This window comes from Helianthus annuus, chromosome 4 (genome assembly GCF_002127325.2).
Source record: "Helianthus annuus cultivar XRQ/B chromosome 4, HanXRQr2.0-SUNRISE, whole genome shotgun sequence".
Lineage (NCBI taxonomy): Eukaryota > Viridiplantae > Streptophyta > Magnoliopsida > Asterales > Asteraceae > Helianthus > Helianthus annuus.
In genome coordinates, this window is record NC_035436.2 from 164,317,971 (window position 1) to 164,390,059 (window position 72,089).

Consider the following 72,089-nt stretch of genomic DNA (forward strand, 5'->3'; position numbering starts at 1 on the left):
ATAGATTGGTGCATCGGCGGTGAACAAAGTTTTGTACTTTGATTTTGCCATGATGTTGATGATGGAATCGAAAACATCGGTGGTTCCTTGTTTTGTTAGAAGACCCAGGAGATTGTGAGATGATTTGTATGGAATTTCAGTGGAAGTTTCCTTTTGAGAGGTTGTTTTCGATGATGATTTGGATGAGGGTTTTGCAGATGGCTTCGATTTTGTCATTTTTGAAATGAATGATCGAAGAAATTTGTGAGAAATGAGAAGAAAAACTGCTTTGAGAAGAGAATTTTTAAGAATTCAATTCGACAGTAAAACCCTGTTTTGGTGGTGAGTGAGGAATTTTATAGGGAAGAGAGTGAATGCTGACGTGGCAGACGTTACAAAAGGTCTGAGCACTATGTACTGCCCACGTGACAACCCCTGGTGAAAGTGAAGGACAGTACTTTGATGATAGTGAGAGATGAAAGCAGTGGTAAGGAAGCAGTGGATGATTTTCACTGTCAGTGGATAGCATATCAGTGGATAAGACACTGCTTTTGAACAACAGAGTTTATCAAAGGAATGAGAGAACATGGGTTGACTTTCAGCAGTGGACAGACTTTTGAAGTAGAGCAGACTTTTAAACAATCAGTGGTTATGGCAGACTTTTAAGGATTTGAATGAAAAATTCATTTTTAGCTATTTTTAAGGATGGATTTTTGATTTTCTGAAAACATTTTGTTGCTTTTATTCACAGAAAAACAAGATGTTGCTTGTTATTCCATGTTCAGCATCCCAATTCTAGAGACCAAGCTTTCAAAAATGGTTGTATCAAGTGCTTTTGTGAGCACATCTGCCAGCTGGTCTTTAGTTGGGACATGATGCAGAGAAATCAAACATTTTTCATAGCAATCCCTCACAAAGTGATGTCTGATGTCGATGTGTTTGGTGGTAGAATGGGAAACTGGATTTTTGATGATATTTTCTACTGCCTGGCTGTCCAACATGAGTGGTGTTTTTAAGGCAGTGATACCAAAATCCAGTAACTGATTTTGAAGCCACAAGAGTTGGGCTGTACAGCTTGCAGCAGCAATGTATTCAGCCTCAGCAGTGGATGTTGAAACTGCTGCTTGCTTTTTGCTTTGCCAAGAAACTAAGCAATCACCTAGAAACTGGCACCCTCCTGAAGTGGACTTCCTTGTGGTGTGACATCCAGCAAAGTCACTGTCTGAAAAACCTGAAAGCTTGATATTCCCATTAGCTGGATACCAGATACCAAGTGTGGGAGCACCTTTTATGTATCTGAAGATCCTTTTTACAGCAATGAGATTTGATTTTTTTGGGAGCTGGTTGACTTCTTGCACAGACACATGTTGCAAACATGATGTCTGGTCTAGATGCAGTTAGGTACAATAAAGACCTAATCATGCTTCTATAGAGTGTTTGGTCAATCAGCTCATCCTTTTCATCAGACATGACCAGCTTATTTGTTGCCATGGGTGTGCTGCATGGTTTACAATCATTCATATCAAATTTGGTTAAAAGTTCTTTAGCATATTTGATTTGATGAATGAAAGTTCCATTTTGCATTTGTTGTACTTGGAGACCAAGAAAGCATTGCAGCTCACCCATTGCACTCATTTCAAACTCAGCTATCATGAGTTCTCTAAACTCTTCACACATTTTGTTACATGTGCTTCCAAAAATAATGTCATCCACATAAATTTGGACAATCATTAAATCCTTCCCTCTCCATTTAAGAAACAGTGTTTTATTAATGGTACCTCTTTTGAAACCATTTGAGAGTAGGAAGTTGGAAAGAGTTTCATACCAGGCCCTTGGTGCTTGTTTCAGGCCATACAAGGCTTTGTTCAGCCTGTAGACATGATCAGGATAAAATGGATCCTCAAAACCTGGAGGTTGACATACATACACCTCTTCTTGAATTGTACCATAGAAGAAAGCACTTTTGATATCCATTTGAAACACCTTCATGTTGTGGTTGACAGCAAAGGCCAGGAACAGTCTGATGGCTTCCAATCTTGCAACAGGGGCGAACGTTTCATCATAATCAATCCCCTCTTCCTGTCTGTAACCTTGAACCACAAGTCTGGCTTTATTCTTGACAACAATGCCCCTTTCATCAATTTTGTTCTTGAAGACCCACTTTGTGCCAATGGGACTAACCTCTTTTGGCAGTGGTACAAGCTCCCATACTTGTTGTCTTTTAAACTGTTGGAGCTCCTCTTGCATGGCTTCTACCCAGCTGTTGTCTTTCAGTGCCTCTTGGTACTTGACTGGCTGATGAAGTGATAGAAAACCAGCAAAAAGACAAATGTTTTGGGTTTGGCTTCTTGTGAGCACCCCTTCATTGATGTTGCCAATGATTTGATCCGGTGGATGAGATCTCAAGAAGATTAAATCTCCTTGGTATGGTATGATGGCATTTGTTGGTGAAGGCTGCAAATGTGTATCATCTGAGCTAACCACTGCTGGTGACTTTGATGACCCAGCAGTGGCTTCAAAAGGCGGTGGAATAGGAGGTAATGAAGTGGACAACTGCTGACTTTTATCCACTGTTTGAGGACTTTTGTCAGCAGTGTTTGAGGATGTGGAAGCAGTGGTGGATGGGCTACTTTGGTCAACAACTGTTGAGGTAGCAGTGGTTGAGCTTTGACAACTGTTTTGGACAGCTGGTGCTTTTCCCTTTGTGGCAGACCTTTGAGGGATGATGATTTCATACCCATAGTCTGGTGTTGTATCCTCTGATGGACCTGCACTGTTAGTCTTGACAGCAGTATTTTCAAAAGTAAAATTTTCAAGATCAAACAGATCTGCAGGATTTGCTGGGATTTTCATTGATGAAAGTTCATTGAACTTTACATTCAAAGTCTCCTCCACTGCCTTGGTCCGTGTATTGAACACTTTGTATGCCTTGGCAGTGGTTGAGTATCCCAGATGATAACCACAATCAATTTTGGCTGCAAATTTTGAAATGGAATCTTTTAAGTTCAAAATAAAGCATGGGCAGCCAAACACCTTGAAATAGGAGATCAGTGGTTTGATTTTATACAGAATTTCATAAGCAGTCTTTTTGTGCCTGGGGTTTATTAAAACTCTGTTCTGGACATAGCAAGCAGTGTTTACTGCCTCTGCCCAGAAAGTTAGTGGCAAACCTGAATCTGCAAGCATGGTTCTGGCAGCCTCAATCAAAGTTCTGTTCTTTCTTTCAACAACCCCATTTTGCTCTGGTGTTCTAGGGATGCTGTACTGCCTTACAATCCCTTTCTTCACACAGAAGGCATCCAACTCCTTATTTTTAAATTCTGTGCCATTGTCACTCCTGAAGCTTTTCACTGGAAGGTCAAATTGCTTTTCAACCTGTGTCACAAAGTCTTGCAAAATGCCTGCAGTTTCATCTTTGGAGTGCAAAAAGAAAGTCCATGTAAACCTAGAAAAGTCATCAACAATAACCAAACAATATCTTTTCTTTTTGAGGCTCATGACTTGAACTGGGCCAAACAAATCCATGTGTAGCATTTGCAAACACTGGGTTGTTTTGGACTCTTCAATGGACTTGTAAGAACTCTTATGCTGTTTTCCTTTTAAACAGGAAATGCAATGTTCAGAACATGAAAACAATTTTTGTGGTAGGCCTCTCACCAAACCATTTTTTGAAATTTCACTGATTGTCTTAAGATTTGTGTGCCCCAGCCTTCTGTGCCAAAGTTCTGTCTCTTTGTTAGAGGCAGCTGAGAACAGACAGGCATCAGCTCTGGGACACTCTTTTGACATATCAACAACATAAACATTGCCACTTCTTTGAGCAATAAGTTTAGTGTGACCAGTTTTGATTATTGCTTCAATCTTTTTGACCATTTCTGGTCCAACAATCCTACAACAATCTTTTGTGAAGAATGACCCAAACCCTTTGTCACTCATTTGTGATACACTCAGAAGGTTGAATTTTAGATTGTCTATTAGATTGACATTTTCAAATTTTACATTTCCAGATTGCACTGTGCCCAGACCCTAGAACTTTCCCTTTACTATTATTCCTAAAGGATATATCACCCCCGCCATGGATTTTAAAGTCTTTGAGGAGGGCTTTATATCCTGTCATATGCCTGGAGCCTCCACTATCTACATACCAAAGACTATCAAAGCATGCAGAAGCTCCCTGCACATGAAGTAAAAGGATTAGTTCATTAAGGGCTCCAAAGCCAACAGGGTTTTGGATGGGGATTCAGCAGTGTCTGGTATGGATGCAGAGTGATGGACAGTGGTTAGGTCAGGGGTTTGGACAGTTTTAGTACTATTTCTTGCTAACCACTGTTGAGGGTCTTGACCAATCACCTGCTGATAGCCAAAAGGATGCCTATTCACTTTAGGTTTAGAGGGCCTTTTATAGGCCTCATAAACGTGTGGAATCCTTTGGTAAGACTGTTTTTCCTTACCTTTTCTGAACTGATTGGCAGGGGGTGCATCAGTAACTTGAACATCTCTTTTGACAGATGTTTGGTTCAGCTGTTTTGTAACAGCTGTTTGAACTGGTACAAACAATGGTTGTTTCTTGGTGAATTTGACAGATGATGATGATGATGGACTCAATGATGTTTTAGCAAGGTACTCCTTCTTTTTCACATCAAAGTTTTTGAGATACACACATGCTTGAGTTTTGTGGTTTATTTTACCACAGACAATGCAGCTTTCTACTGGAACAATGACACTTGTTTTGTTTATATCATAAGCTTTTAAGTGGAAACAGTCTTTTGTTAGATGATTCCTTTTCTCACAGAATTCACAAAACAAGTTATCAATTTTTTCTTTCTTCTTTCTCTTTTCAGACTCCTTTGTAGCAGAGGTTTTAACCACTGCTGGGATGTCCTTGAGAGGTATGACTTTAGCTTTTGGAGCTTTAACACCATCAGTTGATGTAAAGTCCATTGGCTTGAAATTTTCAAGAATATCACACTCATCAGACCATTTTGGTTTAAACTGATGATTTTCAAGCTCCTCAAAAGTAGAGGATCCTAATGGTCTGTCAAGTGTGATTTTCTTACCAAGTTTGTTAGTGGTTTTCACTTCTTGGCCATTCTTGTTTGTGGGGATGAACTCAGTGGTTACATCAGTGGTTGAAACAGATTTTTCAAAAGCAGTGTTTTCATCATCATTTTTTCTATAACCAACCCCAAATTTCACATTGCTTTTTATATGTTTTTTAAGCATAACCTCATACCCTTTGCATGATTCCACCCATCTCTCACATGTGATCTGGGTGGACTCTAACTCCTTTTTGCAAACTTGGTATTTTTCTACCAAAGTTTGGAGTTGGGTTTTGATTATGCTCTGCTCTTCTTTCAAGCTGCTAATCTCTTTGTCCTTTTCAGTCAATTTGTTTTTAAGTTCTTTTAAAGATCTTTCAAATTTGACTTCATCAGTTAAGATTTTATCCCGAAGGTTTTCGTTCACCTCTTTGATGTTAGCAAAAGCAATAATGCAATTGTCAGAACACAGTTTTTCAAGAACTTGAGGTGTTACCTTGGCAGCAGCCATCATTGCACAATCACATTGAGGATTTTCTTCATCTTCAGCTCTTTCTTCTTTCTCACCTGCTTTTTCTTCTCTCTTTTCTTCCTTGTTCTCTTCTGACCATGGGTCTGTCAGTGGTTTAATCAGGGTGCCTGAACTTTCTCCCAACAGTACTTCATTTGCCACAGCAGTAACCACTGCTTCAGTCACCTCATCCACTGTTTCAGAACCCAGCTGTTCCTCTTCAGATTCAACACCCTCCTGTATTGACTCTAATTCCATCAAACAAAATTCATCATGAGAAGAAACATTGGAAGCATAGAGTGCAAAATTTTCATCACTGAGATCTTCAGGCATACTGCTCCAGTCAACAAACCCTTGAGTGAAAAAACTTTGTTGATCTGGTTGTACTGCTGCTGGAGCAGTGGTTTGAGGTGCAGGTTGCACTTGTGCCTGAGGGACAGGGGTTTGAACATATTGGATCTGTGGAACAGTGGTTTGGACATAGTGCACTGGCACAGGGGCAGCAGCATAGTGAGCAGTATTCACTTGAGCTGCTGGGGCATATTGGGCATAGTGCACAGTGCCTTGATTTTGAGGTCTAGGATTTGAGCTAGGATGAGTGATTATGGGACCAGTAGTTTGACTCCTACACTCCCTAGCGAAGTGTCCCAACCTATTACACTTGTAGCACTTGATTTTCGATTTATCCAACCCAACCCTTAGATTCCCATGCAAGCCTGGGAACTTTCGCCCTGTTCTTTTATAAAATTTGCTAGTTCTAACACTTAGCAAGGCCAGTTGATGCAGGATGTCCATTTCCTCTAAATCAGTGGGGTCAAAATGCTGTAGATCATTGAGTTCAAAGCTTAGATTGTCTGACATCTGGTTTTCGTTTGCAGTAAATGCATAACTTGTAGAGTGAAGATCAGGGTTGTTAAAATTTGCACCAGCAGTTATGTCAATGAAGTGATCATAACCCTGATCCTTACCACTACTCCCAGATTCTTCTTGACCCAAAAGAGTAGTGTTACCGAATGTATAATCATCAACGGTTTTTCCTGACTCTTGTAACTTCCTTTTCTGGTTCAACTCCCTTTCGTAGGTCAGGAGTCGACCATGGAGTTGGGTCAAGGTCAGATCCTTGAACTCAGGTGAATTTCGGGTGACAAAAGCTATGGTGTCCCATTTTTCTGGCAGTGACCTGAGGAACCTGCTATTTTGAGTTGAGTTTGTAAAAGTGGTTTTAACAAGCCTCAGTTCACTGATGAGACAACTGAAACGCTCAAATTGTTGCGTCAGTGATTCACCTTTAACATGACAAAATGTTTCATACTGTTGGTTCAGGATTTCCCTATTGTTTTCTATGACTTCTTCGGTACCCCAAACTGTTCCTTAAGCGCGTCCCACAATTCTTTGGCACTGTTACAGTGTAACAGTCCAGCATATATTTCATTGGGCAGCGCTGAAGCTATGATGCTAAACGCTTTAGCATCTAGTTCGATCTTTTGAAAGTCGGTTTCGGTATAGTTTTCAACTGGTTTTGGAACGAACTTTTTAGTATCTTCAGCGCTTGGCACTGTAGGAACATGGGGACCAAATACGACAGACCTCCAACAACCTGTGCTTTGTTGAGCGAGGATGTGACCCATCCTCCTCTGCCAGATGTTGTACTCATTTCTTTTTAGCATAGGTGGTTTAAAAAGAGAGCCGATGTTGTTTTTATCATCCTGAGATTGTGACGTCATTCTTGTTGTTTTACAGACACTGAGAAATCAACTTTAATGGTGATCAATCCTTGCTCTGTTTTTCAACAAACGAACAAACGATCAGTATCAACTGTTGTGAGCTGAACTATTTACGTCAAAATGATTGTTAAATCAAATTTGACTGTCCAGGCTCTGATACCAATTGTTGGATCTGAGTTTGATTTTGATTGTATTTTGTGTTTGTAATTAAAGTGAAAGTGAATGAGTGTGCAGCGGAATTATGGTGAAAACAAACTTTGTATACAATCAAACGAGAGTAATACTTTGATCAAACATCTTTACACAATGAACCGAAAGATTGAATTTATTTCAACAACGATTACAATGATTGATGAATGAATGCAAACTCCCCCTCAGCCAGAGCTCAGTTGTTTGTTCGTGCAAAGAAGACGATTGTGCAAAAGAGCTAATAGAACAGTACAAAGTACTGAACTATTTATAGGCACTTGCAAACTACTGAGCATCTTAGCTGACGTCACCATGAAAGTGACATCTAACCTCCTAACAAACTCTAACCTCTGATCTATACAAACACTGCTGTGTTAACTACTGCTACTACATTACATTACAAAACAGACTATTGATCAGCTGCTGCAACCTTCTACTGCTGTGAACCCAGCAGTACTTGTCCGGATCAGCAGAGCTTGACTCAAGGCAGTAGATTGAATCAGCAGGGCTTTAGTCTTTCATCAGGTCTTTACTTGAGCAGCAGTTGTAGGTCAGTATTTAGCAAGATCAGCAGATAGGAGGTCAGCAGTTGTTGAAATCACTTTCAAGGGGAGAGACTTGTATGTAAACATCTGCTTATTCTGGATCCACTGCTCTGATCCAGTTTTGGCTTTAATTATCTGTTCCTCTGATAGGGTTCAATCCCAACATTTCTTTTTTTTGTTTAAAGACGTGATCAATTACACATATAACCAGTGTTGCAGAAATCGGCCTAGGCGGCCGATTAATCGGCGCCTAGGCGCTAGGCGGCCACTTACTGCCTAATTTTGAGCTAGTCGGTCAATTAATCGACCATGGTCACAGTCGGTCAAAGGCGGTACCTAGGCGGTCCTAGGCGGTCAAAAATCGGATTAATCGGACTATATTAATCGGTCAAAATCGGTCCTAGGCAGTCAAAATTGGTCAAAATCGGTCAAAATCGAACCATACTATCTGAAACTTAAAGTATTTATGTGAATTTTGAAGTATTATTTTTATATTATTGGGTATATATATATATATATATATATATATATATATATATATATATATATATAATTTTGAAAAAATACATATAAAAATCCCATTCCGATTAATCCTGATTAATCCCTAGGCGGTACTTCACCGCCCGACTAGCGCCTAGCGCCTTCTACAACATTGCATATAACAATTGTTTGGAGAACTAGGATTTTGCATGAAATTAAAGGACAGAAATTACAACATATAACATAAAGCATTACCTTAGGTTGATTCTAGGGTTTGTTCTTAAAGGATTGAAAGACGAGAATTGCCAATGATTGTGTGTGAGATTGATGTAGAAATGATAAGAGAGACTGGTGATTAGAAACTGCCGTAAGATGGATTATGAGGAGTGTTTAGGTTTTCCAGTATTTTTATTTGAGTTTCAATATTAACTCTAAACACCCTTAACTAATTAACTTTCACACAAAGCACATAACATCTTATAATTTATAATCAAAGCATATAATTCACGTATTTGTCATGCAACGCATAAGTTTCGTATAAACCGTCCGTTTATAATTATTATTCGAGTTAGTCACCAACGTTCGAGAATTCATTCGTGTGTGTGTCCCGGTAATTGCCCGAATTACCAAAGAAGACTCATTTAACTAACCCTAGTTAAATGCAGTGCTATGAATGTATGTCTAAGTTAACTGTGGTTAGGTTAAAGTAGTAACCTGAAATTGCGGGTTGTCACAGGACACACCGCCCCGTGGGGTGGCGCGTGTGGGGGGGGGGGGGGGAAGCGTGGGATTCTTCACTGGCGTGGGGGCGGATGTGAAGATGGTTCTTAGAGGGAGAAAGAGTTCAAGCCCCTCCACCACACCTCACCACTCCGTGATTTTTGGACAACGCCCCTCCTTCAAGTATCTTCCACTCCGAATAGTCTTAATAGAAATGAAACTTAACAATTTTACATCCTAAATACCTACACGGCTACACATTCTTACAAGATTGAAATGAAACTTAGTAATTTAAGTTGATTAAATAACTATCTTGCCCCTCTTTTGAGTTCATTTCTATTTTTCTTATCGAAAGTCCCAATTTTAAATTTGGTCAAATACATATTTTTTTTTTTTTGCACATTCACAGCTTAATTTGTTTTACCCAATCCACACAACTTATATATGCCACTTAGTTTTTATTGCTATCTTTTACTTTAATCAAAATACACACATTCTTTTATACCGGTTTCTCAACAATTTTTTGTAATTAGAAAAGGAGTTCACCCTTCTTAGGCCACACGGGGTGGCATCGTTATGGGCCGTGATACAATAGTATCACTCGTGGAATACCGTCCCGCCTAATTCCATCACTAGTGATGGAGTATAACGAGTTATATGTATAACGCGTTGAAAAACTTTGGTGATAAATGTGTATCTTGTACATTGTGCATTAATACTTGTACATTGGAATCCCATCACTAGTGATACCCCCCCCCTACATTTCTATCACTAGTGATAGAATATTGGGTGATGACATGACATGATTTGATTGGATAGTGGGAGCGATAGAAACTATCACTAGTGAACCACCCCTCCTCCCCTTATTATCTCATTTTGAGGTGTTGCGAACATTTACTCTCCTTAAATTGGGATTCTGTGCCCGAAATCCATGCATGTACCTCAGGGGCGGACCTGTAGTGTAAACGGGCGTAGCCCGGGCTACGGCTCAAGTTTTTACCAGTAGTGTAAAAAAAAAAAAAATTTCGATTTTTATACACAGGACACCCCTGAACAAGTACGAGAACACCCCTAAAAAATTTTGGGATACCCCTGAGTTGAAGGTCTAGTTCCGCCACTGATGTACCTTCTTAGAGCACACACATTACATGGTTGAAGCTTCACCATTCAAAACATTTTATTGAACACACTCGCCCGTCAACACTTTATCTTCACGTACAACTTCACTAAAGTTTACTGAGTCACCTTGATTCATGAATTGTGATTCATACCATCACCACTGCCACTCTACATAATGAAGGTGAGCAGTCTATACTATCACAACTGCCATAACACATAAGGAAGTGTACCGAGTCACCTTGATTCGTGAATCGAATCATCGCCACCAACCTTGATCATTTGAGTAGTCTATATCATACTCATTGAATCCTTGCATCACTAAATTATTTTATATTTTTGTTACATAGTTAACTTTTAGCCTATAAGACATTTTATACGCATCAGATTCGTAAAATAAAATATGAAATATATGTTTGGCTAATGACGAGCGGAAGCAAATAAATAAGAATATATTCTAAAAGAAAAATGGATAAATTTCTGAATGATTAAACCAAATACAATAGGTGCCATTTTATAAGAAGTTTCTAAATTTGGTAGGTTTGCCAAGTTTTCGAAGATTACAAATTGACTGGGATTTATTCAGACTTATACCATTAATATAAACATAAATTATGCTAATCAAAGATTTATGTGTTTTAAGATAAAAAAAGGGTTTACCACTGGGCTTTGCCACTTGATCCGGCTCGTTGAGAGTTGAGACCTTTTTGTCGCCTGCTTATGGGTCCCCTAAACTCCAGTCGTAGCCCCAGTTATGCAAATTTAAAGTATGAGATATTTCTTTCATGTTTTCCGTTATTAAGCTGGTTTATATAAAAATCAACGAGCTCTTGAATCAGCTCATCATCAACTAGAATCAACAATTAACAATACATTACGATTTAAAATGAAGTTTTCCTTTAAAAAAAATACATTACGATTAATCATTTGGTATGACTTATATCTTTTTGTGTCATTTAAACTGTTTGGTAACTTATATTTTTCTATCAATATTTGAAGAATCTTATAACAATAAAAGTAATATTAGTCCATTTGAATTTATAATCATTTGATGCAATTCACATGGCTCCTCGCGGAAATGAAGGGAAAACATAATGTCGATATTGACACTTTTCAAGTTATTTTATTTGATCATTGAATGTTTCTCCCCTTAGAGATGCTATTAATTTCTTGCACCATCTTTGTCTTACTTATTTTATATCGTCATTTTGTTATATATTCAAACAATTTTATCGGTTTATAAGTCAGAGTTTAGTTTAATATTGAACCCATATCGATCTTGTGGATTAAGTAAATAGTTAAAGCAATGTACCTAAAAATATAGAAAGATTCAGGCAATTTACTCACTTTTAAACAAATAAGAGATTTCGACTTAGTCCTCGTCGTGTAAGCAAGTACTTAGTCATCACTTTGTGATTTAAGTAAGAAATTACCACAGTGTGCAAACACGTTTGATTCAACTAATCATACCTTAATCGTGTTCGAGTATCCATGGCGATGTAGCTAGATAGATAGTAATTCGATGTTTCCTTTTAATTTTTTCTTAAATCTAAACTAACTCATGTGTTATATTGTACAGTAGAAGTTATTTTAAGTTCCACTATTAGAAAATTAGGCATTTAGACCATGTGTAGTAGTAATGTCTCTACCTTTGAACGTTTTGCGTCATGTGGTAGCCCAGTCAATAATGGGGCATTATGGTGCGTTTTTCTAAAATGGGTATAGTTAGGATGTGTCATGTGTAGGGCTGCAAACGAACCGAACAAACACGAACAAGACCTTGTTCGTGTTCGTTTGTAAAGAAATATATGTGTTCGCGAACCATTCACGAACACTTATCAAACGAGATTTTATGTTCGTGTTTGTTTGTTAAGGAAATGAACTTGTTGTGTTTGTTTGTTAATTTTAGGAAACAAACAAAATGAACATTGGCGAACACAAATGATCACAAAATAATGTTCATGAACACAAATGGAAACAAATGAACACAAATAATCGTTCATGGACAGAATATATAATACACTGACATTTATTATATATTTAATTTGTCAGAATTTTGAAGTATTTAAATAGATATAAAAACTAGAGTAAACTGCCACTTTGGTCCCTGTGGTATGGTCACTTTTGCCACTTTAGTCCAAAACTCAAACTTTTTGCATCTGGGTCCCTGTGGTTTCAGTTTTATTGCCATTTTGGTCCAAAAATGAAATCAGATCATAATTGTCTTATAAAATCCTGCTATTTTGTCATTTTCCGCAGGGGCAAAATGATCATTTCTTTTTTATAAATAAATACCATATTTTATAAGACAAATATGACCTGATTTACCTTTGAGAAAAATGACAAAATTGCAGGATTTTATAAGACAAATATGATCTGATTCATTTTTGGACCAAAATGGCAAATAAAATTGAAACCACAAGGACCCAGATGCAAAAAGTTTGAGTTTTGGACTAAAGTGGCAAAAGTGACCAAACCACAAGGACCAAAATGGCAGTTTACTCTAAAAACTAAAAACACTAATGAACTATCAAACACAAACAAACACGTTACCGAACGTTCACGAACATAAACGAATGAACACGACATTTGTTCATTTAACTAAATAAACGAAATTTCTTGTTCGTGTTTGTTTGTTTAATAAACGAACAAACACAAACGAACTTCCCGCCGAACAGTTCACGAACTGTTCGCCGAACGTTTGGTTCGTTTACAACCCTAGTCATCTGGGCATTGTGGGACATTATGTTAAAAAGAGGTGTAAATAAAATTAAATAAAAAACATCAAAAATACTTTATTGGACAAACCCATAAATCTGCATGTGATTGGCCAAATCCATTCCCTCTTCGGCGTTGATTTAAGAACGCTTGTGGCCAAATTTTGTAAAACAAACGCCCTTTTGGGGGCGGAGAACTTGGCGTTGATGGGTGTTTTGGGGCAAAAAACGCCCTAAAACTTTACCACTACGGGTGGTCTTAAAACCGTAATATTTTGTCATAAATCGGTCACATTTAGCCTTTTACGATCGAAATTGTAATTGAAAAACCTTCGTGGGTATTTAGTTTTGCAGAAAGGTGAGTTAATTGTTATTTGAAATGCAAAGTAGCTAGAAAAAGTGATATGATATTTCCATTATATATTCAACATATATAAGTCACAAATCTAATCGAAACCCTAAGACGAAACACATTTTCACACTCCCTATATGTGCAAGGATGGCAATGGGCCAGGTTCTGTTTGGGTATTGGTAATCCCATACCTATACCCTGTTACAAAATTGTATCTTATACCCGACTTAATATTCGTCGAGTATCCTGTATACCTATTAATTTGTTAAAAGATATATGTTGGAATTTCCAAATCCATTTTTTTTACTATTATAATTATTATATAATTTTATTTATACAACAATTATTATAAATTTAAAAATGTATATTACATACATATAAGTTTTATCATGAATTAATAATAACTTTAAACTACTTATAACTTATATATATATATATATACTTCGTTACATACAAAATATAAAAATTATTATCAAATATATATACTAAAAGAAAATTTATTTTTTTCATTATGAACATACTAAAATAAATCACTAATAGAATAGGATTAATGAAAAATAAAAATATAAATTAAAAAATTCAGGTATATGATCGGGGGTAGGGATCGTAAGACAAGTCCACCCTATTTGAGAAACTTGATGAGCATTCTGGACCACACATTTCCCTAAGCTTTTCGTAATATACACATATGTATAGTTTAAAATTCACTATATACATATATGTATATTGTCAAATCTTGAATTATACACATATGTATATAATCACTTTTAAATTATACATGTGTGTATATTACGAAAAGCTTAGGGAAAATGTGTGATCCAGAATGGTTCTCAAGTTTCTCAATTAGCCTAGTGCTTCTCACACGATCCTAACCTTAAGATCGGGTATATAGTTCGGGTAAACGGGTATGTGGTTTCAGGTAATTGGGTCGGATATCACCTAATCCCGTACTCGACCCATACCCGCGAAAATCTTTAAAACTAATCTGATACCCGGTCCAATACCCGTCGGGTAACGGGTATACCCGTCCCATTTGTGTCAGGTATACCCGTCGGGCTCGGGTATTTTTGTCATCCCTAGTGTAAATGATTAAATTTATAAGACTTGTGTTCTGGTTTCTATATACGTTATTCATCCAAGTTACTTGTCTAATCATCAACACCTCAAATTAGTGATTTGAGTTCAAGAAGATTATGTATGGTCTTGCAACCCATCATACTGTCTGTATATATATGTATATATATTATTCTTTTAAGGGGTTGGATCGGTCCATAAAACGTCATGACTCATGAGGTAATTAGATTCTACACGCTTATTTATTTGTTTTTGTAAAGTCAAAGGAGGTAGATAGGGATGGTGTGCCGTGTGCAACACTATTCTAATTTGTTTTATATAAGTAAATTATTTATATATTGTTAGTCAAAGTTACAAGATGCATAATAATGTACACAAAGGAAACTATATATAAAGGTGAATATCACGACTGAGGGTGTATATATTAATATAAAAATCAATGAAAATTGGACCTTCATTAAATAATATCAATCTTCTTAAACTTTGTGATCTTAGTGATGTAATATGAGATACTTAATCATCTAATATGTGAAATAAACGTCACAACCCTTAAAATCATTCCTGTTCATTTTCATTTGTGTTGTGATTGTTGTCCGATAACCAACTAAACACGTAAATCAGAGTCTACCGTGCGCTACGCACACTTCACGGGGTAAAACTCTCCTTTTCGGTTGATTCTTAACGTTGCTATTGATGGAAGAAAAAGATCTTAAATTAGAGCATATCATGTTTAATGTTTTCTAACTCAAATAGATCGAGGCCTCTCCTCTAAGTTAGACCACATGATGAAATAACTCATGTTGAGTTCGAGCTACACTAATTAAACATTACTTAACATTTAATGATCGTTCGATTGATTAAGCAAGCCAATTAATACCTGAATTTATCTGCAACACACGGATGAAAGATAAATGTCAATTCATATAGCAAACGCATGGTTAAAATAATATGTTATCTGTAATTATCTCTTGTTTTATAATATTTACTGCTTGGGTTTTAAATTATTATTGTAGCGTTTAAATGTAAAAATCAGAAAACTATTTCTTAAAAGTGAGATGAATATAGAATTTAATATTTACTATCAAAGTCAAAGAGTCTTGGATTAATAGGTTTGGGATGAGGCATCTTATGGCTTTCTAATGTGTAGGTTATGGGTTAGAGTCCCATTTGATGTAATATTTTTTAAGTGAGTCAGGGGTTTTATAACAAGTGGGGCTTTAGGCGGTGGGTTTCCTCTAAAATAGTAGACGGATCTGGTTACCAACATTGTCTGGATGTTCGCAGGGTGTTGATGACAGTTTGTCCATATGGCCGGGCTTATATTCGTTGGCCGTTAAAAAAAATATTTACCCTCAAAGATCCAATACTATATACTAGCAACTACTCACCTTCTTCTTCTCTCTCTTTTTTTAATTTTATATCTTGAACATGAACAAAACAAACTACAAACACCACTATAGAATAAAAATGTTGTAATTTCAAATTAAGGGTTACTACTCAACAAACCTTTATAATGCAAGCTTGACTTAACCGCTTTAGCTAAAGGAAGATGTCAAATTTGAACTAGGAAAATATTCAGTTGACTTCATACACATCTAAAGAAGCTTGCTCTGAACTCCACACACACCAATCGAAAGATACATATACATATACTCTAACTCATATAACCTCGTAAAAGTTCGACTTCTTTGCACTCTTATGATCAATAAGGACTATTTTCAATAGTTTATTTGTTTTATACCTTTTCAAAATATGAGTTGAGTCCTTATTTGTTTAATCTTTTCACATAACCTCTCCAATGGACATTCTGATGATTATTCATTAAGATAATTACAAGCCACATGTCCCCTTCTTATGAGTTAGTGGTTAGAGATTTTAATTATATCACCAATAAATGATTCTCTTGACAACTTCTCCCCTGCTGGAGATTAGTAACAAACCATTTTCTATTCCTTGAAAACTATTCAAAGTTTATGAAATATATTTATGATCAGAGTAATAAAATAAATCTTCTCAATTTCTTTTTTTTTATAGGCACAGACTATTCACACACCAAGGTTGCCTATTTGCACACTTAGGGTTTATATGCGCTGCGTATAGCTCTATACGTATCGTATAGGGTTGCATAGAATTCAGAACCTGCCCAGCAATCATTGACACAGACAACCAGAGTTTATATACGTTGCGTATAGAGCTATACGGAGCGTATATAACCCATCAGGATTTTGTTTGGTTATTTTGATGTATTTGTGGTATAAATACATACCCGGTTCCAAGGTTATATCGTTTAAAATATATAATCGTTAATGTTATACCATCAGCGTATATAACCCTTTAGAATTTTTTTTCGTGTACGGACCCTGTATAGGGTACCTATACGCTGGGTATAGGTCTATACGCAACGTAGATAAAAGTAGGGTTTGGTGTGCAAATAACTATGTTGGTGTGCAAATATATAGTCCCTTTTCATAACTAACTAGTAGAATCCCCCGCGTGTTGTGCGGGAATTCCGTTGGTATGGGTTCAGTTTATTATAGTATCGAAATGGAACTGACACTTGGTATAGCAACTAAAAGATAAAACCCAAAAAAACATGATATGCCTAAATGGATATGGACACGTGTTTACATCTATGGAAAACCATAAAAGTGAATATCTTGTTGAGTTGGAATCGAAGTGGTACCAATACTGTTAGGGAGATATCAGTTCGGTTCGTCACAATACCGGTACAGTACGGACACTCGCTATAGCTTACGATATAAAAAGTACTCTCTATCGCTACGGAAGTTGTTCGCACGGCGTTGATATTGTTCGTCACGATAAAAAAACTCCATTACATTTGAATAAAAATTTTGTCTGTACGTAAATAAAAATAAGCGGTATAACTAAAATAGAAAATCATAAATCATAGTTTCAAAGGCCTGTACTGAACTAAATGTAAATGGAGAGTTTTAGTTTTAAAATATAATAAGAACATGCTTAGCAATCAAATATATTTCATGTAAATCGCTATGTTGAATTAATGGGATGATCCATTGACGAAGGTAAAACCTAGGTTAGGGCTAAAGGACGTAATGTATAATGGGTTTCACAAATAAAGGATTATGACTGTAATTATTAAAGTTAAAGGATATCCATTGCAATTCGATACAAACATAAAGACGAAAAGTGTAATTTACTCTTTAATATATATTAGGGTTACTATTCATAATAATGGTTTTTTAATATATAGATAATGACCCGTTAAATTTTGAATAAAAATTTTATCTATACGTAAATAAAAATAAGCGGTATAACTAAAATAGAAAATCATAAATCATAGTTTCAAAGGCTTGTAACTGAACTAAAAGTAAATGGAGAGTTTTAGTTTTAAAATATAATAAGAACATGCTTAGCAATCAAATGTATTTCATGTAAATCGCTATGTTGAATTAATGGGATGATCCACTGACGAAGGGTAAAACCTAGGTTAGGGCCAAAGGACATAGGGTATAATGGGTTTTACAAATAAAGGATTATGACCATAATTATTGAAGTTAAAGGATATCCATTGCAATTCAATACAAACATAAAGATGAAAAGTGTAATTTACCCTTTAATATATATTAGTGTTACTATTCATAAGAATGGTTTTCTAATATAAAGATAGAAAATCATAAATCATAGTTTCAAAGGCCTGTAACTGAACTAAATGTAAATGGAGAGTTTTAGTTTTAAAATATAATAAGAACATGCTTAGCAATCAAATGTATTTCATGTAAATCGCTATGTTGAATTAATGGGATGATCCATTGACGAAGGTAAAACCTAGGTTAGGGCTAAAGGACGTAATGTATAATGGGTTTCACAAATAAAGGATTATGACTGTAATTATTAAAGTTAAAGGATATCCATTGCAATTCGATACAAACATAAAGACGAAAAGTGTAATTTACTCTTTAATATATATTAGGGTTACTATTCATAATAATGGTTTTTTAATATATAGATAATGACCCGTTAAATTTTGAATAAAAATTTTATCTATACGTAAATAAAAATAAGCGGTATAACTAAAATAGAAAATCATAAATCATAGTTTCAAAGGCCTGTAACTGAACTAAATGTAAATGGAGAGTTTTAGTTTTAAAATATAATAAGAACATGCTTAGCAATCAAATGTATTTCATGTAAATCGCTATGTTGAATTAATGGGATGATCCACTGACGAAGGGTAAAACCTAGGTTAGGGCCAAAGGACATAGGGTATAATGGGTTTTACAAATAAAGGATTATGACCATAATTATTGAAGTTAAAGGATATCCATTGCAATTCAATACAAACATAAAGATGAAAAGTGTAATTTACCCTTTAATATATATTAGTGTTACTATTCATAAGAATGGTTTTTTAATATAAAGATAGAAAATCATAAATCATAGTTTCAAAGGCCTGTAACAGAACTAAATGTAAATGGAGAGTTTTAGTTTTAAAATATAATAAGAACATGCTTAGCAATCAAATGTATTTCATGTAAATCGCTATGTTGAATTAATGGGATGATCCATTGACGAAGGTAAAACCTAGGTTAGGGCTAAAGGACGTAATGTATAATGGGTTTCACAAATAAAGGATTATGACTGTAATTATTAAAGTTAAAGGATATCCATTGCAATTCGATACAAACATAAAGACGAAAAGTGTAATTTACTCTTTAATATATATTAGGGTTACTATTCATAAGAATGGTTTTTTAATATATAGATAATGACCCGTTAAATTTTGAATAAAAATTTTATCTGTACGTAAATAAAAATAAGCGGTATAACTAAAATAGAAAATCATAAATCATAGTTTCAAAGGCCTGTAACTGAACTAAATGTAAATGGAGAGTTTTATTTAAAATATAATAAGAACATGCTTAGCAATCAAATGTATTTCATGTAAATCGCTATGTTGAATTAATGGGATGATCCACTGACGAAGGATAAAACCTAGGTTAGGGCCAAAGGACATAGGGTATAATGGGTTTTACAAATAAAGGATTATGACCGTAATTATTGAAGTTAAAGGATATCTATTGCAATTCAATACAAACATAAAGACGAAAAGTGTAATTTACCCTTTAATATATATTAGTGTTACTATTCATAAGAATGGTTTTTTAATATATAGATAAAAAATCATAAATCATAGTTTAAAAGGCCTGTAACTGAACTAAATGTAAATGGAGAGTTTTAGTTTTAAAATATAATATAATATTAAAATCACTATTCATTTCAATTCGTTTATTAATATATAGTAATATATAGTAATAAGAACATGCTTAGCAATCAAATGTATTTCATGTAAATCGTTATGTTGAATTAATGGGATGATCCATTGACGAAGGGTAAAACCTAGGTTAGGGCCAAAGGACGTAGGGTATAATGGGTTTTACAAATAAAGGATTATGACCGTAATTATTGAAGTTAAAGGATATCCATTGCAATTCGATACAAACACAAAGACGAAAAGTGTAATTTACCCTTGAATATATATTAGTGTTACTATTCATAAGAATGGTTTTTTAATATATAGATAATGGTGATGCTGAGTTATGGAGGTGGTGGTGGGGCGGCGGTGATGATGGTTGTGATAACGGGTACATAGTGTACGTCGATTTTTGCTAATGGTGATGACATGTGGCAGAATGTTTTCTTTTAAAATTTTGGAAAATATAATTCATATCTATAAGTATACCCACAAAACTGGTGTCTGAATATTTTTTAAAATAGCACATATCACTACAAAATAAAAGTCATTTAGTGGCATACAAAAATTGTCACAAAAAACCCAAAAAATGCTACTACAGACCCAAAAAGAATCGTGTGGCACACAAGAATGTGTCTGTTAGGATCTGAGTTTGGATTGTTTGTGATTTGTGTTTGATATAAGATGAACAATGAAAGAGTAGTGCAGCGGAAATTAAATGGAAACAAACTTTTCACAATCAAACAGGAGAAATGCTTTCAAACATACATTTTCAACAGAGAATCAAATGCTTAAATTTATTTCAAACTTTGATTACACTTGCATGTATGCTTACAAACTCCCCCTCAGCCCGAGCTCAGTAATTTGTTCGTGCAGGAAGAAGATGGTGAAGAGCTAATAGAACAGTACAAAGCACTATTCTATTTATAGGCACGAGCAAACCACTGAAGCATCTAAGCTGACGTCACCATGAAAGTGACATCTAACCTCCTAACAAACTCTAACATCTGACCTTTACAAACACTGCTATGCTAACAACTGTTATTACAATACAATTCATAAAGTGAACTAAACGACTGCTGCATCCTTCCACTGATGTGAACCCAGCAGTGCTTTGCATATCCAGCAAAGCTTGACTTATAGCAGTAGATTGAACAGCAGAGTTTTAGTCTATCATCAGCCTTTATCTTGGGCAACAGTTTAGTAGAGATCAGTAGTTTGGAGGTCAGCAGATGTTGAAACCACTTTCAAGGGGAGAGATTTGAAGCATAACATCTGCTTATTCTGGATCCACTGCCCTGATCCAGTTTTGGCTTTAATTATCTGTTCCTCTAATAGGGTTCAATCCCAATAATCTCCCCCTGGAACAGATAATGCCAAAACTCTTCATTATTGGAAGATCTTTATTGCCTCATCAACAGTTCCCTTATTTGCCCTTTGAGTTGAAGTTCAAAGGCTAAGGCATCTGTGTCATCATCATCCCTGCTAAGTGGAAGATCAAGGAGATCCTGCAAATCTTCAAGACTCAGGCCAAGAGCTTGTTCCCTTGATATTTTCTTCACTTCTCCACTAGACTTGATCACTGTCAGTACGTGGGTCTGTTTGTAAGTTTTCCACTTTAGTACTTTGAGTCTGGTGGGTTCCTTGGGAGATTTTTATTGGAAGAGGTGTTTGGTGATGCAGGCCTATTCATGACTGTCTGAGCAGTACTTGCAGATTGTTCCAATCCAAGATCTTCTTTAATCATTATCTTAATGCCCTCTTTTACAAGGTCATCACCAGCCATTAATTCTTGGATTGTTTCAGCACCCAACTGGTTTTGATTCCTTCTTTTGTAGATGGCAGCACCGGCTAGAGCAGTGGTTTAACAGCAAGCAGATTCATACAGTTGTGTTTTAACAGCAAGCAGATTCATACAGTTGTGTTTTAACAGCAAGCAGATTCATACAGTTGTGTTTTAGCATTCAGATTCATACAGCTGTGTTTTAACAGCAAGCAGATTCATACAGTTGTGTTTTAACAGCAAGCAGATGCATACAGTTGTGTTTTAGCATTCAGATTCATACAGTTGTGCTTTAACAGCAAGCATATTTATACAGTTGTGTTTTAGCATTCAGATTCATACAGGTGTGTTTTAACAGCAAGCAGATTCATACAAATGTGTTTTAACAGCAAGCAGATTCATACAGTTGTGTTTTAGCATTCAGATTCATACAACTGTGTTTTAACAGCAAGCAGATTCATACAAATGTGTTTTATCATTCAGAATCATACAGCTGTGTTTTAACAGCAAGCAGATTCATATAAATGTGTTTTATCATTCAGATTCATACAGCTGTGCTTTAACAGCAATTCAAATTCATACAGCTGTGTTTTAACAGCAAGCAGATTCATACAAATGTGTTTTACATCAGCAGATTTCGCCCCAGCTTTCGATCGGCTTCCGGTAACTGTTCCGCTGCTATCTATCCTTTCCAAAGTTTCCTGCTTTTTGAATCTCTTCCCTACAACCAGCAAAATACCGTCAATTACAAACAAAAATCACCCGTAATCGCTTTGTAAAACACGCAGTACAATGAAAGCTTTACTTATATGGAACAAGGAAAATCTCTTATCTTCATCCATGATTTTAGGTATTTTTGGTATGATTTTGGGGGTTTCCGAATTTGGGTTTAGAGAGAGAAAGAGAGAGAGAGAGAGAGAGAGAGAGAGAGAGAGAGAGGGAAATTGGCGTGTATTAAGGAGATGTGATATCTCTGACGATTATTTTTGATTGGTTTAAAACACATAAGGACGAAATTGCCCCTACTCATTTTAAACAATCTATTAAATATAGTTAATTATTACAAGATTGCCATTGATTTAATCTCAACCCTTAAACACACCAATCGGATGGACAAGATCGCTTCCTAGACTTTCTAGGAAAAACACACTTTCCGTAGGAACCCTACTATATATATATATGATGAGAATCATGACAGAACACTAATTATTGCGAGAATAAAAAGAACAACTTAAAATCACTAAATTTTGTGATTTATGGTTTATATTATTTAAATTTTATGTTTCTTACATTCATATGGGTATTATATATATATAGAAATCCCCTAAAATAAGAACCACCTCCAGTTGTAAGAATCGTGAGAACTACTTGATCCAGGGCGAGTTGGACTAAAAAAATTTTTCATAGACGTAGATGCGTGTATTATAAACGCCTTTGTAAAAAAATTCAAAAAAAAATGTCGTGTGTGTAGTTTTGAGCACCACAAGTTTGGGTTTACGGGTACCGAAAATATTAAATAAAATTTACGGTACCCATAAACCCAAACTTGTGGTGCTCAAAACTACACACACGACATTTTTTTTTGAATTTTTTTTACAAATGTGTTTATAATACACGTATCTACGTTTATGAAAAAAAAATTTGGTCCACCTCGCCCCGTACGGTGTAGTTCTCACGGTTCTTACAACTGGAGGTTGTTCTCATTTTAGCGGTCCCTTATATATATATATACCATATGTTTTTACCTACATATAGGCCTACGTACATGTAAGTATAGAAAATCTGAAAATTTTTCATATTTTGTTTTGAATTATAGTGTGAGAAACAATAAATCTTACATTTGTAACATTTTCATTTACTTTGTAGATTTGTAGGATTGAAAAAAAATGTGTGATTCATTTTGTTCTGTGTGTTCTCGCAATATTTATTGTTTCACAAAGAATTTTCCAGTATATATATAGGGCTCGGTTCAAATGAGAACCACCACGAGTTGTGAGAATTTTATTCTCACGCAAGTTGGGCCAAGAATTTTTTGTACAAACGTAGATGAAAATATCATAAACATAACTGTAAAAAAAAGTAAAAAAAATTATCGATTCGTTGTTTTGACTGATGCAAGTTTTTTTACGCGCGGGTGTAAATTTTGTACGAATATAAATATTTTTTTCGACTTATGTAAATGTGGGTATGCGGCATATTTTTTTTTGCTGAAACAAGTGATTTTTTTTTTACTTTTGAGAAAAAAATCGGAAAAACTTTTGGATGGCCTAGTTCTCACGATTCTCACAACTCAAGGTGGTTCTCATTTTAAGCCATCCCTATATATATATATATATATATATATATATATATATATATATATATATATATATATATATATATATATATATATATATATATATATATATATATATATATATATATATGAGAAGGATCCGTTAGAAACCACCCTTTATTGCGAGAACCGCGAGAACCAACGTGAACACAACCAAAAATAACTATATATATATATATATAGGTAAAGGTTCCTGTAAAAAAGACCAAAAGTGTGAGAAGGATAAGAAAGAATCTACACCATTAGATCTTTGATCTAATGGTTTAGATTAATAGGGACCAAATTGTAAAATTTGTTTTATTTTTTTGGACTGAATTGAAAATTATAGGGGTAATAAAGTCTTTATATCCATTCAAAATAGGAAACTGTAATCAAAATCCCTACAATTTCGATCTCTCTCTCCAATCGCACGACCAGAGCTCTCTCTCTCTCTCTCTATAATTTCGATGTATCTCTCTACATTGCAGTGGAGCAGCAGCGGTGGTGCGGCGGTGGTGGTGCGAGCGGCAGCGGCGGTGGTGGTGCCGGATCGGCAGTGGTGGTGCGGCGGCGGTGGGTGCCGGATCGGCAGCGGCGATCTGACTCTACACCGCACGACCAGATGATCTCTCTCTCTCTCTACACGACAGCAGTGGCGGAGCGGCAGTGGTGGTGCCGGAAGTGGAGAAGATGATACAGAGGTGTAATGATTATTGAATGGTGTTATATATGTGCTGAATGGTGTTATATTCTTTATTGAATGATGTTATATATGTGCTGAATGGTGTTATATTCTTTATTGAATGGTGTTATATATGTGCTGAATGGTGTTATATTCTTTACTGAATGGTGTTATATTCTTTATTGAATGGTGTTATATTCTTTACTGAATGGTGTTATATACGTGCTGAATGGTGTTATATTCTTTGCTGAATGGTGTTATATTCTTTACTGAATGGTGTTATATTCACTACAGAGGTGTAATGATTATTGAATGGTGTTATATATGTGCTGAATGGTGTTATATTCTTTACTGAATGGTGTTATATTCTTTACTGAATGGTGTTATATTCTTCACTGAATGGTATTATATACTTACTGAATGGTGTTATATACTTACTGAATGGTGTTATATACTTGCTGAATGATGTTATATACTTGCTGAATGGTGTTATATAATTATTGAATACGTGCTGAATGGTGGTTGCAGTGTTATTCGTAGTGTTTTTTAGAGATCTTTTAAAAAAAATCTTGTTCCTATAATTAAGGTGGCGGTTATGGTAAGTTTTGAATTAATTGAATTAATTATAAAATTACTTGTTTACCCTTTTGAATTAATTTAAATGGAGGACACATGTCATCTCCATAATATTTCTCACATTTCTCACACTTTTAACCTTTTTTACAATAACCTTTCCCTATATAAACCCAACCCTATATATATATATATATATATATATATATATATATATATATATAGGGTTGGGTTCTTTGCAGAACCCTAATTTTAAAAAGAACTTACAGAACTATTCTAAACCACTCATTATTTCTAATATTAAAAATTTAAAACTAAAATAAAAGGTTATAATAGTAATTTACCAAATATTTCTCTCTAATTAGTTAATTAAACCTCTCTCCTAATTCCTCTCTCTTGATCAGATTTTTATGGATTTATGTATATGTTAACAACAAAACTCATTTCTAATACAATCATTTGTTTTTTTTAACTGGTTACGGTGATACTGACTAAGTGCATATTTACACATATGTAAGTATATTATTTACATATATGTAATTCTTTGGCAAGTAATCTTCATAGTGATTTTTCAAAAAAGGTTATGTATTTACATATATGTAGATCTACACAATTATTATATTATTTACAGATTGATTCCCATTTACATACATTTAAATCCTTAAATTGATCATCCAATTTTTAAATGATAACATAACGAACTGTCTGTTTACATACATGTCAATACTCTATATATGTTTATCTATACTATTTACATGCATTTTCATATATGCATGTAACTAAAAATAAATGTTTACACATATGTGTGTAACAAAAAAACAGATATAAGAAATCTATATCAACAAACATAATTCAAATCGATATATACACATTCAAATCAATATTTACACATACGTATATAGATTTTTACATACATGTGGATAAGAAAGAAAAGATATTTACATATGATGTGCATGTTCAAACTATTAAAAAATATACAAATTATTTTTAACCTACACATTCATTATACATCTTCAACTGTCTCTTTTTTTTCCGTTGATTTTTGTGGTGTTTCCCAAACAGTAATAATGAACACCTCAAGACCTGTAGCCTAAAACAACAATTCCATATAAAAGGTTTTTACGAAGAAAACTTATTTAGTGAAAAGCAATATAAATTAATAAAGCAGCCATTCAACATCTGCATTTGTTATATAACTATTTCAAAACACTATTACTTAGCTCTCAAGCTTTTTTAACCCATACAAAACTTATTTATTAATTATCTCCAATCTTATAATCAGTGGCATACTTTTTGATTAAAATAAATCCTATTAATATGGTTATGAAATGATTTTATTTTGTCGATAAATAGGGTTACAAATGCCACTAGTAAAATAAAGAAACTAAAGCATTCGGTCTCCACTATTCTAATACGTAATTGATGTGCAACTCAGATCTAAAAGTCTAAGAAAAGGCTTACCGGCCTAAGGTTTGTGACTACAACCAACAACGAAAGCGAACCTCGAACCCACTATGTTAGCGTTTCTCTTGCTCTGGAGTGATGGATATGAATTGATATCAACTCATCAGTAAGAAACGAAGGGATTAGAGAGAGAAATTGAGAAATACATGGAGGTAAATAAGGAGTTTATTTTTTAGACTAGTGCTAATACCCGCGAATTTTGCGGTGTTGATAAATGATATGTTTTTTTTATTTTTAGAAAAAAAAAATTATGTTTAAACTGATCATAAAGAAACAGTAAGCATGGACTTATTATGGAAATCTGAATCGAACATTAAAATACAACGAAAGTATCGTACTATAGATCTAAAATAACCGAAAAGATAAGTAAACAAAGGAAATACGTTTTTTTGTGTGAAATATAAATTGAAAGCCTATTACTCTAATATTTCTATTTGTTGGAGCTTTGTAACCACCTAAGTCAGTAATTAATTTGGGAGGGATCTACATTTGATAACAACATTAAAACATGTAAAGTTTATGAAATAGAAACAATAATAAAAGATAATAAATTATAGATAAAATAGGATAGTATAATACCAATCCATGAGTTACTGTCATTGCAAAAAAAAATGATAGTTAGGATCGTCACTAACTTGTATATAACTTTCGACATTGCTAGTATGTTTGTATTCTTGCTGAATCAAAGACATTTAAAAAATTTTAACAGGAAAAAGTCAATCAGATATATGAAATTACTTAATAACGTGAAATATTATTGTCAATCTAACAACAAATAAAATAACAATATTATTGAAATTAAAGCAAGAGACAATTATTCAAAAAAGGAAAAATACTAAATTCAAACGTATGACGCCAATAACGCTCAAAAACTCGAAATAGAAAATTTCACTCTTTATTCTGAATGTGTTCTGAGGTCTTCAACTTCTTATTAGTTATATTATCATTGATACTGAACACTTTGTCGTAGGCGTTAACGTCAACCAGTTTACGCCTATTGGTTTCGCATTGAGGAAACTGTAATGTATGTGTTGACCTTCCTGCGTTAACATCTGAAATCTTTTTTGCATACAGTTCTCTCAAGCTCAAGCATTCTTCCGCTTTAAACTCCTATAAATAAAAGGGTGATCCAGTCAAGAACTTATTACTAAAAGGCCAATTTAAAATTAATAACCATTAATTTTAGCAAATAGCCCTTTGATAATAAAAACCTCAAATTAACAACAGTTTTTTAATTCATAGCTGGTAAAAAAATAACAGATATGGTTATAATGTTGCAACAAATTGAGTACAAAGTTTTATAGCTTTAAGTTACACGTTAGATTGCAATCTGACTCGCCACCAACATAATGTGACCTGCAATCCGACCCTTGACCAACAAAATGCAAATACAATGACCTTTGCCACCCCATACAGCATGCATCACATGACCTCTTCTTTGAGCTTTTGGAAATCCATCTTCAATAGTTAGGCTGAAATCAAATAACCCAACAACAATAATCATACCCTTCTTAGAACAAAATGCATGAAAAAATGTTAAGTTGACTAAATAAATGGGACACATTGCTTATCAAAATTTTTGGGAATATTTGAATATAATATTTCATCAAAGGAATTCGATTATAAAATTTACCGATAGTCGACCTCTATTTTAACTACGGCTTCCGGTAACAGTAAGCGTCATATCCTTCTATCTAGTGTTCCAGTTTATAAAGTTTCCACTTACTGGCCTCGACATGAAAACTCATTCTTTCAAAGTTTATCAAGTTCATAATATTCAAATCAAAACGAAACTACGAAGCAATTGTTCATGTTGACACAGTGAATAAAGCTAGAATCAGAATTTTTATTTTTAATTTTTAATTTTGGAATATACAAATTAGCAACTGCCATTGACAGTTGGCTTGTATTTAAAAGTATAAAAAAGTAAGAATAAGGAAATCAAATCTTCCTTAATAAGTGAGTAGAGTACATACCCAAACAAATACACACTACGTATAACAATGATATAAAGACTTGAAAATATTGATAAACAAAGCTTTACAAAAAAAACATAAGTGAAAATATCACTTACTCTTTGGAAACCAACTATTAATGTCACATGTAACATTCTATCATCATCCATATGTAACTTAAAATAGATGTCTTTTACCAAATTAGCAACACTGCATTTAACAAAGGAAGTGCATTAGCCATAAATAATAAATAATAATGAAGTCCATTTAAGTATCAAACGAAGCAAGAAGGATTCATATAAAGAACATATATGTAAGTAAGCTCAATGAGGAAAAATAGGTGCACCACCCCTTATAAAGTTGATGGGCTCGTGTTGGAATATATACATATGGTAGGATGAGCAAATGGTAGGGTACCGGTTTCGAACACGTACCGAATTTCCTGAACGGAAATATATTCGGTACTGACTTTCGATGTTTTTTGGTACCAGTATTTACCAGTTCTACCCTCAAATACCGGTACTGAACCGAGTATACCGGTACCGAACCGGGGATACCAGTACCCATTTTGGGGATTTTCGATACCTGTTGGTACCGAGCTCATCCCTACATATGATGCACCCATTTTTCAAACATGAGCAGCAGAACTGTATTATTATGCAATTTATATATGTAACTCAACGCATCTTACCTTAAAAACTTACATAATCTTCATTTTTGGCGGTATTGACAAAGATTATATTCTATGAAAAACTAAAGTGGAAATTGAAGCATTTCTCACTGCTTATGGGAGTAGATTTCACGCATGAATACCGGTCAACATCACTATAATCATCTTCAATAAAAATTGTTTAGTTCCTTGCATGCCATTAACCTTTTCGATTAGTCATTAGAGCATGTGATGCTTCATTGCCTCATACTCTCTGCTCGAAATAGAAAATAACAGTAAATTAAGTTTAAAACTAATGTTTGTTGTAGAGCTTTTAACCCACTTTACATGTATGTATCATAGTTATTAAAGCGAGCGCCCAGGCGCAAATAAAGCCTCGGGCCCAACAATCGCCCTGAGTGTACATCGCGCCTTTAATCTTCAGGTTAGTTCATAATCTTCTGCATAGTTATTAAGGCGAGCGCCCAGGCGCGCCTAGGCGTAGATAAAGTCCCGGGCCAACAAATCGCCCTGAGTGCGCCTCGCGCCTTTAATAACTATGGTATGTATAGATGGCATATAGAAGTTGACATGATGCTAGAAGCAAGAATACTTACCTTACAATGTTAATAACCCATTCTTGATCAATGTCATTTCCATATAAAAGCACCACAACACATAACCCTACATGAAAATAGAAGGAGAAAAAGATTAATGTAATGCTAAAAAAAGATTGAAACTAATAAGAATAACTGATTTGATAACCGAGCCTTTTTTAGAACTGGTTCATTCATGACACCATCAACAGGTGTTTTTCAAATATCTAAACAATAATATAAAATAAAAATACATTATTGCTCTGTTGAAGAACAAATTCTAACCATCGCAAAAAATTGTAATTAATTCATGAAGGAAAGACAAACTTCCATATGAAGGCTAGTAACATGAAACCAAGCTGTTGAAATAAATGATTTAAAAACCGATTCAAATTCAGCTGGTTGATCCGTCCGGTAGAACCGGTTAAACCGCCCGGTACACCTGGTTGAACCACCCAATACACCCGGTTAAGTCGTTTCTGAGCCAAATCCGGTACGTATAAAAACCGGATTTTAAAACATTGGTTGAAATAGAGATTGAGAATGCAAGCGAAATGGTAGATAGAAACATACAGTTGTGCAGAGTAGTAGTCAAAAGAAAATAGTCACATACCACCATAGGTTCGAGTTAGAACGGACAATTGCACCAATTTTTGCATATGGAAAGCAAACTCTGAGAAAAATGTATGCCATACATCACTAAAACAAAATAATGGAAGAAACAAATGACTCAAATGGCAAAAAGATAAACAAACAGCAAGATTTATTAAACAAATAATCCTCTTCCCCAAAAACACTACTCAACAAACACTCAAGAGCATTTACATAATAGTCATGGCATCTGTTTTCATGTGTTGTACATTGAAATTTCTGTAGAGAAATACAGTGGCAACAATAGAGACATAGTCAACAAATGCAACATGAAATTATCAAATCAGTTGCATTTCCATCCTTGATCGTTGATCGTTTTTCTAATTTAAAATTTGTCCATTCTTTCTGGCTATTAATAATTAAGATAACCCAAAACAACACATTTAAAGTTCTAACCGGCACAAATTTTTACATCTCAGTCAATATTACCTGATATAATTGTTACAATAGTACACCATGAATCTCATTTAGAACAGCTCAACGAATAGTTATGAGTTTATTTATCTATAACTAAAATGAACGACCACTCTTCAATAAAGAAATTTATGTGAACTGAAACACAGAACTCTTAAGCTTAAGAAATGCACCAATAATAAGATTTAACTAAGTTGATTACCTAACTATATTTCGGTGGGCTAAGTCTACCAGATTGCTCAAATGTGTGTTGTGGAGAAAGTTATTGAATATTGACACATCAGAAGAAATTAGTTTGCTATTTCTCACGAAGCATTGTTGAGACATAGTACTTTATTAACCATTACCATTCAAATCAAAATCACTTGACTTGGAATGCGGCTTGTTCTTTTTTTTTTTTTTTTTTTGCATAAATAGATGAACAATTTAGTGCTGTTTAGAACAATGTAAAAGGTTGTAGGCTACCCTGTGTTATTATATATATACACACTATCAATATACTCTTTTTTATTAACATTCAGTGATAATGCTTACAACTTTCTATATCCAAATTGAACTGTATACAAACTTATAATATCAAAGAAGACTTAAATTCCTTGTCGCTCACACATTATAAAATCAAAAGAGGCTTCGATTAAGACAAAATTCAAATTCGACGTGATAATGTAGAATGTAAAGTTTAGTGGTTTACAAATTGACAAATACTTTACAAAATTCAGAGTCATATACCTGTTTGAAATCTTGTCGAGATAAATTGGACATGGCGAAGAACTTTGTGGCAATGGTACAGGTAATACATCCATCGCCATCTATAATTTCAAAATCAAAACAAATGCAAATATGCAATCCTTGTTAAAACTCATTTATTAGTGACTTTGCGTTTAAATCCAACATGTAGATTGACATGCCATAGTAATAATCAGACTTCATAAAACATAACCATAAAAAATATAAAGATTAGGGTAGTACCTTGTTAATGAAGCATTAGATCACCTTTGAAGATCTGTGCTGGAAGACGACAAACCCTAGATACGAAACATATCCAGATTTGAAAAAAATGATTCAAAATCAACAATCAAAGTTATAGAATATACAAATCTGAATCGTACCTGGTGTATTGACGTTGTTGTAGTGATACGAATTAGGAATCCAATGATTAATGATGAGAGTGATAATATCGAACGATTCACAAATCAAAACATGAAAAAAATCAAGATCAAAAATCATCAATAAATATTGAAAAAATCTGTGTTGGATCTACAAAGAACACATAAGAACACCTTATCATAATAATATCTTAATATCGCAATCATACCTTGATGTAGTTGTAAACAAATCGATTGTTATGAAACCCTAGAAAAAAAACGAATGAATATGAAAATCAGATCTTGCAGAAAAACATAGATCTACATATTGGAATTATAAAATCACGATGTTTATCAGAAATATGGAATATCTAACCTTGAATCGGATGGATTATACGCAGATCTATGAAGAGTCTTAGAGAGCAGAGGGAGAAAGGCTTGAGAAACCCTAATTGAGAAACAAAATTGTCGGGTTGTGTGTTTATATAGGAGAACAATTTGACCCGAATGAATGGAAATGGATCCCGTGTGACTCTTCACCACAGGGAATAGGAATGGATGTCAATTTTGGCGGGAAAATGAAGAATTGAAGCTCTAGATGGAGGACATGTGTCCCCTAATTAAGGTTTTTATTAGGTTGTATAGATTTCCCCAAATTACCCTTTTTACTTTATTAATTGTCTATTAGACATCCTTTAATTACGATACTACCACTATTATTTTGAACCATTGATTATATAATCTAAGGGTTGTAATAAGTTTTGTAAGTTCTGAAAAAAATAATGGTTCTGAAATGATCTTCACCCTATATATATATATATAGAATTGCTCTAAAATAAGAACCATCTCCAGTTGTAAGAACCGTGAGAACTACTTGAACCAGGGCGAGTTGGACCAAAAATTTTTTTCGTAAACGTAGATGCGTGTATTATAAAAACATTGGTAAAAAAATCAAAAAAAAATGTCGTGTGTGTAGTTTTGAGCACCACAAGTTTGTGTTTACGGGTACCGTAAATATTCCGGTATGATTTACGGTACCCGTAAACACAAACTTGTGGTGCTCAAAACTACACACACGATATTTTTTTTTTTTGAATTTTTTTTACAAATGTGTTTATAATACACGCATCTACGTTTATGAAAAAAAAAAATTGGTCCACCTCGCCCCATACGGTGTAGTTCTCACGGTTCTTACAACTCGAGGTGGTTCTCATTTTAGCGGTCCCCTATATATATATATATATATATATATATATATATATATATATATATATATATAGGGTAAGGATCATTTCAGAACCATAAATATTTACAGAACTCACAGAACTCCTAATAAACAATCTTTTTATTTATATATTTTTATGTTTAGGATAATTTTATCATTTATTATGTGTATTTTTATGATTACATACATGTTAAGAGTAATTTTATCATTTTTTATATGTAATTTTATAATTACACATATGTAAACGAGTTTTTTTACATACATGTAACTAGTTATTACACATATATATAATTTGGCTATTAAACATATGTAAACTACTTGTAACATGTATGTAATCATTAAAATATATATAATAGATGATAAAAAGATCCTAAATACAAAAAAATATATATATAAAATGATTGTTTATTAGGAGTTCTGAAAGTTCTGCAATTATTTAGAGTTCTAAAAATGAACCCAACCCTATATATATATATATATATATATATATATATATATATATATATATATATATATATATATATATATATATATATATATATATATATATATATATATATAAGATTAGGTCCAAGAGTGAACACTAGTGTAGCTTGCGAACTGAGTGAACAAATCCTGGCCATACACACGTGTGTAGATCAATGGCCAGGATTTGATGTTGAAATACACTAGTGTATTTCACGATTTGATGATGAGATCCTGGCCATACACGTGTGTAGATCAATGGCCAGGATTTGTTCACTCAGTTCGCAAATACACTAGTGTTCACTCTAGAACCCCACCTATATATATATATATATATATATATATATATATATACTAGTCATTTACCCGCGCGATGCGGCAGGAAATATATCACTTAGGTTGGTGAGTTTAGGGCTATGTATGGGGGTTGTTTATAGTTAATTTATCAATCACTTCGTAATTTACTGTGTAGTACGCCTGTATCGTTTTGGTTCCTTAGAGTACTTTGCCATGTTCAGATACTTCTTATGAATTTTCAGGGCTTCTGTCAAAAGCCTTTTTTGCATCCAAGTTTCCGGTTATATCACCCATGCTCTGAAACGATAAACGATTATAAATTCCAAAATACCAAAAAGAAATAAGAGTAAAGTTGAGGTTGGAACCAAGTGCCCCCGCTATTATAACATCTCAAATTTATTAGCACATCAGGTTGGGTCAAGCGGGGTGGCGGGTCAGGATGTGTTCAGGCCAGGACATGCCTGGATATAAGGGGGGGATAGTGCACGGTCCTAACAGGCCTGGATATAAAAAACCATTTGTTTGGGTGCCTCGCCTTGAGGCGCTCATCAAGGTTCAAATTGCAAGTTTAAGTCAAAGTTCAAATTGAAGTCAACAGTTTTTAGTCAAAGCCTATTGTATATAAAATCTACACCATGCTCAATGACATTTTGATTTGTAACCTTAATTGCCAAATAGGACAGATAAAAATCAATCGCATCAACCACCGCGTATTGTTGGACGCATCAACCTCGCTGCAGCTGCGCTCGATGCGACTGCATTTCAAAAAGAGCACTTCAAGAAGAACCACCCCAAAGCTGTAGACATCACTCTTAGACGTTAAATGACCTATAACGGGAAAAAACACGAAAAAGATTAGCGATAAAGAACAAATTTTTGGATTTTTTTGACACAAATACATGTATATACCGGTGGCTAGATACTCGGGAGCCGTGTATCCGTACGTCCTCATGACTCTAGTCGAGACATGGCTCTTATCACCGATCGGTCCATCCTTGGCTAGGTAGTATATCAAAGGTTATATTATTTCAATAATAATCTAAAAACCTACATATTTTATACATTTGAAAAAGCATTTGACCCGCTTCTTTTTAAGCGAAAGAACGTTCGACCCGTTTGTTTTTTTAAGTGAAAAAGCATTCGACCCATATCTTTTTAATCGAAAAAGCATTCGACCCGTATCTTATAATCGAAAAAGCATTTGAACCGCTTCTTTTTAAGCGAGCATTCGACTTGCTTCTTTTTAAGCGAAAAGGCATTCGACCTGTTTCTTTTTAAGCAAGAAAGCATTCGACCCGCTTCTTCTTAAGCGAAAAACGCATTCGACCCGTTTCCTTTTAAGCGAAAAAGGTTAAAAAGTATAATATTTTATATAAAACCTTGAGTATGTTGTTATGTCATGCTTTATTATTATCCATGTCTCAATATAAATTTAATTGGAAACCGTGTTCGTTAACTATTTTTAAAAAAATTGAACATGCAACTTTGTTTAATTTTTTTGGTGACATTTTAGTATAAGATTGATCGAAAACAATAAGATCGAACACAATAAAAACAAACACCATACCGGCACCAAAGTTGTTCAGTCGGTAACTGTCTGGTTCGTTTCATTACTTCTACGGTGCCAACAATCGTTATATTTGACGAAAGCACATGATTTAAAGTATAAGGGTGTGATTAAGGTTATATTAAAAAAATATCAAACCGGTACCGATGTTCGATCAGTATTTGTCCGGTTCATTTCTTTACATGTACGGTACCGACAATTGATATAGTTAACAAACGCAAAATTTAAGGGAGAATGAAACATCATGCACTATAAAATATTTTCAAACAAAATTGAAGCATCCATTACATATTAATGCAGGATCTAAAAGACTATACTTTGCATACTAAAATGATACAACCAAATGATTCCAACTACACTTTGCTTACAGCAAAGGTTAAAGAAACCAAATGAAAAGAAAACTAATTGAAACTTGAAGGATTTTCATCACTTTAGAAAGAGACTCCTAGAGAAACAAACAAGTACAAATTCTGGACTTCATCACATGATTGGTAAACCAGATTGGCATCCAAATTAATAAAGCATCAGCAATAACCAATAAACAAATTAAAACCCTACAAATTGTGTAAAGTTGAACCACACATCAAGTAGACATGACAACATTTTAACAGAATCGCAACTGCTATTTAAAATTTTCACAACTTTAGACGCAATCGAACATCAAAAAGAGTGAATCAAGCCATCAGAATATCAAAAATCCAATACAAAACTCGAAAATCTTAATCAACCACTATAAACAATATACCATCCATGCAGCCGTTTGTCAAGATTAATGAGTGTCTGGTCACAAAAATTCCTTGTCATAAAAGGCATAGAGATTCTTCACATGGTTATTCTAGGCGAACACATTTTGACTGTCCACCGTTACCCAGTAACAGCCGTTAACGCTAATTGTTCCCACCATTCCTCCAGTTGTTCACAAACCGACCTGTTGAGACCCAAACCCATTTGGACCCAGTACCCAACCCACCCGTACACAACAATAAACCATCACACACATTGGCTTGATACTGAAGCCCTGCATAAACACGACACATGGACAAAAAGGTAGACACATCTCTTGCACCTGTTCTTGCAGTCATCAAAGGCGGCACAGGGCTCGTAGGCCTTTCAACCATTTAATTGTGTGACTCTGCTTCCACTGTACATGTTTAATCAAATCTAGTGTAATGAGCAAAATTAGAACTTTTAGCTAAAAGATAGAAGTGGATTAAACAGTAAGAATGTTGGCCAAAGTTTATTTCTAATGCATAGCATATTCAGTTGGATAGTTGGATGAAACTTGCATAGCACTTGTATAATTGTTATTTAGAAGTCAATGAAGTAAAAGGTTATAAATAAGCATTTAAACTAATCTTGTCACTTATATATTGTCATTTAAAAACCATTCGTTGTTTTAAAGCCAAAAAAAACAATTGTTTTAGTTTAAGAGTACCATGAAATTCAAAATTCCAGCTTGTTCAAGGGTTGGATAAGATTATTGGAGCATACGATAGCAACTTATGTTCCATATTTGAGGAGTGGTAACTTATAGACTTTCTTGAACTCCCTACTCGGCTTCCCCAAATGAGTCTTTTTTTCAAGGCATAAGCCTACACATAATCTCTTATTAGCATTGTTTTATACATATCCCTACCAATGTTCTAATAGGTCTCCATTAACATCCTCTTCCATGTGCTCTGTTGCCCAATGTCTTCGTCCTGTTGAAAAGAAAACATAAAAACAAAATCCTTAGTTAGCCGATTCCAATTTCATTCACACTACATTAGAATGAAACAGGTATTTATATTTCGACCAACTATGCTCACCAAATTCGCGTTATCACTATCAGAAAGATCCTCAAAATCTACCAAAAAAACTCTTCAAGATTTGCCTTGAAAAATAACGATTCTGGTTAGTGCAGTTGACCAAACAATAAATGAATTGAAATCAATGCAAATGCTACTACAAAAAAGATCTTAGGGACAAATCAAGTCGCCAAAATTCCATAACCCCAAAGCAATATCAAATATTTAGATTACCACTTGCTATTATAGATGACAAATCAACACTAGTTTTGGGTTTTACCTGGGTTCATCAAACACTTCGAGCTCTTCTACAAGATGCATATTAATATTAATTACCATGTCCATAAAAATAAGATGCTTGTAAAAATATACAGTATGATAATTTATAATATGCTTTTAAAATAATAAGACAATGGAAACAAATTGTTGATTAATTTAAAGATTAATTACCATGTCCATTCAACCTAACAATTCGACAATAGCCTCGAATAATCTTTGTTGAATAGTTTACAAGGCCTTCCTTCGGATGAAGCGTTCCCAGAACAACAAATGCTGCAACATTTATTTGATCTTTAGAGATTGTTTCCCTAGTACGTCACCTCATTACAAAAGTGTAAGCATGCAATAATATTCAAGAATCTTAAATTTACCTTTGGTTGTCTCAAGGTGTCGAGTAAATTAGACCGTTCTTCACAAAACTTGAAGAATCTTAAATTAAAGCCTAGATTATCCAATTCAGAATTCAGCACAGAACCACATAACATGAAATCGTCATCAAATCCGGCTTACGAATAAACGTGACCTAAAATTCCATTTGAACAACAATTAACTTCAATCATGAGCCAAACATATAAATTAAGATAAAAAAATCATCATTAATCTAGCAATTCAAGTTACCTAATGTTTCTACATGAAAACCCTAAATTCCAAACTGTAACTCAATAAATTACAGTAAATAATGTATAAGACTGGAACAAAATTGGAGAACACATAAACCCCCAAATAATAATCCCAACAGTGGTCAGATTCAATGAAGACGGACAAAAAATCATACCTGATGCGAAGAAGAAGGTGAAATGCCATTCCACTTTGAACATGGATGACCTCATTCCACTTCTATAGTATAAATGCCATGTCTCTTTTCCTTTCTCATCTAAAGAAACTGATTCCAGAAAGCTTCAATGGTTTCTTGTTGTTGGTTTCTCAAAGAAGAGATGAGAGAGAGAAACCAAGGAACAAGCAGTTAGAGAAGTACTTACCGGAGTCTTCGCTGGAACCCTAGCCGCCATTGCGGGAGGCGGCGGCTAGGATTTTCTGTCATGGTCTTCTTCCTCCTCTTTTTAACCTTAGAACCATCGACGGTGTTTACGTGGCTCTTAAGGACCACCACCGTACAGAAGGCTGTAACAACCGCATCATCACCACCGTCACCATGAGTCTGTCATATGTAACACCAAAAACCTCTGGAAAGTGGATATATGCAAATCTACAAGAGTTTGAATTTGCAGGGAAGAAAGAGAGAGAAAATAAGATGAGGAGTAGAACACCAAATGTTTTCAGATACAATTAATGGATTCAAATTTTGTGAAAAAGATATGAGCTTTTTGAATTTTGAATTTTCTACTTGGAGCCCATTCAACTAAACTACCGCTCATTTAATTCTCATCTAAAGGTGTTGAAAGGACTTTCAACACATTTGTGCTTTAGTTGGTTGTACAATATGCTTTAAAGACTTGTAAAGTGGCAAATGACCATTTCTGCCCTTCCTATATGCTTATTAAAGTAGTATATATATATATATATATATATATATATATATATATATATATATATATATAGAAATAGGATCAGGAGAAAACGCTCAAAAGTGTGAGAACGCTTCCTGGCCTAACACGTGTCACGCGACATATAGAAGGGCGGAGGGGCTTTTTTGTCCTTTCATATTTTCATTTTTTAAACTCGTGTCACATCCTGTTTCCATTTTTTTGGCGTTTAATAAATTCGCCGCGTTTTATTGTTTGTGGATCAGGATTATAGTTAATATTTTTGGCGTTTTAATTATGTTTTGGCGTTTTTATTGTTTTTTAAAATCAGGATTCATGTCTATGATGTAAAAAATATCAGTATTTTTCTTGATGTTTATTATATCAAGTAGGATACAGGTCTATAATTTGACAGACAATTATAGCGTTTTGAAAAGATAAATAAATTCAGTTTTCCATGTAATGGCTTTTAATATAATAAATGTTTGTCAATAATGTTACCGTCTCTTAATTTTACTGTTTAGTAATTACTGTTTCGTTTAATTTTGATCGTTGAATTAGTGTTCATTTTTCAGTAATACTTTGTTTGGCGTTTTTTGGCGTTTTATAGCAACATCGTGCTTTGCTAGCTTCCGTTCTCAGTTTTCACACTATCAGTCGTTTTGGTGTTTTTGGCGTTTTATATTAATTTTTTTTAGTTAAGAATTAGATAATAAAATCCTAGAATTAGATAACAAACAATAGAAACTGAAAAAAAAATTATAATCTAATTTCTCTTCCAAATCTTCACTGTCATCAGCCTCTTCTACTTTAACCTGTTTTGGCGTTTTGAACCTGTTTTGAATAACTTATGTAGATCCTTTTTTTCCTACATAACGCCCGTCTACATTAAGGGGTAAAAGTCTTTTTTTCTTCGTTTTTTCATGATAATTTGTCCATCTCATTCAGCAAAAGCTTATAAATATACCCACCTCAGAGTAGAATCCATTCAGTGAAACTTCATTCTGAACAATACTCAATAAAGAAGAAATGACGTTCCGCATCTGTGGCTTTTTTAAGTATCTTTTTAGGCCTTTTAAAGTGAATGGTTTGTTGGAAAGATGGCATTTATTTTTTTGGTGGTGTGATCAGTTGATTGTGCAGAGTCATCTCTCTAATAGGATGTTTTTGACGCGTAGTTTAGGCGGGATTTTTTATTTATAATAAATGATATTAATAAAGTAGCCGTCTTTTCAGTTACTCTGTGTATTTTTTACTGATTTTTTGTTCAGGTTTTTTTATGAGTTTTTTATGGTCTTAGACATTCCATCTTCCAAGTTTTGGCGTTTTTAATGGCTTTAAGTAGTTTTTGGCGTTTGTTTACATTTATAGCTTTTAATAATTCTTCTCAAATTTACTTTTATTATAGGTTGGGAGTTTTTGGCGTTTTACTTCATTATGACGTTTCACAATAATTATGACTTTTGGTGTTTTATTAATATAACGTTATTTTTTTGTTATAAGTTGAAAAATACATAACGAACAACAGAAAAAGAAAATTAAAAAAATAAAAATAGAAACAATTCATCTTTCAAATCTTCACTGTCGTCAGTCTCTTTCTTCTTTAAAACATGTTCACTGGCGGTTTGGCTTTGTCATGCTTGTGTTTTTTTTTTGGCAGTTTGGAAAGACAATATGACATGAGTTTTTTGTTTGAATATGTATCTTCAAACCACTCATCAGTATCATTCGTCTAATTCATGCCATTATAATATTCATCAATAACAAAACACAAAAACTGACATAAGTCTGACCCCAGTATCTTTTTCTTGAAGTTTTGTCCATCTCATTCAGCAAAATGTTATTTGAGTCGCAGCACCTCAGGAAAGAATGCATTTTCCGAAAATTCGCGTAGAACAATATTTAATATACAAGAAACAATTTTTGGCATTTTTGGCGTTTTCTGAGGAAATAGTGTATCTGAAAGAAAAGTCCATTTTTTGGAAATTTATGATATTTGAGAGATTTGGCGTTTTTCTAAGATGATTGGTATATAGTAAAATATGTTATTTTTTGAGTAGGTGTGTTTGATGTTTTGCATTTTTTGGCGTTGTAAGATGAATGTTATATAGTAGAAATATGACGTTTTCAGGTTGGGGAAGGTGTGTTCTTGTGTATGAGAATGTTTTGTTTATATAGGGATGCGTTTTCGCCAGTAATGGCGTTTTATTCATTAGTTGGCGTTTTGGTATAGAAGTCTAAAGACCTTTTTACCCTTAATGAAGCGCGTCGACTCAGTAGAATTCGTGTTATTTACGAAAACGCCACCGCGCCAATCTAGTCCATAGATTGTTTTGATCGGACGATCGATAAGCGTTCTCATCGTTCTCACACTTTTCATCGTTTTCTCTAAATCTTGACCCTATATATATATATATGTATATATATATATATATATATATATATGTATATATATATATATATATATATATATATATATATATATATAGGGTAATGCTAGACAAAAAACCCTCAAAATTTTAGGAAACTCTGGAAACTCAAATCTCCCCCATTTTTACCCAACCTCCCGACATTTTTTTTTTTGAAAAAAATAACACATGTAATATACATGTTTTAAAGTGTTTTGGGCCAAAAAAAAAAACAAAAAAGCACCGAAGGGATGTTTTAAAAAAAATAAACAAATTTCAGCAATGTCCGGTTGCCTAACATGTGTTAGGCACAAAAGACAGAAACTTGCTGATTTTTATTTATTTTTTTTAAATTATTCCTTCGGCGCTTTTTTGATTTTTTTGGCCCAAAACTCTTAAAAACATGTATATTACATGTGTTATTTTTTTCAAAAAGAAAAAATGTCGGGAGGTTGGGTTTTCTACGGTTTTCTATATATATAGGGTTTTCTATATAGCCCTACCCTATATATATATATATATATATATATATATATATATATATATATATATATATATATATATATATATATATATATATATATATGCTTCAGTTCAATTTAGAACCACCACGAGAGTTGGGCCACCATTTTTTTTGCACAAACATAGATGAAAATATTATAAACACATCTGTAAAAACAAAACACAAAATAAGATTATCTAGTCGGTATTATTTAATTAGGTTTTAATTAAATAACTAACTAAATACAATTAATTATTTCGTAAACGACTAATTCCATAAATATTCCACCAAATATTTATCCTGCATTACCATAAAATACTGTGTATTCATGAATTATAATTTTTAATTTCAAATATTATTTCTTGTTCGTCGTTCAAACAGTGTAACCTTTTGAATCATACCTCATTATTAATATTAATTAATCATGTCTTAGACATCTCATTTCTAAAATACATAATATTATTTATCTTATAAATAAAATTCATCCACTAATATTTAGTTGGTATTGTTATTTACCCTATAGTAATCATCAAATTTGGTTTGTGAGGCAAGAGTACTATTCATTTTTTTGCAAACAATTAAGCTTGGTTTACAAGTTGATAATTTACTACATATCCAACTATACATCAAATCTTATACGCATGCATTTCTTAAATCCATGCTATTTCTTTCTTTCTTTCTTTCTTTCTTTCATTTTACTTTTAAACCATTTAGTTTCATCATTTAGTTTTAGTTTTTCAACCCCTTTAGTTTTTACTCTAACCCCGATAATTTTTCACTTTCAACTTTGGATTCTTTATACTTTTCATCTTTTACAAATTTGTCATTTTACATTTCGGTCTAAGTCTTGCGAGTAAATACGCTGCAACACGTGTGTGTTGTTTAACGTTTTTATGTCTATTTTTTCTGGTTTTACGGTACCGTCACAACTCGCGAGTGCTAAGCCGACTTAGTTATTCTTTTTTATGTTGTAAGTTTCGATTTAATTTTTACGAGTTAACACGCCCTCAACACTTTCACTTTTACTTTTTTTTTTAGGTTTAACGGTCCTGCCACAAAATGCGGGTCCTTAATTCTAGTTATTATTATTACTATTTAATCAAGTCTTAATTAAATAACTAACTAAATATAATTAATAATTTCGTAAACGACTAATTCCATAAATATTCCACCAAATATTAATCCCGCATTACCATAAAATATTGCGTATTCATGAACTATAATTTTTAATTTCAAATATTATTCCTTGTTCGTCGTCCAAACAGTGTAACTCTTTGAATTCAGTGGCGGAGCTTGATCAAAAGTTTCGAGGGGGCGTACTGGGACCCAATTTCTTTTTCCTATCGTTATGTCCAGGTCGGGTCGGCTATCGATTCGGGTCAAGTCAAATAATAATAGTTCCAAATAAAATTAAAAAAAAATTCATTCATTCAAAGAACCCGTTCTTAGACATAAAAATTTGTGATTAAGTTATTGTGTGGTGGGTAACCTATGGTTAAACAAATAAGAGGTAAAATATATTTACAAAAGTACCCATCACTTATATACAAAGTGGTAATAAACTTTACTTTAATTTATATATTGTATAAATATTTAGGAAAAATAATTGGGGGAGGCGATCCTATATAATTTTTCCTAAATATTTATACAATATGTAAATTAAAGTAAAGTTTGTTACCTAGGGGGAGGCGATCCTATATAATTTTTAAAATTTCTGGATAAAAATCGAAACCCATAAACTTCTAACTGAAATATTGGGGTAGGCGGGTGCACCCCCGAGCACCAACAAACCTTCGCCCCTGTTTGAATCGTACCTCATTAGTAACATTAATTAATCATGTCTTAGACATCTCAAATCCAACAGTTACAATCACCCTTTTTGACTCATCATCGATGAAGTTTGTCCAGCCATCTCAATAAGAGACGTGTGATTTCCTAAGGTTTGCCCCCACCAACCTGAACTGTACATGATGTAACACCCAAAAAATATTAAATACATAAATGTGTGAATATATATATATATATATATATATATTTGTATATATGTATGTAAATAATGGCATGTTAGTTATAAACATATGAAATAAAAACTAGGAAGGCGTAACCTAGTTAATAATAAGAGTTGATAAAATGAAAAAAAAATATGAGATTGGTTTCTTTTATAAAAACTCGAGTAGTTGAGGGACTAAAGTTGACAAAGTTGAAAATGGTTTTAATTAAAAGAGATTAACACCAAAAACACACAGTATGTGTGTTTCTGGTCGATCAAATACACAGAGCATCAAGGGGTTCTTCTTCAAAACCCTAAACTTCACCAAATCCTTAAAAATCAAAGAGGAATCAAGCTCAAAATCAGTCATTCAACTAATTTCGTGATAAACCAAGTTAGGGGATCACAAGGCAAGGCGGTTGAATCTTCAAGCGGTCGAGCCGGAGCGGACGCGCGCTTGAAGGATAAGCTTTGAAAGGTACGCGACTTGTAGTTTCGTTACATTTTGTATATACACTAGTTGTAATTATGTTAATGTTGTTATAGCGAAATGTATGAGTTTGGTATGTCATTGAATGAAATGATGAAACTCACTCGACAACCAAACGGGTCAAAATAGATAGCTAGAACATGTTTGGTATGTCATTGAAGTGATGGATTTCACTCGACTACCAAATGAGTCAAATAGATGTTTAAGACGATAGTGATTTGAAGTGACTTGAATGTCACACAGCAAATCGGTAGAATGAGTGCGTAAGCCGAGAAACGGACACGCCGAAATTTGATTTAATGAACCCTCTGATTTGGGTCAAAACATGGAAAACTTGATTTCATTGATTATTGATAAAATGTGTATGCTTGAATTGTGGATAACAAGCATGATGTAAATGCGTACGCAAACCATGTGATGGGAGCGAAAACGCTAATGTTTGATAACCCGGGATTGGGTAAAAATGATAAGAAATGACCATTGGTATAAACATGTAGAGTGATTTAAAATGAAACGGGTCGAATAATCGTAAAAAGGATTTATAAGTTGTTAGCTTATAAACCGGGTTTCGATCTATATGTATTCGTAATTGTAATACGGTCCGCATAGGAATAAGAATCGTGTAAAACGGATGTGTGGTTTGAAAGTTATGCATTTTATGTTAAACATAAGGAAACATATAGCTGGGTAAAATTGCAGCAACAAAAAAAAAAGAAACTCTCTGTCGAAATGGGGTGCTCGCGCTACGCAACCACAACCCCCACACATCGTCACGCCACGTGACCGTTCTCGCGGCCCGCGATGGAAAAGAGGCAAGCCTCTTGCGGCACGCGAGAGGCCGTATAGCTGGCAAATTTTTTTATTGTGATTGTATTGTTTATGGAACTTGTTTTACAATGTTTCAAGACCTTCATAACTAAAGTTTATGTTGGTTTTGATACTAGGTGAATGTCAAAGGCCTCTGGATGAAGATCAAGCAACGAACAAGAACCGAACACATGTTTAAATGAAGCTTCCGCATTTGATCTTGTTTTGTTTTATAAAAAATGAAATATGTAAACACTTATAACATGGTTTTTGAATGTTTTAAACATGTATGAATATTTGGATGTAAAAGTTTTTGTTTAGTCTCATTTTTTGATATAAAATGCGTACTTTAATGACATATTAATGTAAAATTAGAATGGGTCTTACACATGAGTGACTCTAATACCATTTTTAACATTCGACGTCTCATACTACCAATATTGTCCACTTTACCCATAAGAAGCTCACTGACTTTTTTTGTTGCCCAAGTGGAGATTTGCAAGAGGTTTCCACTATTCCCAATTAAGCACGCTTAACTGTTGAGTTTTCATTTGATCCACAACCAATACGCTGAAAACACATTCCCATATTGGTGATATTTGAAGCGGGGCAAGTCTTATGACTAAACATCTCTTACGTCTATGGCCTATGTGGGATGTGCTTAGGTTGTTACAGTTTGTTTCTAGTCATGGACTTGGGTGATAAACTTCTTGATCGAAACTTACTTGTGGAATAAACTGATACCTCTAGTGAGTAATCAAAAGCAACTTACCAAACTGATCCGGATGATGATCTCTACTGCTGAACTACCAGGTGTCCTTTTTACCAAAGTGAATTATACACAAATTTACGGGGGGTGAAGATGCATTCTCTTTCCGTTGTGAGCAAGGATGGAATTGCGAACATGCACGAAAACATGCATGAAATGGTGGTGGGAAAGTGTCAGGACCAACTGTTTAAAGGTTGCTTTGCTAAGGCTTGTACTTAAGTGCTTGGGTTCATTGGCTAGTCTGGGACTTCATCCAGGAAGGCCTGTTAGATTGTAAAGTGTAAGTGCCTAGTGTGTATGTCCGACTAATGCACCATCGGTCGAGAGCTTTTCCCACTTGACGATCGTCAATTCATTCAAAAACCCTATTAACCTAGATTGTTAGAGTATGCATGATATCGTATCTACGATAAGCATGTGTTAGTGTTACACGTTTTGTTTAATTGTGAAAATTAAAACACAAAGATTTGGCTTACTGAAATAAACAAGTGTTAACCAAAATTGCAATTAAATTAAGCAAGGCAAACAAACAAAAAACATTAGATAAGAAACAAGCGATTCACATATGGGTTGGATTTTATAGCACAATATAATTCAACATATTTACCACGTTTGGAAATACTACATAGAGATAACTAATTTCATAGTTTGGTTTAAAAGACAATTACAAGACTGACTAATCCAATTAAATTGACTTCATGATTACCAAAAAGAACACACGAAGAAGATGTATTATCTTCACGTTTTTAAACATCGGAAAAGAATACAAGCCTATGACGCATTGACATCACATTCTTAAACACCGAAAAAGGACATAACTAGGATATTGTCAAAACTAGAGTGTATTGTCTTCACGACTTTAAATAAACACCGAAACAAAACATAACTAGGATATTTTTAAAACTAGAGTGTATTGTCTTCACGACTTTAAATACCGCTAAAGAATACAACCTATATTGTAATCTCAACCACCATCAACTTTTTTTTAATAAGGAATAACACAACACGAAGGAGTCCAGCCATATTGAAGTCAGGACTCTTGACCGAAAAGGAAAACGTGCTAGTATAATGACTCAATAAAAACGATTCGTATAATTTGAGATCTTAAAAACAAACCCAACAAAGACTAATCTTTTCCTTAAACCGAAAGCTAGATGCAAACACCAAACACAAGAATGTATTCAATTATTCACGGATAAAATACTAAAATCATGTTTAGGTTCTTTTAGCACGGTTCATAAATTTGATTGAATACATATGCATAATCGAACCCTATAATACTTGGTTGTGAACAAAACAACTTACCAATCACAAAAGTAGAGAAATCTAACATTGTCACAGAAGGAAAGTCCATTCTACAATATAATGATTAACTGAACTTAGGAATAATTGCTTTAATTCTCTTCTACAGGTATGCAAATTCCCCTCAAATTGCAACCGGCCACTCTCCATTTTCTTACCTGCAATCCCAAAAGAGAACTGCCAACGAATTAGGGATGGCAATGAGTCGGGATTGGGACGGGTTTAGGTAATCCCAACCCCAAACCCGATTAGATATGTTTGTCTCAAACCCGTCCCAAAACCCGTCGGGTTTCTAGCGGGTAAATACCCATCGGGTATCGAGTATAACCGCGGGTTTCGGATAACCCATTAATTTTAAAAAGTTTACCCGTTGGGTATACCCGACCCAAAACCCATCTGGTATCTACTAATCAGTTACATTTAGTATTAGCACTAAAGAAATATATCAGATAACTATAATGTATACGGGATAAAATACCTATGTGTATATAAAAAAACATGTATTATATATTTACATATTTAAAAATATAAAAGAAATTATATCGGGTAAACGGGTTTACTTTATCGGGTAATTGGGTCGGGTAAACGGGTATGTCACCAAATCCCAAACCCATCCTAAACTCGCGAAAAAAAATAAAAACCCGTCCCAAACCCGATTAACCGACCCCGACCCCAAATCCGTCCCAGATGTGTCGGGTTTCGGGTTTACCCATCGGGTTCGGGTTCGATTGCCATCCCTACCAACGATGTCTCTTAGATTCTAGAAACTGTCGAACTCCTTTTATTTATGTATGGGCAAATGACATAAAAAACTAACATACTTTCTATTTTTTTTCTCATAAAAGTTTTTTCATTTTTTTTTTGCATATAAAAACCAACATACTTTTTTTATCTCATAAAAGGCTCTTAACAACTTTTTTGCATATAATAGTCTCTCCAAATTTTATATTCGAACAATGTGTGAAAAGAATTGAGATGAATTAATGTTTTAAATTAAATATATGGCAAATCAAAGTCTCTTCAATGTTTGTGTTTTCTTTTTCATTTTAAATTCAGTAAATTAATAAAAATAAATATTATTCAGAAAACAATATAATAAAAACACATGAGTATGGATGAGATAACTCAAAATAAAAAACAAAAAAACATATAAAATGATATGTACAAATTTAAAATCCTTAGAAACTTCTAAACAAATGATCATTTCGCAAGTATAATATAATATGTCAAAATATGTTTTCTTGATTTCATAAGATAATAATTAAGATATTTTTTTTTGTTAAAATTTAAATTTTAAAGGACTTGTATGATAAAACAGTAGAAAATATGTTTGTTTTTATATGTAAAAAAGTAGAGAGGCTTCTATGTGACAAAAAAGAAAGTATGTTGGTTTATATTTGAAAAGAAAAAATAAGAGACTTTTATTAAAAAAAAATTAAAAAGCATTATAGCCTAGTGGTATTTGGGGGTGGGATAAGGCTTATGACCATTAGGTCATGGGTTCGATTCTCAAAAAGAGGGTTTTCCCAGATTTATTGGGTTTCCTCCTGAATTGGTGTATAGGCATTATTGCCTAGTGGAGATGGATATGATCGGGTGGTTCTGCTGGTGGCGGGTTTTTCCAGATTTATTGGGTTTCCTCCTGAATTGGTGTATATGCATTATTGCCTAGTGAAGATGGATATGATCGGGTGGTTCTGCTGGTGGCATGATGATACTCCAATGGTCTGTCAGTGATCCAAATTTTCCGTTTAAAAAAAAGTATATTAATTTTTTATGGTATTTATCCATTATGTATTCTTTTGTCTCAGTTTCTTTTACTTCGGTTGATTGGTTTGTGGGCTTAACACCATTTTCAGTCCAAACGCTTTTAAACTGAGCCCACTTTAAATAACTTTACAATCCAACTATAGGAATTTCATTTCCTGCATGTAGTTTCCGCAAACAATTAAATTGTATGACTAATAAATTAATTCTACTCTAAACCCATTTAGTTGTGATCATGAGATACATCTAATTGCACTCAAGAATTTCTCATATGACCCTACGTCTCTCTCCTTCATCTCATTTAAATATTCATAACATATTTTCATATAGTTGGCGTTTATGTTCTCCATTAATTCTTTTGCCCATATGATTTAGTTTCTTTTAACTCAGTAGCCAATTCTTTTACTTCACCTCAGCTCATTGACCCCATGCATAGTGGCGAAGCTTGAGATTTCCGACCGAATTTGTGGAGGGGGGAGGGGGGGGGGTGCAGAAGTCGTCGAACCTAAAAATTTCGATAAAATCGCGGGATAAAAAACGTATATACCCAAAAATTATACTCTCCACTACTGAACAAAAATTTCGGGGGTCGACCGCCTCCTCCCGCCCTACTTAAGCTGCGCCCATGCATGTACAGTATTAAAAACGAAGTAAAGTACTATAATTTATAAAGAAACCAATATTTTTAATTACTAAATAATTAACATATAAATACTGGTACATAAAATGAGCTTATCACCGCTCTTAAGTATCACATGTTAAGATCTGCCATAACACATTACATTTACAAGTATATAACTTAATATAAATCAATCCACCCAGATATATGACAAGTTGACAACCCTGTTATAGCACATCACAACTAGATATAACTCAATATAAGCCACTACATTCAGTATGACCCATATATACCAGTTATGACCCATTACAAACAAACATGACCGACTATGACCCGTTTTAACACATTACAACCAACTATAACCGGATTAAGTGACTCGCCAAAGTATGACCCATTAAGCCTCATAACACAAATATGACTCGTTAAGACCATTATATAAATGGACTTTTTGACTAAAAGAGAATAGACAAACATTGTCGAGTTTCATGTTTTTTGGATAATGATATTCAGCTTCTAGAAGACAATGAAACTAAAATCTATTATATTAGGACTTTGATCAACTCAACGCCTTCATGATCAAGAATAAGGTGTACGTGTGAAATCTTTAGATGTATCTCACAATGTTCTATCGTGTCCAGGTAAGAGATACTGTGTCATAAAGATAAGCCGATATGCCTCAAATATAACCGACGCATTGTGATTTTGTGTGAAATTTTCACCCATACAATAAAAGACAAATCTGTGAATTATCTGTGCCTAAAATGGACAATGTTGGTTCTTATAAGGGGCATATATTACAAGGTGCATTAAGGGGATCTCCATTTGTCAACAATTATCCCTTGATCTTGGTTGGATTTTTTATTGAATTCTTTGTGATATTAACTAAAATTTTGGATGGTAAAAGTTGCTATTCTAGTGACAACCAAAAGATTTTATAAAGACTTAATCACTTGTGTTACCTTGTAAATTTATATTTTATCATTCCAAAAACATGGAATCTGATTAATGAGTGAAAGTGCATATCTTGGAAAGTAAAGTAAGACTGCGGGGTATGGTGGGGTGGGGGTTGGGCTTGGGTTGGGGCATTTGTTGACACGTGGCTTGGGGTGGCAGACATGGGGCGACCCACATTTAAACAGGGTATGGTGGGGCGGGGGTTGGGGGCGTGGGTTTGGTGGGCTTCGCTAGATCTGAGTCATTGATAGTTAAATCAACGGCTAGCCCAACGGCTTCTTTGGTTTGTCCAATTAGAGCCCGCCATGTCAGCTTGGCCAGACCGCCCCACGCCCGGCTTCAAACCCACGAAAAAGGGGCCACGCCCAAACCCATGCCCACCCGGGGTGGTGGCTTGGGCGTTTTCAGCCCACCCACGCCTAAACCCCCGCCCCATACCCCGCAGTCTAAAGTCGAGAAAAAAGAAAATCAAAATAATAAATAAGTTACTTTAATTTAGAGGACAAGGAATCAAATTGAATGGATATCCTACCTATGTAGAGGCATATCCAATGTCATTGACCTCCTTCATGATATCAATTGTATTAGCAACTTGGGGAGATAATGTGAATGTGAATGTAAGCATAGCATCTCGTTGGCGTTGACACATTATTTTCAAAAAAGACACGACTATGGATGTTAGTGGCGGATCTAGAAGAAAAATTCAAGCGTATAAAAAGAACTAATTTTTACCATACATTCATAAAACGAAGATTATTTACCGTACACATTCAAGGGTATTTTGCACTTCACCGAGGAAGTTGAGGGGTATTCCAGCTGGCACCCCCTAAGCCCTTAAACAAAACCGGATTTGATGTCTAACACGTGTTCGGCCTTTTTTTTTATTAATCTCAAACTTGACTCGACACCCCACAAAACTCAATATTTAAACTAAACCAAGACTAATCCTAGTCCTGTTCTAGCTCTACCATAATTAAATAAGCTATCAACTCTAACTGATGTCTAAATAACTTAATCTAAACAATTAATTTAAACTCCTAACTAATATTCTTATCTTCTCCTTAATCATCCTTAGACCATCCTTAATGGTCATACGAATGTGAATGAAAATTGTCGCCTGCTAGGCGACACCTCAGCGTCACATAAGAAGGAGAGGTATCCACAGTCACCATGAAAACTTGAAAAAGGGTATAATGGGGTATTGTGAGTGTGGAAATAAGTGAGTTAATATGTTATATGGTGTATTTTAATTAGTTGAAAAAAAAAAAAAAAAAACTTTAAGCCAAATGGCCCTTTTAATTACTGTAACCCTAGTTCTTTAATTGGCAATGGCATACCCTTCTCTTTTTTAGTCATGCAATATAGACCTTAGGGTGAAGGGGGCGTATGCGGGGAACCAAATCGGTGACCTGCTTGCCGATTAGTGAAGGTGCCGCCATCAAGGCGGTGACCAAGAGAGAGAGTGTGTTCCCGGTGGTGGCTCACCGAAGAGAGAGGGAGGAGAGAGAAGGGGCTTGTCCAATCAATGATTTCCTTTTTTTTTTTTTTTTTTTAAAAAAAAAAAAAACCAATTCACCTAAAAGGGGAGTGGCGCCATCAAATTGGGGTGTTAGGGGAGTTTAAGAGGGGACTTGACGTGGCACACGGGGATTGGTTGGGCGTAAGAGAGGGGACTCACCTATTAGGTGAGCACCCCCTTCACCCTTATATTAACCTGTATATTAGATGTGGTGAAATTTACAAAGTTAATGATTTATGAAATTTGCAATTTTTAGAACATTGAGATCAATGATTTGGAGGTTGCCACAGATCTTCAGATTCGAGATTAAGCGTAAAAATTGGCCAATGCTTAGAATATATGCAATGATCCACTAAATTATACAGTAATCATATAATTTAGTAAATACCTAAGACTATGCTACTAGCCAGTAGAAAGTTTTAAGAAAAACACCATGCAGATAAGTGCAACTTATTCATGCATATAATGTCTTTTAACACATTCACATGTTCACACAGATTACTCTATGAAGATCTCATCTAGACACAATATCATGCATGTTGTCCCATTTTTTTCTAGTACATGGATGAGACTCGTGTAGGCACATTGCAGATTGCACAGAAAATCAGAGAGTTGCCGAATTGCAGGGCAATTCTCCTTTGGCAGAATGTGCTCTAACTTAAGTGCACTTGTTTTCAATTCTGCCGAAGGAGAACTGCGCTGTTATTCTTCTCTCATGCCTTATGCCTATGTTGTGGTGGTGTCTCCGGTATGCTTTATATCATGTACATAATAGTATATTTCAAGAACATCCCATATTGAAAAGTTGGTTTATTCTAGGCATGATGCCTTTGAGATTTTGTTCCGCGTTTATTAGTTGTGACCAGATGCGCCCATTATATAGATTCTCTCTAGATTTAATGAAGTTCCGATTCGATATTTATGTTGCCTCCTGGTATTTTCAAATGTCCATCTGACATTTGTTACTCCGGTCGAATTTTTAATTTATTACTTTTGGTAACCAAGATGATGTTAACTTTGGAGTATTGTAAAGCATTTAGACAGTAGAAAGGTAGCCTCCATGCAGGCGAGGTGGCTCAAACAAAACATTTGTAAAAGTAGGGCTACAGCTTGTTTTAAAGGCCTCGGTTTTTCAAGGGCCCTTTTAAATAAAGAAGTATCGAACATTTTTGTAATTAAAATGCTATATAAATGCTCTGATATAACAATTTGATAAAGTATATAAGAAAAAAATAATAGATTCTCAAGGATATATACATTATACATGAATCCATTGAACTCCCTACATCTTAGTTCTAAAACACACTACTTAACTACCAGATAGTCTCCTAATTAAGCTTAGTATCTATTAAATATGAAAAAAAAAAACACACATTCAAAAGTATAAAAACAAGGGCATTAACAATCATTACTTAGCTTGGACACAACAAACTAATGAATTTATTATCATATATGTGCAATCAAAACAAAAGTCGTTGAATGCTTAAGAAAGCTAAGTATTGATTTTACTTATGATACAAGAGACGTACAGAACTAATATTATTAAACAAACATATTTGATATATGTCACCACACTATTCTTAAAAATGTTATACAATATTATACATCTTGTTAGGATCTTTCGATGTTATCGTGTATGATTTCATTGACATGATTATAATGAAAACATAGATAGTATTAAAGATCATTTTGTATATATTGTGTAGTTGTTAGGATCTTATAAAAATATATGAAAACATCAAGTAGTAATCATAGATCACTTAGTATAATATATTGTGTAGTTGTCATGGTATAATTTATTAATTTGTGAAAGTTTAAGTTACTAATTTGTGATATGGTTTACTCTTGTATAAAGGCCACCGGATTTCTTGATGGTACAGAATTCATTATGTATTTTGTTGTTTATTTATTCATCTAAGCTGCTAAAGGGTCGCCGGTATAGATCGGCCGCTATTGACCTTACTGTCGTCGCTATTAAACCAGTCGCCGCTAAAAGCCCTTTTTGTCGCCGCTATTGGTTTTTAGTGGCGACATGTCGCCGCTAAAGGGTCGCCGGTATAGATCGGCCGCTATTGACCTTACTGTCGTCGCTATTAAACCAGTCGCCGCTAATGCCGTTCACCGTAGTTTCGCCTGAAACTTCACCGGAGAAGATACTCTAGTGAAGTTGCAGGTTTTCCGGTGATGTTGCAAGTTATCAAACACGACAAAGGAGCATTATATCATCATTTAAATCTCATCATATCATCATTCAAATCTGATTATATCATCATTCAATCTCTGGTGAAGTTGCAGGTTTTCCGGTGATGCTCCGGTGAAGATGAAGGTGTTTCGGTGAAGTTGAAGGTGCTCCGGTGATGCTGTAAGTGATGCTCCGGTGAAGATGAAGGTGCTCCGGTGAAGAAGCAGGTGTTTCAGTGATGCTCCGGTAACGCTCCAGTGAAGACGAATGTGTTTCGGTGAAGATGAAGGTGCTCCGGTATCACTCCGGTGAAGATGAAGGTGCTCCGGTGAAGATGCAGGTGATTCTCCGATGATGCTTGTTGAAGTTCTCTGTGTTTGTTTTGAGGAAAATGAAATAAATATGAATATGAAGTGTGTTTGTTTGGGAAGAACACCAGCCATTTGATCATGTATTCATCAAGGGCCAATAGTGAATCTGTATTGAAGCACACGGATCGACCTATTACCGGCGACACCATTAGCGGCGACGCCGGGCAATAGCGGCGACAACTGATGCCGTCGCCGCTATTGCCGGCGTCGCCGCTAATGGTGTCGCCGGTATTGCTAGTTGTTTCTTGTAGAACACAGATGGCGCTGGCTGACCACCATTTCAGAGGAAATCCAGTGCACAAAGGTCCATTGTAATAAAACCCCCGATTCACCTCAAATTATTTATTTAATTTTTGATCTAAATGAGACTCCAACCTATAACCTTCACTTTAGAAAATCATGGGGCTGTCAATGCACCATAAGGTGACTAGCACAGAATCTTACTCACAAGACAAGGTGGATATGTAGCATTAAGATTTCAAGCTATCGATGTATCTTTAACATTATACAATGTTACAATAGAGCCTAAAGATAAAATTGTTTAGCAAATTATATGAAATATAGAGAATTTAAATGATCTATGATTGATAAAATTGTTTAGCAAGTTATATGAAATATAGAGAATTTAAATGATCTATGATTACTACTTGATGTTATCATTTTCATAAGATCCTAACAACTACACAATATATAAAATGATCTTTAATACTAGTTGATGTTTTCATTATAAATCATGTCAATGAAATCATATACGATAACATCGAAAGATCCTAACAAGATGTATAATATTATATAACATTTTGAGTTTATTTATTATTTTTTAAATTCAGTTTTTATAATAAACTAAAAAGAGAATAATATATTAAAAAAATAAATGGCAAAATAATATCGAGTTTTCTAACGGCTCTTTTTCCAAGTGGTTAACGTACTAACGACTCTTTTTTCAAATTACTACCGTTCCAACGGTTCTCTTCAACTACTAGTTTCAAACGACTCTTTTTCCGGTCCCTATAAATACAACATTTTGTTTTCCAACCCACATTTGCACTTCTCATTTGACTTCAAATACAAAACTAGTTAAAGATGGGTAGTGATTATTATCCAAGTGAAGCAGTTGTACCTTCGAACCTTAGATGTTTATCCCGTCGACGTTCAAACCTTGATCCATCAAACCCTCCACCTGCAACCCCTTCAATTGCAACAGTATACCGTCCTCCGCCTTCAAACCCTTTTTGTCAACCAGTCTACCGTCTACCACCTTCAAACCCTTCATCTGCACACCTTTTTCCTTAAGCAGATGATGATCCAAGTTCACTTACAAACGAGGAGTTGAATTTGGGGTATGACCACACAATGGCTCAACTATAATTTGATCGACTACAACTTGGGGAGACTTAAACAAACTTCAATACAAACCCTCTTGTCACAAGCCTCCGTCCAACACAAGTTGTACCTAGCTAGGTTGAGGGGTAGGAAACCAACGCGACTGAGGAATACGTACTTAGATCGGATGAAGAAATGGTTTATCCATTTTTCTAATGACTCCGGACGTCATTATCAACATGAGAGGTTGGATGGTCGTGATAGCGATCGTAGCGTGTCATCTCCTGAGTCCTTCCTAGGTGATTGGGGTGGGATATATTGGGGCTTATGTGTGTTTAATTATGACTTGTTATGTTTAATTATATTTAATTAAGTAATGTTTTAATTAGGTTTATGTAATATTTAAATTAGGTTTGTGTAATATATATTTTAAGGTTTATATATTTTTTGTTTAATTTAATTATATTTAAAGTTTCTTTTAATTAAAACATAAAAAGCTTTTTTTAATTTAAAACACAAAAAAAAAAAAGCTTTTTGTTTCAATCTAAAACCAACCAGATGGAACCCTGTCCGCCGCGTTGCGGTCGGGGCTTACAAATTAAGACATAATATATACAAACGCTAAACATAAGCCCACCCACGTTGCGGCGGGGATGGTTAAATAACACTAAACATTAACCATGAAAAATGTATGACAATACAAACGCCATTGACCTTCAACGTACTTTTATAAAGCTTGTTCAGATCATCATCCGTTGATAATAACTTCTTGAATTGAACATGTTCTTCCATCTACCTTGAGCTACGAATCAAATGCCATTGACCTTCTATATATTTTTTCATTTTGCCAATAGCTTATATGCCTGGAATCTTGATGTTTGTGCTACAAATCAAGAGTTTATTGTAGCTGACTTTCAAAGTCATAGACTCCACTTTGAATTACAATATGATATGATTATAAGAACTTGTGAACGAAAAATGTAATAACTCCAACAGGCTTTTTAGCAAGTAACAACAAAAGATTAATTTAAAGTTAGTTTTTCTAAACCAACTATTGTGTTTAGTAAGTGCTACATTGACCATAAAAGTCAGAGTATACATAAAGACATAATTTTTACCCAATTAAGTAGATTTTGACACTCTAGATCAACATTGATTTTAAAAGTCTTTGATATCAGCAAAATGCTAAAAATGCATTTTTGGACTTGAACTAACCCTTTATTAAGTTATCAAATTTACTAAAATCAGATATTAACTTGAGAGTGCATACTTGGTACCGGCTACACGGGTGTTGACATGAGTTTTATCTTTAGAGTAGTGTTGGGCCATGCCAAAATATGCAATCTTGGGTCTCCATTAACTATCTAACAAACTATTCCATTAACTATCTAACAAACTATTGCAATCTTGGGTCTCCATTAACTATCTAACAAACTGTGCATATATTGACTTAGATATTGAACTGAATAGGCGATATCTGGTCTGGTATGAGAAAGATAAATTAGTTTCCCTACTAATTTTTGATAAACAGATATATCAGGCAAAGTTTGATTATCTTTGTCACATAAATGAGTTAAAATGTGATTAGGTTCAATGGGACTGTTAACTGGTTTACACCCAGTCAAACCAAATTCAGCAAGTAAGTCAAGAGAATATTTTCTTTGCGATAAGCACAGGCCATCTTTGGTTTTTAGAACTTCAATCCCAAGGAAATATTTTAACATTCCCAAATCCTTAATCAAAAACTTAGATTTAAGGAGGGATTTAATTTTAGAAATCTCAGTAGAACAACTACCAGTTATGACTATATCATCCACATAAACAAGTAACACAATAAACACAGATTTACTTGTTTTGACAAACATGGAGTGGTCACACTTACTTTGTTCAAAACCAAGTTCGAGCAAAATATCAACAAGCTTCTCATTCCACACCCGAGGAGCTTGTTTAAGACCATAAAGAGATTTTTTAAGCTTACAAACTTTATTAACATGGTTGGGATTATAACCGTCAGGAAGGGTCATATAAACTTCTTCATTTAAATTACCATATAAAAAAGCGTTATTTACATCAATTTGATGTACATCCCAACCATTGTTAATAGCAATAGTTAGAACATATCTAACAGTTACCATTTTCACAACAGGTGAAAAGGTTTCAAAGAAGTCTATACCCTCCTTTTGGCTAAAACCCTTGGCAACAAGTCTAGCCTTGTACCTTTCTATTTCGCCCGAGGCTTTATATTTGATTTTGTAAATCCATTTACAGCCTATAGCTTTCCTATTGGGAGGTAAACCGACTATTTCCCAAGTATCATTCCTGTGTAAGGCTTCTAACTCATCATTCATGGCAATAACCCAATTATTATCAGATTTAGCTTCAAAATAATTCTTAGGTTTACAACTCTTATTAAGCATAGAAGCAAAACACATACTTTCAGAATCAAGATTAGCATAATTCAACACTTTTTCAAGACCATATTTAACTTTGCCATCGACAACAAAGTCATCAAGTTTAGATGGAAATTTTATATTCCTAGAAGATCTCCTTAAAACACTGCTAGGTTGCCCTATATTATCTCCCTCAGAACTGCTAATGTTTTCCTCAATGTCTAAATCAGGCTCAACCCTACCAGTTTCTAACTCAACATTACTTGGTTGCTGCATATCAGCCCTTCCTAAAGTATTGTCAGAGTCATTAACAGGTTGCTGAGAATGATTAAGAACTGCAGGATTCATGCTTGTGTTATCATCATAGAGAGTAGAGTCAGATTTAGAGTTTTAGGTGTCATTTTGATCAAATAAGTTAAAAAAATTTAAGGTATTAACTTTAGACTCTGGATCAAGAGAGATTTTCTTTTCTTTAAACGGAAAAACAGATTCATAAAATCTGACATCTCTAGAATAAAACATAACTCTTTGATCTAGACTCCATAGTTTGTACCCCTTTTTTTCATTAGAATATCCAACTAGAACACATTTTTCAGCATGACTATTAAACTTATCAGAATTGTTTAAAACATTGCTAAAACAAAGACACCCAACAATCCTTAGCTGACTCAACACAGGAGCAAAACCAAACACAAGATCATAAGGAGACCTACCATTTAAGACAGAAGATGGAGTCCTGTTAATCAAATAGGTAGCAGTTAGGATACATTCAGACCAGAATTTATGAGGAAAACCAGCTTGGAACAATAACGCTCTAGCAACATTTAAAAGGTGCCTATGTTTCCTTTCAACTATCCTATTTTGTTGTGGAGTATGAACACACGAGGTTTGATGAATAATACCATTATTGTAACAAAACTCTTTCATTTGTTTGTTTATAAACTCAGTACCATTATCACTTCTGAACATTTTAATGTGTTTACTGAATTGGGCTTTAAGCATGTTGAAGAACCCTTTTATATTGTAAAACACTTCATCTTTATTTTTCATAAGATAGACCCAAACAGCTCGTGTGTAATCATCAACCACTGTTAGGAAATATCTAGAGCCATCCCTACTTTGAACCCTATAGGGACCCCATACATCAAGGTGTATAAGATCCCCTAATGACTTAGACTTATGATCACTTAAAGGAAATGGTTCCCTATGTTGTTTTGCCCTATGACATGTTTCACAAGGTACAATTTTAGCATCTTTTTTAATATCTAATTTGTCTTTAAAACATGCAACACAGGTTCAACAGGGTGTCCTAATCTAGCATGCCAAAGATTAACATCAAGACTAGCATTACACACCTTGTCAGACGTAGTAGAACTACCACAAAAATACAGACCATCAAGTTGACTACCAGTCACCAGGACTTTCTTTGTTTGAGAGTCCTGAATATAACAATTATGTTCATCAAAAGAAACAGTCAGATTGCAATCTTTGGCAAGTTTATGAACAGAAACAAGGTTGACACAATAATCAGGAATAACAAACACATCATATAAGATGACCTTATCACTTACTTTAACATCGCCAATTTTAGTTACTAAAGCACTTGTCCCATTGGGATGTTTAACTTTGATGTTATATTCTGTAACATCCATTTGATTTATAAGATTAGTGTCATCCGTAATCATGTGTTGATTTGCCCCTGAATCAATTATCCACCCAGCCCCATTATTTCCAAAGTTGGAAAAACAATAAGCAGTTTTAAAGTCACATGTAGGTTTGAAAGTATCAGCATAACTGTTAAAGCAAACATAATTAGACCTACCCGCAAAGTTACTGCCTTGAGTTTCACTTCTGGACTTATCATTCAACAGGCTGAGTAATTGCGCAATCTGCACATTTGTTAAACCATTCACAGTAGACGAAGAAGCAGTTTCAGAAGCATCACAACCACATTGTTACTAACCATGCCTCCCTTATTACCACTTGTTTTAGATTTCATCCAAGAGGGGTAACCAACCAGTTCATACATCTCTCAACAGTGTATCCAGTCTTGTTACAATGTGAGCATTTAAGATTTGGGTTAGGGGGTCTAACATTTTTCCTTTTTGAATCAAAAGATTGACTGGTTTAACAGCAAAGCCGATAGGATTATTAGAGATTTTTTCCGAAAAATTGTTTGAATTTCTGTGAGATTCTTCTCTGGATACAACAGAGAAGGCTTCTTTTACAGAAGGAAGAACTTCCCTAGTTAACAAAGAAGTTCTTATAGACTGGTAGACACTGTCAAGACCCATTAAGAACTGCATCAATTTAATAAAGTGATTGAAATCATTAAATTGTTTGGATGCATCACAAGTACACGTAGGTAGAGATAGAATTTGATCTAATTGTTTCCATATGCAGTTAAGTTTATGATAATACTCAGAGACAGGCATACCATTTTGAGAAAATGAATTAATTTTTTGATACAAATTAAAGACCACCGACCCATCAACCTTATCATATGTTTCCTTTAGCTCTTTCCACACAACAGAAGCAAGTTTAGAATAAACATGACCCAAGTATAATTCCTCAGACACTGAATTCAAAATCCATGTAAGAACAATAGAATTACAACGATCCCACTGTTTTCCTAACACTTCATCAGTAGTAGATCTAACACAAGAACCATCAATAAACCCTATATCTTTAACTTGTAAGGCCAGGTTCATAGCATTAGCCCAGACATTGTAATTATCAGTGCCTTTAAGTTTTATACTAACAATGGTCAAATTAGTCGAGTCACTAGGATGAAGGTATAGCGGGTCACCAGCATCTATTTTACTAACTAGAGTGCCACTAGGAGATGTTATAACAGAGTTATCATCACCAGACATATTGATAACACAGACAAAAAACAGATGCAACAAGTAAGCAAATAAGACTCGATCAAGTACCGGCCCGACTAGCCCGGTAAACAGTGGATGCCTAGACACACTGACTCAGTGATGCAGGAAACAAAAAATAAATAAATAAATAAATAAATAAAGGACAGAGATAGAACAATCTCATAGCGGGTGCGAATAACTGCAGTGAATCAAACCTGTAACCTTCACTTAGGGTTACAAGAATCTGATCAGATGATGAACAAAGCGTTCTGTTGGTTTGCCCTATATAGAGACCAACAAACCCCCTTCACAGCACAGTAAAGCCCTCAATAATAGGGTTCAGATTCTTCAAGAGACCAAAACGGCAGTGACCTTCAGCGACCACCGACAACCGGAAGATGAACAACATCGAAGACAGAATCGGCAGTGACCTCCAATCTGCCAAACCAGAACAAAATGGAACCCTAGATCGCAGCGGACAGCGGTATACGAAATCCAAGAGCACCTAGTGCTCTGATACCATGTCAAGAACATGATATCACGAACAATACTGAATATATAACACTTCAGTCGGTACAGATTGCCGTAATAAACAAACCAAATAGCACTGATTGCTGATACGATTACAATGAACAGAAAATGCATATCTGTGATATGATCTGCTGTAAACAAAAGAACAAAAAACAAGTCACTCAGCTCTCGAATAAACAGGGAATCAAGCCCTAGACAGCAGCCGGTTGACAGACAAGAATAAGCTCAGCAATCGTATGAGAGAGATGTGAGCGATTGTGTTGTTTTTGTGTGTGTAAACCAAGACCAACGCCTCCTTGTAACACCTCGAAATTTTGTGTCCAATAATGTGTTGACACGTGTCATGAGCTTGCACGTGGCATTAACTATTAAATAAAGGACTAAAGCTGACAAACCTTGGAAGTATGTAAATTCGAGGGTTATAAATGTCAACGAAGGGTAAATATACTGTATAGTAACCCTAAATGATGCTCGTACCTTCAAACGAATAAATCATGGATCGTACAGGGTGAAACGCGGGAGAAAGTGAGAGATTACAAGCTACAGGGGTTAATTATGTCAACATGTTTAATTTATACCTCTGAGTGACCCTTTGACGAACCCGAGGCTTTGTAACAGTAAAATACGCTCACTAGAATATACGATATAAATTTCGCGAAGTTCCGTTTTAAAACGAGAAAGTTATGATCAAATTCGTATGAGAGGGGTTAAAAGCGTCAACAATAAAAGTTAAGGCTTTTCGGATAGTAATTAAACTAACCGGGGACTTAACAATGCGGGTAAAAGGCACGAGGCCCTTAGTGGTAAATAATCGAGGGCCAAATCGCAAAGTTACCCCTTCGAAACCGAAAGGTCAGGTTAATCATTACAAAAGATTTGAAAATCTTGGAAATCAGGTCTAATGCGGGCCGCGTTAAGGTTATGGGTGATTTAATGCAGGCCGCGAGCCAACTGCGGATTCGTTTTCTGACATTAGGATTCATGCGGCCCGCGTCCGAGTTGCTGAATCCTAATGCGGGCCGCGTACGAGTCCCAGATGCAGAAACTTTGGACAGATTCAATGTTTGAGCTTGTGAACGATCATTTGAGCATTAATTGAAGTATGGGCGCCCTCTACATGTCCCCTAGCACCTTAGGACACCTGTTGATCATCCATGAGCAATCCTAGAGTGAGTTGTAATGATCTTAAGCTAAGTTTTTCACTATAAAAGGCATGGTAATGTACCATTGTGAAACACACCTCAAACCTGCCTTCAAGATCATTTCTGGAGCTCTCAAGTATTCTTCTATCTTCCTTAGTCGTGCACCAAGCTTCTGTAAGTGTGCCTAACCTTTTGTGGCTTAGTTTATGCATAGTTTAGCTTAAAAGTCAATCCGTCATAATTAACGATTGACTCTGCGATAAATCACAAATGGTCCAGTGGTTTGTCGAATCAAAGATAGTTATATGTTGGTAATCATGTGGGCTTTAAACCAATAAAAGGGCACCCTCTGATTCCCACTCTAACTAGTCCAAATGTCGAGTCAAACGTGCTTAGAAAAAGTCAACAGAAATGCCATTTTGCGATTTAATGCATAATCAGTAATGTAGATGATGTGTAGCCTGTTTAAACACTCATAAAACATGATAATAAGTATATTAACTAGTCTAAGCTTGTTTGATCCGACCATTTACTGTTTTGACCCAGTTCGGAGCCGAAAGTCGCAAAGCTTTGACTTTTGCATTGACTTCAGTTCTGACCCGTTAAAGTATGATTTAGATATGCCTTAGGACTCTCTTAGGACCAGGTTACATAATGGTGTAACCCTCTGTGACCGGTTCGTTGTTTGTCCGAGTCTTTTACACATTTCCGTTAAATGCTTAAAAGTTGACCGTAACACCCTTTTTGATTTAAAACGAGAATTTCGGACATGTGAAAGAATCATAACCTTAGTTGCTGATTTCTAAGCATGTCCCTAAAATTTCACGTCAATTCGAGGTCCAGAATAGGAGTTATGCTAAATAGCGCAAATTACGGAAACTTTAGTAATTTAATAGCGCAATTAGCATAACGCCTATCTAAACCCGGATTTCGACACCAAACCTTTTACTCACTAATGTAAAATAATATTTTGGGATTTTTAAAGATTTTTTCATTTTTAACCTGCTCATAACCTACGGTTATGGCAACGGTTCGGTAATTACCGAATATACCCTTTTCGGCCATAACTTGAGTTCTACAAGATCTTTTGACCCGATTCCAGTTGCTACTGACTCTAAATAATAAATAAAGTATTTTAGACTTTATAAACTGTTCGGGAAACTCAGATTTCCTGTAGAACTCAGAAACCTCTTTTATAATCTTTAAAAAGACCGAAATACCCCTACGGGGCATAATATGAACTTAAACTCGTTACGGGCATTATGGAAGGTATCCTACTGATACCACAACCTCTTTAAAGCATATTGACTTAGGAAAACAGTGTAGGACTCTTACGGTTACCCGTTACGCCTTTTGCGCGCACGGTTCGGCTTATGTAACTAGTTTACATAAACTAGCCGAAACGGGTCAAACCATATTGTTTTGACCCCAAAATCCAGAGTGTGATTATTATACCCATATAAAACAAGTCTTCAAACTTGTTGGGTCAAAATCACATTCCATTCCCGGTTTTCGCCTTTCACGCGATTAAACCGTAACTATCCGTTGAAACTGACCGGTCTAAGCTACGGCTAAATTAAAGACCCGTTAGGATTCTAATAGGTTAATTTAAACCTTCGTTCCAGATTAGGAGACCAATAAAAGCTATCTGCAATTTATTTCGATTAAGGATTTATACTTGCAAAGGTAAATACTTTTAACTTATTTTCCGTTATACGGGCTTGGGTTACGGTATATAGCATACCGCTTGATCGGGCATCAAATTCTCCACAGTTAAGTGGGTAATTGAATAAATTTGATCGGCTCGTTTAAACAGTCTTGTTACTTAAAAGCCTTTGGGGGGGTTAATGACCATGTCCCGGATATCCCTGGCATCATTTTACGAAATGGCCACGACCTAAGCGCGGAGTGTAGGCGTACACTCGTCAGTGCATAAATAGATCGCTGTGGTGTGTCTATTGATCTTTAACCCGGACTTGATCCGGGCTACTGAATGCATAAGGAACATGTAATTCATTCACATGATTATATATTTAAATAATTCTCCCAAGTTATAAAAGAGTTTGTGCCTTGTGCATTCAAATCAATTTTAATAAACATTTTTACAAAAGTGTCGGTTGAATGTATTTACCAGTGTAGACTGACGTATTTTCCCCAAAAAGACTAAATGCAGGTACTATGCGTAATTGGCTGGTTATTTTCCTTAGCATCATAAAGAGTCTCGCAAGCTTAAGATGCATTCGTCTGTTGAACAAAACTTATATTTTTATTTGATCCCCTGTGGATACATTTTCGACTATTCGTAATACTTTGATATTGCAAACAATGGTTGAAATATAATTATCTTTATGCTTCCGCTGTGCATTCATATATTGTGTGGTTTGACTATATTGTTGCCAACTACGTCACGATAATCCCCCACCGGGCCCACCGGTGAGACATGTGGAAATCGGGGTGTGACAGGTTGGTATCAGAGCCAACACTGAGTGAATTAAACACTAGCCTTTGTGTTTAATCTCAGTTACACAATTGCACATACTTGAGTCTAGACAAGAACATAGGACAAATTCGAATTGTTATTTCAGTTTGTCTTTTTATTGTTTATTGTTATTTAAAGTTTTGAAAGCAGGAAATATGCCACCAGCAATCAGACGAGGAAGAGGAGGAAGAGGCAAAGGGACGATCATTACTTACAATGATCACGAGGCTGGACCTTCGAACATGCGAGCTCCTTCCAGTACAAGGAGTGAAGAACCACAGAGACGAAGAAGAAACCTCTTTGAACCTGCGAGAGATTCTACCTCGCATAGCTCGACACCCTCATACTGTCCTTCGTTTGGACTAGATTCGGAAAACAATCCCAATAACCCTCAACCATCCTTTACACCTCTCCAGCGATCTGCTTCGCACCGTTCTTATGGCGATCCTTCACCTTTCTTCGTAGGACAGTTTAACCCGGCGGATTATGTCCAAGAGCCAATAGGGTATAACCCTTTAGGACCGGAGGATCACTTTTCTGAAGATAATGCCGTGGATATGGACGAGGATACAGATCCCGTCGAGCCTGCACGGGGTACTCCCAACCATCCAATCGAGATTTCTGATGGGTCATCCTTTCATGGAACACCCTATCAAGGTCCCGACAGCTACCAGCGAGGTTTGACCAATGTAATTGGTACTTCACACCATCTCATCATTTCTCGCCTCACGAACAACAGCAACAACAGGATCCTTCTGAGGATTCGCGGTTCGTGGCAGTTACGCCACCGCCACCGGTTCAACCAGTAATTCCAGATCCGCCAAGGCGTAGAAGATCAGGCGCACGGATGTCCACCCGAGGAGGGGAATTCCATTTCAGCACCCCTCGCCACTCGAGTGCGAGTCACTTTTCGTCAGTGCCTGAAGAAGAACCACAATTAGGGGAACCTTCTGGTCACCCTGCAGAGGTGAATTCTGCACCAGTTGCACCACCTCCGCCACCATTCGGATATGACAATCCGATACCAGCGTACGGCGCTTCCACCGCGTATAATCCGTTTGAGCAGCCGACTCACACGCACTACAACTATAACTATGATGCCGATCCATATGTGGTAGCGGCTAATTATAATGCTCTCCATGGAACCTCTTGGAGACCAGATTACTCAGCTCATGGGTATCCAATACCTCCTAGACCTCCGGTTCAGCAACCGTCGCAGCAGCCACGTTTTTCTCCACCGGAGCAAGAAGAAATACTCCACCGTTTAAACCGTGTGGAACGAGACTTCGAACAAGAACGAAAGAGTAATCGTGGATTTCTCAAGGGCCTAGCAAACCTAATAAAAGGGTGGAAGAAACGAGATCATTAGTCTCCTTATGTATTGTTGTATTTACAATTTAGTCCCTGCGAGGACATTTGTCGTATTTCAGTCCCTACGTGGACTTATCTTTTAGTCCCTGCGTGGACATCTATCTTGTATTGGTCCCTGCGTGGACTTGTTTTTCTATAAACCTCTGTGTAGGTATTTATTTATTTAAAAAGTCCCGTTTAGGGCAGCGTGTAATCATATTTGAAGTTTATGGAATGTTATGTTATAAATTTCATTTTTGTTATTATTATATATGAAATAAATCAACAATCATTCCTTTTAAATTTAAATCTGCCTAAATAAAGAATCTTAAGAGTGAAACCTAGCCAGGTGTCTTTATAAGATCCGGCCAAGATGGTAAGACCTGATTAAAAGATTCAGATTCCCAGTTAACCTCTGTAATCATGTTAACGTTCATGGCAGATGTGATTCGTTAAAAATCGCACGCGTCATTCTTGTATAAGAATCCTTCTAAGGATTTCAAAGCCCAAATTAATGATTTATAAATCATGGGTTAAATCATCAATAAAGATGATCATTTATTAAAAATCCATTAGCGATGTAGTGCCTACGGGCCAAACTTATTAAACATCCATTAGCGATGTAGTGCCTACGGGCCAAATTATTAAAACATCCATTAGCGATGTAGTGCCTACGGGCCAAATTATTAAACATCCATTAGTGATGTAGTGCCTACGGGCCATAATTATTGTCATATAAGACAAAAGGCAGTGGTAGTCTATGACTCCCTGTCAGAAAAGGTAAAAGGACTACGGTTCAAACCTTCATGCCTTGATTCTCTGTAATCCCGGCTAAGATTATAAAAACGTCCTCGTGACTAGGCTTTTATGCCAATAACAATATTGTTTGTAATTAGGATAAGTATGTTCAAATCCTAAATAAAAGTGAGTAACAAATTAACCAGATATGGTCTCTGTTTACCATGGTTAATGAATTGCCATAAAAGACAATTCCATAATAAACTCCTAAATAAAATTTTTCGTTATCTTCTGTAGCAGATTCAAGTTACCATGGCTGATCCAAGTGGGGAGAATAGTCATTCGAAAGAAGACGAATACAATAACGCCCAGGTTCATTTGACGGGCGCTGAATTAAAAGCTCTTGTCGACAATGCTGTTAAGGCAGCCCTGGATCGACAATACGAGGAGTATACTGAATCCCGGAGCAGAACCATATCTAAACCACACTCAAAGCCGAAAACCCACTCAAAATCTCACAGCAAACCACCGTCCAAGCCTAAAAAGGACGATGATAATCACTCGTCCAATGAAAACAGTGTCCGTCCAGAAAAAGTGTATACTGATGCATCTCGCGCCAGGGGCTGCACCTACAAGTATTTCGTATCATGCAAACCCCGAGACTTCACTGGAGAGAAAGGCGCGGTTGATTGTATGACGTGGCTGGACGAGATGGACACCGTGGTGGACATCAGTGGGTGCGCAGAGAAAGATGTGGTAAAGTTTGTTTCACAATCATTCAAGGGCGAGGCCCTGGCTTGGTGGAGGTCTTTGGTTCAGGCCTCGGGAAAGGCTGTTCTATACAGCATGACATGGGAGGAATTCATTTCTCTCGTCAAGGAGAATTACTGCCCTAAACATGAGGTTGAAAAGATCGAGACCGACTTTCTATCGTTGGTTATGACGAACCTTGACTGTCAAGCTTACCTCACGAGCTTCAACACAATGTCCCGGTTGGTTCCGTATCTGGTAACCCTGGAGCCAAAGAGGATAGCTCGTATTATCGGTGGTTTAGCCCCCGAGATAAAGGCAAGCGTAAAGGCCTCTCGGCCAGCGACCTTTAGATCTGTAGCCGACATATCTTTGTCCCTTACTCTTGATACGGTCCGACAAAGATCGCTGAGGAACAAAGAGGCTGAGAAGAGAAAGCGTGAAGATGATACTTCACGGAGGTTGAGCAAGAAACACCGTGGAAGTGGTGACAACAAGAGAGGGTCTGAGTCGAGGAAGGATGGGCAACAGTCTGGTGAGAAGCCCAAGTGCAAGAATTGCAAGAGACATCACTTTGGAAAGTGTAGACTCGAATCAAACTCGCAAACTCAGTCGAAGTCGTATGCTTGCGGGTTATGCAAGTCCAAGGACCACAAGACCGTGGATTGCAAAAAGATAAAAGATGCAACTTGCTACAGTTGTAACGAGAAGGGGTACATTCGAACCAACTGCCCTAAAACGCCAAGAAGCCGGAAGAGGCCAAGAAGACCAATGCAAGAGTCTTCGGGATGGAGGCGAAAGAAGCAGTGCTAGACGATAACGTGATCACAGGTACTTTCCTCGTAAATGATATCTTTGCAAGAGTACTTTTTGATTCGGGCGCTGATAAGTCTTTCGTAGATCATAAATTTTGCAAATTGCTGAATATGCCTGTCAAAACCTTAAATGTGAATTACGACGTAGAGCTAGCAGATGGCACCATAGAAACCGTCTCCACTGTGTTAGATGGATGTGTGATATCCATTAAGAACCACTCTTTTCCTCTATCTCTACTCCCCTTTAAATTGGCCGGTTTTGACCTAGTATTGGGTATGGACTGGTTATCTCACAACCAGGCCCAAATTGTCTGCAACAGAAAGCAGGTGGTGATAAAGACTCCGTCTGGTGAATCGCTTACCATTCGGGGAGATACCCAGTATGGATTGTGATGCGTGTTAGTGTATATATGTTTTTAGATGTTTATTTAAGCCCTTTTTACACTTTTAGCCAAGTTTTAAATTTATAAAACACGATATTTACTAACACTAAACACACATATGGGCAAGTGCACCCATCGTGGACGTAGTATAGTGTTGGTAAGATACCGAGGTCGTCCAAGGACACAAGAGCTTTTAATACCGGTTTATCCTCAACGTCTAATCAAATCAAAAAGTTAGAAAAATGTTTTAAACTAAGAAAAATAAAAACTAACTAAATGCTGAAAAATAAAATAAATAAAAACAGATAGACAAGATGAATCACTTGGATCCGACACGTGTATTAGTATAACCTTTGATTATTTTCGCACTTTTGCACTTGTTTAAGAGATTATCTTAGTTATTGTAGTAGGCCCCTCTTTTGAAGGCGACGTTACCCTCAACCCAGTAGTTTGAGTCAGCAAGGATACAATCCTAAAGGGTCGGATTATTGAAAGATAATGAATTAAGTTATTAATGCAAATTATGGTAGGCCCCGCTTTTGGCGGTGACGTTACCCTCGGCTAAGTAGTCTGAGTCAGCAGGGATACAGTCCTAAATAGCCGGGTTATAGTATTAATAGTAGTTAGCTTATGAGGGGGTCAAAGAGTTTGGATCCCCGCCATCCAATACCTATGGGCATTGAAGGAGACCCTACTAAATTTGACCCAGGTCCCAAGCAGGACCTCTAAACGCTGAACAAGGGCAAGACCTTTACCAAACCGTTCCCTTAACCCCCGACCAGGTAGCCAACATACCTCCATATAGACCGTGGAGATATGAATGGTGAAAATCTTTTATTTTATATAGACAGTAAAATAATGCCAAGACACCACGGACAAACGATAAGGAAAGATCACCTTCAACATAAGTAACTAGTTATTAAAGTCATTAATACAAAACCAAATAAAAAGTGCAAAAGATTAAAAATAAAAAGTATTATACTAAACACTTGTCTTCACCAAGTGATGTAAGAGACTTAGGCAAACATGGCCTTGATTGTCAAGAACTCTTACGATCAATCTTGGATCCCGAGACGACTCACACACTCTATGATGGACAATGGATGATGGTGGTGGATGATGGTGTTATGGTGATGATGGGTGGTGGATGAAGTGTGAGAGAGGTGGTGTGCCAAGGGATGAGTTGAAATGAAGCCAAGCACTCCTATTTATAGGCTGAACAGAAGCCTGGGCACGCCCCCGTGTCCGCTGGACACGCCCCCGTGTCCGCTGGACACGCCCCCGTGTCCGCTGAACACGCCCCCGTGCCCGTCTGACACTCTCTCTCTTCATTAATTGTAATTCGCAATTACAATAAATGCACCTGCAGCACTCTGACCACGCCCCCGTGTCCGCTGGGCACGGCCCCGTGGTGGGCAATAGAAGCTTCTATTACTTTGTCTTTTCTGCCAGGGCTGACCATCCTGGACACTGCCCCGTGCTTGCTGAGCACGGCCCCGTGTTGAGCTGGACACGCCCCGTGTCCGCTGGACACAGCCCCGTGTTCAGCTGGGCACAGCCCCATGCTCAGCTGGGCACAGCCCCATGCTCAGCTTTCTTCTTGTTTTTGCTTTGGGAGATGCTGTCGAGGAGTCGGGCATGCCACGTTTCTTCCTTTTCTTTGTATTTATGTTGGATTTGGCTGCATTTTTGCTTCTTTTGTTCATTTAAGCTCTTTTAACCCTGAAAATACAAAAGGAAGACAAAAGTACACTTTTTCCAACATTAGTACTTAAAAAGGGTTAGTTTTATGCCTCATTTGATGTAATTTATATGTTGCATTTTGCTCACATCAAATACCCCCACACTTGAATCTTTGCTTGTCCTCAAGCAAAACTCTTTAATATGTGGCTTACACTCCCAAATGGAATGGGTAGAAGAGAAGGTTTTGGGCTTGTCTTGAGTGTCGGGAATCCAAGATCTTTATTGGGTTTTATTTTTACAATCCTATTCGTTGTGATTTATTTAGAACGTTTCATAAGAGAAATTACTTATTTGGGCATAACATGCCTTTTTAAAATTTCATTTATATACAAGTTCACATACCTCACGGGGGATCACTCAACACTCGGCCGAAGGTGTATTTTTAGTGAATCACTCGAGAGCGGCATGGAACTTATTCCTACCATAAGCTTGCCAAGCAATCAAACCTCCTCCTTTTTAACTTTATACCTTTGTAAATATCAAGAGGACTTTTTGGGTGAAGGGTTAGGCTTGGGCTAAAGGTGGGTGGTTGGGTTAGTGGTTAGTAAAAGGGCGAAAAGCGTAAAAAGCGTCGGTTTTCGTAAAACACTTTGTTGTTTTTTTTTTTTCTTTTTTTCTTCTTTTTTTTTCTTCACTTTTTTTTTTATTCTTATCAAACATTTTTCAAACAAGGTTTCTTTTGATGAGCTTGTTTGTTTATTGCTAACTTCATCTCTTTTTTTTTCTTTTTTTCTTTTTTTTTTTTTTTTTTTTGTGTCACAAGAAAACCGAGCTTTGTTACTAAAATAAAGGGTTTAAAATGAAAAAGGTTTGGTGGGTAAAGGGTGTTTGTTTTGGGGAAAGAAACGAAAAGGTTTAGGCTCAAAGGGGTTAACTAGGGGGATTTTTGGGTAGGTGGTAAAAAAAAGGAAAATTAATGGTGTAGAAATAAAAAGGGGTTAGTCCTAAT

At 35.4% G+C, this 72,089-nt stretch overlaps 2 long non-coding RNA genes across 8 annotated transcripts; both read right to left on the reverse strand.

The window, feature by feature from the left end:
• Positions 1-27,271: 27,271 nt before the first annotated feature.
• Positions 27,272-32,360, reverse strand: LOC118491117. 6 transcript variants are annotated; one of them, XR_004890425.1, is made up of 9 exons: positions 32,222-32,360; positions 32,076-32,113; positions 31,730-31,785; positions 31,490-31,569; positions 30,309-30,368; positions 29,717-29,783; positions 28,570-29,373; positions 27,894-27,967; positions 27,272-27,605 (listed from the first exon to the last, which is right to left on the reverse strand). It is a non-coding gene; the product is annotated as an uncharacterized LOC118491117 (long non-coding RNA). The 6 variants fall into 6 exon arrangements; XR_004890423.1 differs by having other exon boundaries at positions 27,811-27,967; XR_004890427.1 differs by lacking the exon at positions 27,272-27,605 and having other exon boundaries at positions 27,708-27,967; positions 28,570-28,660; positions 29,142-29,373; positions 30,309-30,394; positions 32,222-32,359.
• Positions 32,361-36,855: 4,495 nt separating this feature from the next.
• Positions 36,856-37,723, reverse strand: LOC118491118. 2 transcript variants are annotated; one of them, XR_004890429.1, is made up of 3 exons: positions 37,637-37,723; positions 37,208-37,272; positions 36,856-37,099 (listed from the first exon to the last, which is right to left on the reverse strand). It is a non-coding gene; the product is annotated as an uncharacterized LOC118491118 (long non-coding RNA). The 2 variants fall into 2 exon arrangements; XR_004890428.1 differs by lacking the exon at positions 37,637-37,723 and having other exon boundaries at positions 37,208-37,439.
• Positions 37,724-72,089: the final 34,366 nt, after the last annotated feature.